Source organism: Diachasmimorpha longicaudata, chromosome 19 (assembly GCF_034640455.1).
Source record: "Diachasmimorpha longicaudata isolate KC_UGA_2023 chromosome 19, iyDiaLong2, whole genome shotgun sequence".
Lineage (NCBI taxonomy): Eukaryota > Metazoa > Arthropoda > Insecta > Hymenoptera > Braconidae > Diachasmimorpha > Diachasmimorpha longicaudata.
Window position 1 is genome coordinate 1,611,430 of NC_087243.1, and position 57,203 is coordinate 1,668,632.

General features: G+C 44.5%; 6 protein-coding genes across 6 annotated transcripts; 3 read left to right on the top strand and 3 right to left on the bottom strand.

Annotated features, from left to right (window-relative positions):
* Positions 1-2,521: 2,521 nt before the first annotated feature.
* On the top strand, positions 2,522-4,237 carry LOC135171208 (uncharacterized). The gene is made up of 4 exons (XM_064137596.1): positions 2,522-2,530; positions 2,978-3,031; positions 3,112-3,678; positions 3,925-4,237. The coding sequence occupies exons 1-4, from the start codon at positions 2,522-2,524 to the stop codon at positions 3,940-3,942; spliced, it is 648 nt and encodes a 215-aa protein (XP_063993666.1). The 3' UTR covers positions 3,943-4,237.
* A 4,881-nt stretch (positions 4,238-9,118) lies between these two features.
* Positions 9,119-14,828, top strand: LOC135171209 (uncharacterized). The gene is made up of 3 exons (XM_064137597.1): positions 9,119-10,676; positions 10,741-12,162; positions 12,208-14,828. The coding sequence occupies exons 1-3, from the start codon at positions 9,119-9,121 to the stop codon at positions 14,826-14,828; spliced, it is 5,601 nt and encodes a 1,866-aa protein (XP_063993667.1).
* A 1,770-nt stretch (positions 14,829-16,598) lies between these two features.
* Positions 16,599-23,573, bottom strand: LOC135171184 (uncharacterized). Its single transcript, XM_064137565.1, has 2 exons — positions 21,270-23,573; positions 16,599-21,204 (listed from the first exon to the last, which is right to left on the bottom strand). The coding sequence occupies exons 1-2, from the start codon at positions 22,795-22,797 to the stop codon at positions 17,024-17,026; spliced, it is 5,709 nt and encodes a 1,902-aa protein (XP_063993635.1). The 5' UTR covers positions 22,798-23,573; the 3' UTR covers positions 16,599-17,023.
* Positions 23,574-24,239: 666 nt separating this feature from the next.
* Positions 24,240-31,130, top strand: LOC135171186 (uncharacterized). Its single transcript, XM_064137566.1, has 2 exons — positions 24,240-26,459; positions 26,525-31,130. Exons 1-2 carry the CDS (start codon positions 24,932-24,934, stop codon positions 30,703-30,705), a joined length of 5,709 nt encoding a protein of 1,902 aa, XP_063993636.1. The 5' UTR covers positions 24,240-24,931; the 3' UTR covers positions 30,706-31,130.
* A 4,499-nt stretch (positions 31,131-35,629) lies between these two features.
* LOC135171210 (uncharacterized) lies at positions 35,630-41,339 on the bottom strand. Its single transcript, XM_064137598.1, has 2 exons — positions 39,782-41,339; positions 35,630-39,717 (listed from the first exon to the last, which is right to left on the bottom strand). Exons 1-2 carry the CDS (start codon positions 41,337-41,339, stop codon positions 35,630-35,632), a joined length of 5,646 nt encoding a protein of 1,881 aa, XP_063993668.1.
* A 2,516-nt stretch (positions 41,340-43,855) lies between these two features.
* On the bottom strand, positions 43,856-49,565 carry LOC135171211 (uncharacterized). The gene is made up of 2 exons (XM_064137599.1): positions 48,008-49,565; positions 43,856-47,943 (listed from the first exon to the last, which is right to left on the bottom strand). The coding sequence occupies exons 1-2, from the start codon at positions 49,563-49,565 to the stop codon at positions 43,856-43,858; spliced, it is 5,646 nt and encodes a 1,881-aa protein (XP_063993669.1).
* Between the last annotated feature and the right edge of the window lie 7,638 nt (positions 49,566-57,203).

Consider the following 57,203-nt stretch of genomic DNA (forward strand, 5'->3'; position numbering starts at 1 on the left):
TCACGGCAAATAAAATGCTGAAATATAAAAGGATAAAAATCAAGATCACGAATTGGTTTAACGTTTGAGATAATAAGTATAGAGTTTTGAGTTTGAGTCAGTATTATTAAGCTAGTACCTGGAGGTATCTTCACGAAAAATCCGGTTGAGGGCCCGGATAATACCGTGGAATACTCATGGCCAAGATAATGTGCTACCCGGTGTTGCCTGCAACCCTTCTTTGGGTTTATCGGTCATGTGAGTACAGAGGTCGAGTTGAAATACTTACGCTCCCTTGCGCGAGAGTGTTAGGGCTTTCAGTTGGAAGGCCGTGCAGACAATCACCCAATTGTTGAAGCGGATCGCCATTTGGGTAAAAATTTGCGGTTTTAGTTTAGTCACGGTTTGCGTTGCGAAAGTCCGAACTCCTCTCCGGAGAGTACCTTTGGCAGAAAACTCCCCGATTCGAGTCGCGAACAGAGTGAAAAACCACTCGTAAACCCCAGGGAATTAGCTAACTACTATAAAATATGGATTAGAGGTAATAAGTTAAGAAAAATAATAATAAAGAAAGAAACCTGTAATATTTAAGAGTTTTGAATATGTCGCGCCCTAGTCCCGCGAAAGATAGTACGCGTTGCCACCACCGCGCCTGCGCCGCTTGGGCGAATCCGCAAAATTCCCCACCGCGACGCAACAGGTACGAGCGGGGACACGAGGTTCCGCCATTAGAGTCCTTGTTGCACCGTGACACGCTCAACATCGTCTCCGGAGTAACTCCCGGTGAGAATCGTCCGGAAGAATCCAGCATCACTCCAATCAATGGAGAAATCGGCTCAGCGCGACTCTCCAGAGATGATAAGTACCAGTGTATATATTACAGTGGTGTTACCGCGGGAAATGAGTGCTGAATTCTCGAGTTAACCTGCGGGGCTCGAAATTGCGTCGCTACTTCACCTCAAGGACGCCACCGCCAGGACCAGCGATTTGGAGGATCGAGAATCTTCCAAACGCCTGAAAACGCTACCTTAGTTTCTAAGAACCAATATGTTACCTTAAGTTTTTGGAAAATAAAAAAAAAAAGATTTGGTTCAAGGAGGATAAATAAGACGTCTCGCCAATGCGATTGACGCAGCTACCTTTTTCTACTACCTCTTCGTGTTATCTACGCTACCTATGCTACCTGATATTTCTCCAAACCCCGGGGGTTTTAGGAGAAAATCACGCTATCTCTTTGTTGAGGTTTAGTTCCCTGATAATTGTTAAAAGTGTGGAATTCCGGTTGGGCATGGTGACGCTATCTTTTTGTTATGACGATTAAAATTTATGGTTGGAATTCCCACTAAATTAAATAGATGAGAGGTGTCGAACCTCATCCATAATTAAAAATCAAGCTACCTAGAATCGGAAATCGTCGCTGTCGAATTTGGGCAGGGAAGCGGGCGATATCGGTAAATGATACAAATCTCGGTACAAACGGCGCATTTGACGAATTATCGGCGACTTGGATTAATTGCGTATGTTGAACGTGACCAACTCGTTATTTGAAGTACCAAAAATGAGTCTCGAATCCACGAAGTGGTATCGTTATGCGCTCATTCACATAGTTTATTGTAATTCGTCAAATTAATCGACAGCTTTCTTAATTCGTTAATAGTTCTCGTTACGGATCAGTCCCGTTCCGAGGGAATTAGTTATTAATATCGCGAGCTACCTATTGTTGAAATGCTTTGATAACCGCCCTCGCCCTGAAAAATCCGGTAAGTTACCTATCTCGCTCTCTCTCGGTTTCACGCTACCTGTACCTCTCCTCTCTCTTTCAGATTCGTGTCTAATCCCTGACTCGTCACCCACGTGACCGGGCTAAAGGGGAATATTTTGAGTAAATTCCATAGTTGAATAAATTTACAAGAGATCCCTTCATTTATTTAATTATTTAATTAACTAATTATTCATTTATTTAACTAATTATTTAATTCTAAGAAGTCCGGATCTCCTAGAATGGATTGTTGTCATTTAATATATTAAATTATGAGGATTAAAAATAAATTACTGTTCTTCATCTAGAGTTAAGGATGAGACTATCGATTTCGATTACGATCATGGGTTTACATTGTTCTTGTTTTTCTCGTCCACGAATCCACCCCTCTCTCCTCGATCCACACACTGAGCAACCGTGCAGTCCCGTACCCTCGTAATCCACATTTCCGAGTAAGGTTTTCGAATTCCGTTTTGTCGTTAGTGGATCTTAGGGGATAATTAGTAATCATTTTTGATTAAAGTCTGGTTTATCTGCGGTTCGTCGATTCCGCGTAGTCAAAAATCGGCTGGCGCCCTAAATTATGTAAGAGAGGATTATTGAGCTCCTAATTTCCCAAGAGGTCCCGTTTATGTATTGAGTTTTTGGCGTTACGGATTTGTCGGATGACGACAACGAAGGTAATGGTTTGGCCAGGTTTATGGATAATCGAGTTATTTGGATGTTAGTGTATTGAGTTTTCGCTGAGGCCATAGGAAAACCGTTACAAATGATGAGATCAAGATGTATCAGGTACAGTGATTTCCATTCAAAAAGAAAAAAAGTGAAATTGTCACATATAATACCACAAGAGCTTCAAAATTATCGAGTATTTCCCGATAGATTCGTTGCAAACAAATGAAGGAGTCAAGTTTTTCAGGTTCAAAAATCGTCAAATTTTTCAGGAAAAGTCATTTTCCTGACAATTTGACGACTTCGTTTGTATGCAGGGAACCTAGAGGGGAATACTCGATAATGTTGAAGCTCAAGTGGTATTCAGGAGATTATTTTTCCTATCCAAATTTCGGCAAAGAGAATTGTGCCATGAAATGAAGAGAGGTTTATTTGGTTATTATAAAAAATTGGAATTATAAAAAAATGATAGCATAGAATACCACAAGAGCTCCGAAATTATCGGATATTTCCCGATAGGTTCGTTGCAAACAAATGAACGTAAGAACGTACGTTATTTATTTGTAGGGAACCTTGAGGGAAAAAAAATGTCAACGAATAAATAACATAAATCCCAGTTCAGTTTTCTGTTTTGGAAAAAAAATGAATAACTATATGAATATCTATGGAATATATGAAAAATTTGAAATTTTACTTTCTAGATAATAAAACTCACTGGAGGGATTATTAAAGCGGCCAATCCACAGTATCGGCGATCAACGGACACTGTGAACGACAAAGAATGTCAATTTGGACGTGGGAGCACTTTCGACATCCTTGGCACATTTAACATTACGAATGGAGCTGACAATGGAAGGTCGAAGGTCATCTCATATGAAAAAATTGAGATGGAGAACGTTTGTGCTGCTCGCGAGCCAGTCCAGATCACTGGATGGCTCAAAGAACCATTCAGAAGCATTACCACGGTAAGTGGTTCGAGTTATGGATGTGGCATGTTTTGTACAAGGGTTCATCGCATGACCATTCACGTGGTAACATACATCCCGAGAGAAGATTTGATCGAGGGAATCAAAATGACCATTATAGGTCGAGTTGATCGTCGTGGGGATGGTTTTGTTCTGAATATTAACAGCATGGATGACATCGCCTCCCTGACTGAGGATGTAGCCCTCAATGAAGATGAGTTGGATGATGCTGTCGAAGCACCTCCTCTCAAACGAGGGGCAGCTGAATCTGCATCTGGAGAGGCGATGGACGTCGCGAATAAGGTACTTTTTTTTATTAGTGGTTATGGTTACCCAAATTTAATTACTTTTCATTTTTCATTATTCTCCCTTCAAAGCAAGAGAATATTGCAATATTTTCATCTAATGTTGGCTTAGTTTCAAGCAGAATTCAGTATAATATTTTCATTAGAACATTAATAAAAAAAATTTTCTATGGAAATATAAATGAAAATGCATTGAATCATTCATTAAACAGTTATTAAGAACAGATAATCTTTTTTGTTTCAGAAACTAAAAGCTGAATAGCTTTAATGACGTGCTATTTACTCTGGAAGTTCAATTGCAAAATTGAAAACTTTTTCTATAACAAGTTCTAAACTGTTATTTTTCCACCCAAAAATTGAGTTCTATAACAAGTTTAACACTGTTATTTTTTTACACAAAACTAAAACATTGACAAGCTTGAGCTCTTTAAGAATCTGATTTTTTACTTTTAAAGACTGCCAACTTCATAGCAGTAAGGTTGATACTCATTTAGCTTTAACAATCAAAACAGATGGAATTATAATAATCTATTCATTAACATTAGTATTTATCCAGAATTCATTTCAATATGGCAAAAACTAATTAATTGCAAAAATCATATGGAGAATTATCCTGTTCCCCTTCCTACCTTATCCAAAATCCTATCCAACGATTTCCTTTGACGTCACAAGAAATGTGGAACGCTATATAAACTTCCTGTCTTGATGGTAAAAATGTTTGCCGTATGAAGGTCGGCGGTGCTCCATATAGGCAAGAAAAGTGAATAGAAGAAACCATCAAGACGGGAAGTTTATATAGCGTTCCACATTTCTTGTGACGTCAAAGGAAATCGTTGGATAGGATTTTGGATGAGGTAGGAAGGGGAACAGGATAATTCTCCATATGATTTTTGCAAGAAAAATTACTGAAAAAATGGATAGTCCAGACCGGGATTTGAACCCGGGACCTTCCGATTATGCATCGGGTGCTCTCTTTTTTTTTTTTTTTTTTAACCAAGTTTTTATTCGTAATACAACAGTTATTATATACAATATTTACAAACCTTAAAAACTAGTATAAAAAAAATGGTTTCTTTTACAATAAAAAAAAAAGATATATAAACTTTGGCCTGTAGAGACTCTCTAGCTTATTTAGTAACGATAATACTCTGTGGTATTTATATAAAATAATCAAAAACAGGGTATATCCTATGGTGAGGTTTATACAATATATAATGTATCAAGTAAGTTGTTTTATAATAAAGTGCTTAAAAAAAAAAAGGTATGTATATAAAGATTGCTTGGGTGTATAAAAAAAAAGCACAACAGTATTGGCAAATTGATTAGAGTTAAACGAACGAGATTTTTTTTTTTATCAATAAACAAAAATAAAAAAAAATCACTAATTGTGAATACAATTCTTTTGGTTCACTTAAGTATGTATGAATCATTGATCATGAGTCATTGTTGCGATGAATTATTGAGCTGATATATATGTTAATCCGACTCTAACTCAAAAAGAGAGAATTTTAAGGAGGACGATAATTGTGACGGTGAAATCGATTTCGACGTCTATCTTTATTTTTATTTTTATTCAATTGTTTGAAGAGTTCTTCGCGAATTTTCAATTCCCTCATGTGCCTGTCGCCAGGGTTCAGCCACCAAAATTGCTTATTTACTCTAGAGAAATCTTCAAAATCCACTTTTGGGATGTCTCTCGAATATACAAATTCTTTATTTTCAAAATCGTCTATGGGGATTTTTTTGTTATATTTATGTCTGCTAATGTGGAATAAGACTGGTCTGTTCAGTTCGTCCTGAAACAAACCAATTCTATCATAATACGTGAAGTATTGGGGTTTAATACACCCACAGCGAGCTCTTCCCACAGCCTCGTCTGCTGGGAACTCCGCAAGTGCATTAATAGTTTCGTTTTTGATGATTTCAAGTTTATTATAGTAATTTCGACTTAATCTGAGAATAAAATTATCGATTCTTGGAATTTCAGCTCTGCTGTAGAGAATTTTATTACTGCATCGGGTGCTCTCCCAACTGAGCTATCCGGCTCCTAGCCATTTTTTCCGTTCACTTTTCTTGCCTATATGGAGCACCGCCGACCTTCATACGGCAAACATTTTTACCATCACGGGAAGTTTATATAGCGTTCCACATTTCTTGTGACGTCAAAGGAAATCGTTGGATAGGATTTTGGATGAGGTAGGAAGGGGAACAGGATAATTCTCCATATGATTTTTGCAAGAAAAATTACTGAAAAAATGGATAGTCCAGACCGGGATTTGAACCCGGGACCTTCCGATTATGCATCGGGTGCTTCCCCAACTGAGCTATCCGGCTCCTAGCCATTTCTTCTATTCACTTTTCTTGCCTATATGGAGCACCGCCGTCCTTCATTCGGCAATCATTTTTATCAACAAGACGGGATTTATTTTTGGTCAGTGCATTTTTGCTACTAATCAATTTTATGATTAAAATAGATAAAGCTCTCCGGAATCACAGATAAGTGATACAAAGGATGTATTCATGTTAATGTTTGTTCATAGTTCTTAACATAAGTAATAATGTTAATTATAATTGTTGGAACATTATTTTTGTTTTCATTTCAAAATCCGTCCCACTCCTGTAAATGTTTATTGAACGCAAGTGGCATAGGTTTGGAGTTAATGGTTTTATCAATAAAAATTAAAAACGCGATTTTTTTGCACACATCCAGTTTGAACCTTCCCTACGGTTGTAACTCGCAGGTATACACCTTGGTGCGGCAACAATGTCTCCTGCACTACTACTCACGAAAAGTAATTTGCAAGCAGCGATGTTCTTGGTTATGTGAAGGGAATAAATAATCTCAATCGCATAATTTGATGTTCACAAATAATTAGAAAATCTTTAATTATTACATTAGATTATTATGAGACTTGGAACGCTGTGACACGTCAGAGCTCCGAAGAGAGACACACAAGACTAAAGTTATATCCAAAACACAGTCGTGATTCTCCGGAAGTTCAGATCATAGACAAATGAATGAGTCTTCGAAGGGGGACACGTAACACTACTCCCCTCCGCAAAAAGATTGCCGCCCCGGCAATCACACCAGGGACTATTTGAGATATTACAACTCTAGGATTTGTTGCTTTAATTTATGACAAATTGAAAAATTTAAGCGTTGCAAGATCTCACATAGGGAGGGCCCCAGTCTGTTCTTTAGCTAAAACCTCCCAGAAATCAACGCTAAAGAACAGCCGATTAATATTTGTTTGATTCTACAGGGTCCCCTTTATCTTATTGTAAAGGGTGCACCGGCGTGTTTGGGGGGTGGTTTGGAACCGAAAAGTCCTTTTCCACTTTTCGCCCCGACGCACCCCTATCGAGATATGGGGGTGAAAAGAGGGGCCAATGGGGCGCGAGCTTTGCGCGGCTGTACGTCCGTGTGCCGCGGGTAAGCGGTGTGCGTGCTTCCCCTTCCCCACGGACGGACGTTCCATTCCGCTAGTGAGAGGAAGAGAGGGGGGGGGGAAGATATTTCTCTCTCAATCATTGCCAATTTCAAGACAAACCTTGGGGGGGGGGGTAGAGGGGGTGATTAAATTACATAATTAATGTTTAAAATTGTCGAAATAATAATAAACACGTTAAATAATAAACGCGATTTCTTGATTATCAAAGAATCAAATTGTCTACAACAAATGTCTTATGGCGGGTCCCGTAAATCCATTTGTTTATGTAATAATTGGATGTAAAATTTAAACAACAATCCGCGATTAATTATTAAACTAAGACATCTACGCGATTTTTCGATACAATCATTAATGTGTAAAATTGAATTTTTGGCAAAAAAACCGTCTTGACAAAATGTTGTAAACCCATTTGTTTACAGGATAATTGGCAAAACGTGTTTTTTGGTGGAAAAATTCTGAAAATCGCGGGCATCCCCTCTGAAATTTACCCGCGATTGTTTATGATTAATTATCTCGATAATAGGCTCTTTTACAGCATTTTGTCAAGAGATCTTTTTTATTGTAAATTTAATTTACAACAAGAAAGGTCTCTTGACAAAATGCTGTAAAAGAGCCTATTATCGAGATAATTAATAATAAACAATCGCGGGCAAATTTCAGAGGGGATAGCTCGCGATTTTCGCGGAATCCGGCGCAATAACCGCGTTTTCTTGATTATCAACTAAACAAATGGATTTACGGCCTTTTGTCACAAGACATTTTTTGCAGAGAATCCAATTTTCTACAATAAATGTCTTCTGGTGGAATCCCGTAAATCCATTTGTTTATTGAATAATTGGATTTGAATTTTAAACAACAATCGGCGATTAATTATCAAATTAAGACATCTACGCGATTTTTCGATAAGATCATTAATGTTTAAAATTGCATTTCTCGCAAAAAAGCCGTCTTGACAAAATGTTGTAAACCCATTTGTTTACAAGATAATTGGCAAAACGGGTTTTTTGTTGGAAAAATTCGGAAAATCGTGGGCATCCCCCTTGGCGTTCCAAAGCTAATTATTTAAATGTTAATTATCTCATTATGCAATAGCCCTACAGTGTTTTGTCAAGAGATATTGTTTAAAAGAGAGAGAAAGATCACCCAATCCTCCAGTAAATATTCTCGAACATTCCAGAAAACTTAATTCAAATAGTTTTTCTAAATCACCCTATAGAGGGATGAGAAAATCACCACGCGCTACGACTCGTACGCCCAACGGACGTTTCTGAGAGTCAGTCCATCTACAGCCTTGACGCACCACAGACGTTCAAGTTTTTGTAGCTATCTCTAAATCAAATATCTCCAAGAAAACCTCAATTTTTCAATCGCGTGCTCTATAACTGTTCTAGTATATCACCAGCAGTGCGGGAATTGAAATTATCAACCATTAACTGTACAATTCTTTCAAAGACGCGAGGTTACGCCTCAAATTATTTATAATAAATTAAACAGTGCATCCCCCAATAGTCTAACGTGTCTTGTGTCTTTTAATTTTTCCCACTGATCCCAAATCGGCACCGCATACTCGTCTCTATCTCAAACATTTGGTCCTTCGAGCCGGATATGGGAAATCGGTGGAAAAATTACATCGTGAATTTTGTTCAGTGAAAAGTTCGTGAAGTGATAATTGACACTCAGGTACGTGCGGTCAACATTCCTCACGGGCTTAACAAAAGGACAAGGTCAGAGAACATCACCAAACACTGGGTCTAGTGTTTACATTCAGGCGTACTCAACCATAAACACCGACACCCAGGACTCAACGTGCTTCTTCGAACCGTCGGAACACCTCGTGAAGCCGAACTCAGCCGAACCTCAGTGGGACTCAACCGACCTCAGAAAGCGGCATCACCAAGTAAGCACTCTACATTACCGACTGCAAGTGTGAATAAGTCAGCATTAGGTAAAGTAGAAATCAAATAGCTACTCACCAAGTAAGTAACCATGTCTGACTTACACCAAAAACACCCAGACGATCTCGAAGAGATTCTCGATGATCAATTTAAAGATGCGGATGCTAATTTTGCTCGTCCAAGTATTAGAGTGTCCGAAGCTACAGAGGACATGCCCACTCCAGGTCCGTCATCATTAGAGGTTAATGATGACGTCTCAGAGCAAAAGCAACCAGAGCCCACTCCAACTCGCATCAAGACGCGGGAATCATGTATTGGGGTGCCACCAATACCGGACCCGCTGAATCTGTCTGCGCTACAAAACTTCCAGCTCCAGCAAATCCGAACAAAGCTGCGTGGATTTAGTGAACTGCACAAGGAGCTGCTGGAACTGGCCACTCAAATAACTAGGCTCACGTTAGATGAACTCGAGGGCCACGAGAAAATGCTGGAAGCTGACTGGAACGAGGTAGTGACCATTCAAAAGGACTTCGCGGTCAACCTGCTTCCCACTCAAGAGTACCTGGCCTATGAGGGGTGTAAAAAGGCCACCACATGGCGTCGGGACTGCACAAAGTTGATTTATCAACTGAAAGGGCAACTTAAAAAAGAGGAGGCTAACGCCTCCACCTCAACGAAGCAGGCCAATCAACTGAAGCGAATCTCCCTCATCACGTTCGACGGGAGTCACTCTAAATGGAGCCAATTTAGAGATCTATTCCAATCACTGGTGAGCAAGGACGACTCAATCCCACCAGTACAGAAGCTGGTTCGTCTCAAGGAAGCACTCAAGGGACCAGCCTCTCAATTATTGTCCACATTCACAATCACCGAGGAGAATTATGAGAAGGCATGGGACAAATTAGTGAGGAAATATGAGGATCCTAGATTAGCAGCACAAGCTCTATTCAACAGGGTCCTCAGTCTTCCCAAAATCACTAAGGCGAACGCAGAGAACCTCAATTCGAACGCGGCAGCTACGCTGGAGACGTTCGATCAGCTGATCACCACAACCAAGCTTCCAAAAGACCAGATTTTGGAACAGATGCTGGTTCATCTATTAAGAAGATCTCTGGACACAGAGACCCTAAGAGCATGGGAACTCAAAGTAGGGGATTCCAAGGATTTCCCATCACTCAAGGAGTTCACCAACTTCGTGGAGTCGTGCGCACGAGGCATCAACGCAGGAGAACGACTCCATTCCAAGTCGCAGACCCAACGACCACGACCAGCATCTCCTCAAGGAACAAGAAGGGTTTTCACCGCGTCAACTCAATCAGCCGATCATCGGGAAGCAACTAAGCCCAGTAACAACTGCGCTTACTGCAAGGGGTCGCATTTCATCGCGAATTGCGAAAAATTCATAGCCCTGTCACCAATTAAGAGGAACGACTTCGTATCAACCACCAGACTGTGCTTCAACTGTCTAGGGCCACACGTCTTCTCAAAGTGCAAGACTCAAAAGACGTGCTTCACCTGCAAACGCAGGCACCACACTCTGATCCACGGAGGCAGCCCACACACCTCGGGAGAGGTGCACCAGAACGAGCCAGTAGCTTCCACCTCAAAGGCAGAGATTGCACCTCCAAAGAAGGAGTCGACAGATTGGAGTGAGTGTACATAAAAATCATTCACTTTAATCAGAACCCTTACTGATCGCACTCAACTCAACAGACTCGAGAAGTACATCACCGAAGACTACGCTCAACACGGCAACGATCAGTAAGGCAGAAGAGACACGCAATCAGAAGATACTCAATAATCAGCGGAGTCACCAATCAAAAGACACTCACCAATGTGTATTGCTAGCCACAGCCCAAGCAAGAATCCAATCTCCAAGAGGCTTCACACTGAGTATAAGAATGCTCCTCGATCAAGGATCAGAGCTATCCTTCATCTCCGAGCAACTAGTAAAATCTCTCTACCTCTCAATAAGGTCATCATCAATTGAGCTCATCGGAATCGCAGAGACGAACGCAGGGCGCACGAGAGGAGTAGCTTCAATTACGCTCTACGCAATCGACGGGTCAGAACAAGTTGACCTTGAAGCTCACGTCCTCAAGAAACTCACCGTGAAGCTACCATCCTTCTCCTGCAAATCACCAAGGATCGACCCACTCCAAGGTCTTCAACTAGCCGATCCAGACTATCTCAAACCTGGGCCAATAGACATCATATTAGGAGCTGATACCTATGGGCGGATCCTCAAGCAGAGAGTAGTCAGCTCCAGTAATACTCAATTAGTTGGCCAACAAACCGTATTCGGATGGATCCTATCCGGACCATTCGAATGCAAAGGTTGTTCACCAAGGATTTCATTATCGGCCGTAAAGGAATCCTCCAATGAACAACTCCTAGAGCTTCTTCAAAGATTTTGGACCCAGGAAGAATTACCCACAACGCAGAACTCAGAGCTATCACCAGATGAACTCCAGTGTGAGAAAATATTTAAGTCCACGCACTCAAGAGACAAGACCGGGCGCTATACAGTTAGACTCCCTCTAAGGACATCAGCAGAAGCACTCGGCAACTCAAAGCTCAAAGCCTCAAGGCAACTACAGTCAGTTGCACGTCGTCTCAAGGCAGACGATAATTATGCCAAGCTCTATAGAGACTTCATCGATGAGTATGAGGCATTAGGACACATGAGGAGAGCACCAATAGAAGAAGAACCCTCCACAGCATACTATCTACCGCATCACGGGGTTCTACGAGAAGACGCACTCACTACGAAATTGAGAGTAGTCTTCAACGGCTCAAGCAAAACCTCATCAGGAATATCCCTCAACGATATCCTCTATCCTGGTGGGAAGCTCCAAGCAGACACGATGAACGTCTTGACATGGCTGAGGAAGCACAAACTAGTCTTTGGAACAGACATAGTCAAGATGTTTCGACAGATAAACGTTCACAAAGACCAGTGGAATCTCCAGAGAATACTGTTGCACAATTCGCAACAACAGCTCATCACCTACGAGCTCACCACAGTTACGTACGGACTCAACTGTTCTCCATGGCTATCTCTAAGAGTGCTCCAGCAATTAGCAGAGGACGAAGGCCATCGATATCCTGCCGCAGTTGAGACACTCACCAAAGGCAGATATGTCGATGACATTTAAGGTGGAGCAGAAACCGCAGAAGAACTCAGAGAAATCGCCTGGCAGCTGAGTGGTCTTTGCCAAGCAGGCGGGTTTCCACTCCAGAAGTGGAGCAGCAACTGTCCACAAGCCTTGGAGACATTAGGAATACCATCAACTCAATCGATAATCCAATTCCAAGAGCCTATCACCAAAGTCCTTGGATTGTATTGGCATCAAACCAGTGATACATTCCAATACAAATCAAAGGAGTTCGATTCAGCAGTGTTCACGAAGAGGACAACACTATCAGAAATAGCTCAACTCTTCGATCCATTGGGACTCATCGCACCAGTAGTCACTCGAGGAAAAATAATCATCCAGGATCTATGGAAGTTCAAACTCAACTGGGATGAACCTCTACCAGAAGACTATCAACGCCAATGGAAAGACTTCAGGCTCAATCTCAATACGCTGAATCAAATCTCAGTACCGAGATGGTTGAGAATTTCATCCAAGACGAAGAGAATCCAAATCCATGGATTCGCAGACGCCTCCACCGCAGCAATGGGTGCAGTAGTGTACCTCAGGACAGAGAACTTCAATGAGCCTACTTCAACAGTATTGGTCTGCGCAAAAACAAGAGTGGCTCCTATCAAGCGTATGACCATTCCTCGTCTTGAACTCAACGCAGCTGTCCTGCTTACGAAGTTAGTGGTCATCACCAAAGAGATGCTCGACCTCAGGGAAGTAGAAACTCACCTATGGACAGATTCTATGGTAACCCTGGCATGGATCAAAGGACACCCCTCAAGATGGAAAGACTACGTCCAAAACCGAGTCATCAAAATCCAGGACTCACTCCCAGATGCAAGCTGGAGACATATCAGCGGCAAGGAGAATCCAGCCGACTGTGCCTCAAGAGGAATAGCTCCTCAAGAACTAGCAGTACATCCCCTATGGTGGACCGGACCTGAATGGATTAACCAGGATCCCCAGGAATGGCCTTCCTCAATAGAAGACGTTCCAGCAGTAGCAGCAACCGAAGCAAGACCATCACCATCCTACCCAGTGGCCATGAAGATCAATGCCTTAGCCGAACTACTCAACAGGTACTCCAGAATGGAAAAGGTACTCCAAGTAACAGCGACACTGAACAGAGCAATCGAGCGATTTAGAAGACAGTCAGTTCCCCAGACGCCCGTCCTCACCATCAGAGAACTCATCGAGGCCAGGACATTCTGGGTAAAAATAACTCAAGCTCAATATTTTGCTTCTGTTCATAGGTTGCTCGTGAGAAACGCTCAAGTACCACGGAGTCATCCTCTGGCAAAGTTAACGCCCACTCTAGACGAACTCGGAATTATCCGACTAGGAGGCCGTCTCAAAAACTCACAGCTGGATCCCGAAGAGATTCACCCAGCAATCCTGCCTCGACAGTCACGACTAACGACGTTAGTCCTCGAAGAAGCTCACCGAAAAACTCTGCACGGTGGGACACAACTCACCCTAGCTTTCACGCGACAGAAGTACTGGATCATCGGTGGCAGAGGCACTGTCAGAGCCCATATCCAGAAATGTGCCATCTGCATCAGACACCGAGGACGCCAGGCTCAACAGCGAATGGCACCACTGCCGGCTGTTAGAACTTCACCAACACGAGCATTCCTCCACACGGGACTGGACTATGCAGGTCCACTTCCCATTCTCAAATGGCGGCCTACAAACGCCCAACCATCTATGGTGCATATTGCAGTTTTTGTCTGTTTCAGCACATCAGCTGTTCATCTCGAGCTCGTGTCCAGGCAGACGACAGATGCCTTCATAGGGGCATATAAGAGATTCACCGGAAGAAGAGGAATCCCCGAAGTGATGTACAGCGACAACGCCACTACATTTGTTGGCGCAGCCTCAGTACTCAAGACGCTGTACAATCAACCCTCGAGAGAGAACCTCGAGATTCAAGCTGCCCTCGCCACACAGGGGACTCAATGGAGCTTCTCACCACCGAGAGCACCCCACTTTGGTGGCAAATGGGAGGCAGCTGTGAAATCCACCAAGTTCCACCTCAAGAGAGTCCTCGGATCATCAACATTCACCTATGAGGAACTCAACAGCATCCTCATCCAAATCGAGGCCTGCCTGAATTCGAGGCCAATCACTCCAATGACGGATGACGCAGAAGACCTCCAAGCACTCACCCCAGGACATTTCCTGATCGGTGAGCCACTCCAGATCATACCAGAACCAACCCTCCTCAACAGAGAGCCCAGAAAACTACAAAGATGGAATCTGGTTACTCAAAAAATCCAGCAGTTCTGGTCCAGATGGGCTAGAGAGTGTCTCCAACGACATCAAGCCATCTATAAGTGGAACCAGAGAGAGAGGAACATCGAGGTTGGAGACATGGTCCTGATGATCGACGAAGATTATCCTCCAGCAAAATGGCCCCTCGCAAGAGTAATAGAAATTCACCCAGGAGCAGATGGCCTAACCAGAGTTGCAACCATCAGGACCTCAAAAGCATCAGTTCCAACACAACAAAATGGAACTCCCATCTTAGAGAGGATCACCAGCACCAGCTCAATCTTCAAAAGACCCATCGCCAAGCTCTGCCTCCTACCGACAGATCCACCTCCAGCAGAACAACCTCCAGAAGAGGAGCCAGAGCAGGAAGAGGAGTAGACACCTACCAAAGCCATCCACCGTAGAAGAGAAACTCAAGAGAGATAATTCATCATCCCTGATGATGAATGGGCCCCGGGATGTTTAAAAGAGAGAGAAAGATCACCCAATCCTCCAGTAAATATTCTCGAACATTCCAGAAAACTTAATTCAAATAGTTTTTCTAAATCACCCTATAGAGGGATGAGAAAATCACCACGCGCTACGACTCGTACGCCCAACGGACGTTTCTGAGAGTCAGTCCATCTACAGCCTTGACGAACCACAGACGTTCAAGTTTTTTTGTAGCTATCTCTAAATCAAATATCTCCAAGAAAACCTCAATTTTTCAATCGCGTGCTCTATAACTGTTCTAGTATATCACCAGCAGTGCGGGAATTGAAATTATCAACCATTAACTGTACAATTCTTTCAAAGACGCGAGGTTACGCCTCAAATTATTTATAATAAATTAAACAGTGCATCCCCCAATAGTCTAACGTGTCTTGTGTCTTTTAATTTTTCCCACTGATCCCAAATCGGCACCGCATACTCGTCTCTATCTCAAACAGGTCTCTTGACAAAATGCTGTAAAAGAGCCTATTATCGAGATAAATAATAATAAACAATCGCGGGCAAATTTCAGAGGGGATAGCTCGCGATTTTCGCGGAATCCGGCGCAATAACCGCGTTTTCTTGATTATCAACTAAACAAATGGATTTACGGCCTTTTGTCACAAGACATTTTTTGCAGAGAATCCAATTTTCTACAATAAATGTCTTCTGGTGGAATCCCGTAAATCCATTTGTTTATTGAATAATTGGATTTGAATTTTAAACAACAATCCGCGATTAATTATCAAATTAAGACATCTACGCGATTTTTCGATAAGATCATTAATGTTTAAAATTGCATTTCTCGCAAAAAAGCCGTCTTGACAAAATGTTGTAAACCCATTTGTTTACAAGATAATTGGCAAAACGGGTTTTTTGTTGGAAAAATTCGGAAAATCGTGGGCATCCCCCTTGGCGTTGCAAAGCTAATTATTTAAATGTTAATTATCTCATTATGCAATAGCCCTACAGTGTTTTGTCAAAAGATCTTTTTTATTGTAAATTTAATTTACAACAAGAAAGGTCTCTTGACAAAATGCTGTAAAAGAGCCTATTATCGAGATAAATAATAATAAACAATCGCGGGCAAATTTCAGAGGGGATAGCTCGCGATTTTCGCGGAATCCGGAGCAATAACCGCGTTATCTTGATTATCACGTAAACAAATGGATTTACGGCTTTTTGTCACGAGACATTTTTTACAGAGAATAAAATTATCTACAATAAATGTCTCCTGGTGGAATCCCGTAAATCCATTTGTTTATTGAATAATTGGATTTGAATTTTAAACAACAATCCGCGATTAATTATCAAATTAAGACATCTACGCGATTTTTCGATAAGATCATTAATGTTTAAAATTGCATTTCTCGCAAAAAAGCCGTCTTGACAAAATGTTGTAAACCCATTTGTTTACAAGATAATTGGCAAAACGGGTTTTTTGTTGGAAAAATTCGGAAAATCGTGGGCATCCCCCTTGGCGTTGCAAAGCTAATTATTTAAATGTTAATTATCTCATTATGCAATAGCCCTACAGTGTTTTGTCAAGAGATCTTTTTTATTGTAAATTTAATTTACAACAAGAAAGGTCTGTTTGGTGAGGGAACAGTTGAGTAGGGTGGATCCGGAGATTTCAGGGAAACTGGTTGATTGTGTAAAGAATTTAACTCACGGAAATTATCACACACAACGATTTGTTAATTTATTAAAACGCGTGGTCAATTTCAATGCGGGTTATTACAGTCTTTACAAGTTGATTAGGTGATGTACGGTTAAATTATGTTGATGTACAATTTAGTTGATTTCGCGGTGAGTTTCGATAGCGAACCTTCTGCGGTGAAGGTCGATGATAGACTCTAGGTGAGTGGGGTGATTTTTCAAAGATGAGTGATAGACTTCGGCTGGTGACCGTTGACCGACAGGTTACGATCATTGCCGGAGTTTTCCGATAATTATTTTCCGTTGAAACTGCCCGAGATTATCTTAATTCTAAACATCCCGGGGGCAATTCACAATCGGAGGTGGTGAATTTATTCTGTTGATTGACTGTCGAGTTTCTGAGTTGATTTCTGGTGGGTTGAGTTCTTGTTTGATGATATCTCTCAGTCCTGTGATTCCTGGGAGTCCCCTTGAAGTTCTTGTTGATCTTCTTGCAGTTGTTCTGTTGGTAGCAGGCAGAGTTTGGTGATGGGTCGATCCCAGGTGCTGACTCGTGTTTGGTACCTCTCTGGATTAGGCGTACCGTCCGCGTGCCTAGCTACTTCTGAGTAGGCTGTCTTGACAGTCGCTACTCTGGTGAGTCCGTCGTCTCCCGGGTGAACTGCGGTGACTCGTGCTAGTGGCCACCTTGCTGGTGGAAAGTTTTCGTTCACCACTAGCACCATGTCTCCAACCTTGATATTTTCCTGGCGTTGATTCCACTTGTAGATGGCCAGGTATCGTTGAAGACATTCTTTTGACCATCTTGACCAGAATTGTTGAATTTTCTGGGTGATTACGTTCCACCGATGCATCTTGGATGGATTGTCATCCAAGTAGGATGGCTCTGGGATCAGTTGAAGTGGCTCACCTATCAGGAAGTGTCCTGGGGTGAGCGATTGAAGGTCGTCTGGGTCATCAGACATTGGTGAGATCGGCCTGGAGTTTAGGCAGGCCTCGATCTGGATCAAGATGGTGTTGAGCTCTTCATAGGTGAGTGTCGTTGTTCCCAGCGTACGTTTCAGGTGATATTTCGTTGATTTCACCGCTGCTTCCCATTTGCCACCAAAATGGGGTGCTCGTGGTGGGATGAAGCTCCAGCGAGTTCCATTTGTGGCAAGTGCAGCTTGGATTTGTTGATTCTCTGGTGATTCCTCGTTGTATAATCGATGTAGGACTCCAGCAGCTCCTTCAAAGTTGCTTCCGTTGTCACTATACATCACTTGGGGGATTCCTCTTCTCCCGGTGAATCTCTTGAATGCTGCGATGAATGCGTCTGTGCTTTGACGCGTGACCAGCTCCAGGTGCACTGCTGATGTGCTCAGGCAGACGAAGACTGCGATGTGCACCGCGGCTGGTTGAGCATTTGTTGGTCTCCACTTAAGTATGGGCATTGGACCAGCATAATCCACCCCTGTGTGGAGGAATGCTCTTGATGGTGATACTCTTGCTGTGGGAAGTTGTCCCATCAGCTGTTGGGCTCGTTGAGCCCGATATCTGGTGCAGATGACACAGTGTAGGATGTGGGATCGAACAGTGCCTCTGCCGCCAATTATCCAGTATTTTTGGCGGGTGATTGCCAACGTGAGTTGAGTTCCTCCGTGGAGTGCTCGTTGGTGAGCTTCGTTGATGACCAGTGTGGTGAGTCGCGACTGGCGAGGCAGTATGATGGGGTGCATCTCGTCAGCGTCTAGTTGAGCGTTTCTGAGTCGTCCTCCGACTCTCATGATTCCTAGCTCGTCTAGGAATGGGGTCATCTTGGCTAGTTGATGTCCCGTTGGCAGTTGATGGTCTCTCCTGAGGGTCCTTATTGCTGAAGCAAAGAATTGTTTTTGTGTTAGTTTTACCCAGAATAGCCGAGCCTTGTTGAGTTCGTCAGGTGTGAGGACTGGTGTCTGGGGTGTTGGTTGCCTTCTGAACCTATTGATTGCCCTGTTGATGGTCGCTGACACTTGCAGCACCTTTGATAGTGCTGAGTATCTGTCTAGCAACTCTGCTAGTGCGTTGACGTTGACCTCAGCTGCGACTGGATGAGCTGGTGATGGTTTCGCTTCCATTGAGACCTCTGCAGGGACGTCTATTGTTGATTGTGGCCACTGGTCTGGCTCTAGATTAAGCCAGTCAGGTCCTGACCACCAGAGTGGATGTTCGATGAGTTGATTTGTTGAGATCCCCCTTGAGGCACAATCTGCTGGATTTTCCTTTCCACTGATGTGCCTCCATGTTGCTTCTGGCAATGTCTTTTGGATTTCTGCTACTCTGTTGTGGACAAATTCCTTCCAGCGTGAGGGATGACTGCTTATCCACGCCAGAGCAACAGATGAGTCTGACCAGAGGTGAGTTTCCACGTTGTTGAGTTCTAGCATTTGGTGAGTTGTCTTTGCAAGGCGGGTGAGCAGTAGTGCAGCGGTGAGTTCGAGGCGAGGGATGGTCATTTCCTTGAGTGGTGCCACCCTCGTTTTTGCACATACGATGATTGTTGAGGTCGGTTCGTTGAGTTTCTTTGATCTGATGTAGACTACTGCGCTCATTGCCGATTTGGATGCATCGGCGAACCCGTGGAGTTGTATGTTGATCGATTCTGTTGACAGTCTGAGCCATCTCGGGATTGAGATCTTATCTAGCTCGTTGATTTCCGCTCGAAATTTCCTCCATTGTCGTACGTAGTCCGTCGGCAATGGATCATCCCATTTAAGTTTCAATCTCCATAAACTTTGGATGAAGATTTTGCCAAGGATGACAACTGGAGCGATGAATCCCAGTGGATCAAAGATTTGGGCGATCTCTGATAGCACTGATCTCTTGGTGAACGTCTTTGAGGTGAAGTTCTTGGCCTTGTATTTGAATGTATCGGTTGACTGCTGCCAGCAAAGGCCTAAGACCTTGGTGATTGCTTCTTCGAAATGCACTGTTGAGTTCTGTGGTGAGAGGCCTAATTGTTGAAGAGCTTCTGGTGAGTTGCTGCTCCATTTTTGGAGTGGGAAGCCACCGGCTTCGCAAAGTCCTTGTAGTTGAGTAGCGATTTCTTTTAGTTGATCGATGGAGTCGGCACCGCCGTAGATATCGTCTACGTAGCGACCTTTTCTGAGTGTCTCTACTGCTGCTGGGAAGCGGTGACCTTCATCCTCCACCAGTTGTTGAAGGACTCTTAGTGATATCCATGGTGAACAGTTGAGCCCATAGGTGACTGTGGTCAGTTGATAGGTGATCTCTTCATTGTCTTCGTTGAGCCACAAAATTCGTTGCAGATCCCAATCGTCTTGATGAACCCGAATTTGGCGAAACATCTTCACGATGTCTGTCCCAAAAACGAACTGATGTTTCCTCACCCATGTGAGGACGTTGACTGCATCCACTTGCAGTTTTCCTCCAGAATAGAGAATGTCGTTCAATGAGATTCCTGTTGAGCTCGCGCTGGAGCCGTTAAATACGACTCGTAGTTTCGTGGTGATGGCATCGTCTCTCAGAACCCCGTGGTGCGGTAGATAATAGGCTGGGGAGGGTTCTGGAGTCTCTGGTGCTTCTTGAAGGTGATTTAACTGATGATACTCTCTGATAAAGGCCTTGTACAGGGCTGAGTACGCCTCATCCTTTTGTAGGCGTCTCATTACCGAGTGTAGTTGACGTGTTGCTTTGAGCCTCGAGTCACCGAGGGCTGTTGCTGAGGTTTTCAGGGGGAGCCTCACAACATAGCGCCCGGTCTCGTCTCTGGAGTGCGTCGATTGAAAGTGCATCTCGCACTGGTGATCCTCTGGTGATAGCTCATGACACTCCATTGAATTGTTGATTTCTTCCTGGACCCAGAATTTTTGGAGAAGCTCTAGTAGCTGTTCGTTCGCGGAACTCCGTACTGCAGTTAAGGAGATTCTCGGTGAACAGCCTTGGCAGTTGATTGGACCTGATATTATCCAACCAAATGCTGTTTGTTGGCCAACTAGTTGAGTTGATGTCGATTTGATAACCTTTTCTTTGATGATCCGCCCATAGTTGTCTGATCCGATAATGATGTCGATTGGTCCAGGCTTTAGATAATCTGGATCGGCTAGTTGAAGATCCTGTAGTGAGCCGATCCTTGCCGTTGAACATGAGAATGATGGCAGTCGTGTGGTGAGTTTCTTCAAGATGTGTGCGGTGATTTCAACTTGTTGATTTCCAATCGTTGAGTGCAGCACGACTGGCACCACTCCTCTCGTGGTCCCTGAAGGTGTTCCACCGATTCCGATTAGTTCGAGCGTTGAATGTGCTCGTTTCAGGTGGAGTTGATGAACTAGATTGTCGGTGATGAACGATATTTCTGAGCCTTGATCGATTAGCACCCTGGCGTCGATCAGATATCCTCGTGGTGATGCTGCTTTTACTAGCGCCGTGGCTAGCAGCACAGATGGTTGCGTTGAGTGCCGTTGATTACTGTTGATGGCTGGTGATTTCTGATTCTCGCTGATGTTCTCTTGCGCACTGATCCGCTGATTGTTGAGGTTCACTGTTGCAGTTGATCTCTGCTGTTGAGTTGATTCTTCGACTTGACTCAGGGGGGCGTAAATCCTCTCAGTGGCCGTTGAATCCGTTGATTTCGATAATTGATGTGCTGTTGGTGATATGGATCAGTGAGACAGAGGACGAGTTGTGAAACGGTAATTGAAATTCACTCACTCGATTCCTCTGCCGCTGGTGTGGGCGCTGGTGTTGCCAGGTTGAACTTCGTCAGCTGCCCAGCGTCTTCCATTAAATCCACGTGGCCTCCGTGGAGTAGAGTATGGTGACGTTTTTCCTGTCCGAAGGCCTTGCATTTGTAGCAGCTCTTCAGGCAGGTGCACCTGCTCAGTAGGTGTGGCCCCAAGCAGTTGAAGCACAACCGCTTGCTGATGATGATGTCGACTCGTTTGATTGGTGAGAGTGCGATGAACTTCTCGCAACTCGCGATGTAGTGTCTTCCTGTGCAGAAGGCACAGTTATTTCTCGGAGGAGCCTTTGTTGATGTCTCTGTTGTTGATGCCACGTGTGCTACTCTTCTCCTGCTCGCGACAGGCGTTGTTCGTGGCGTTGAACTGTTTGTGCTAGTTGAGTGGAGCTTGTCTCCTGAGTTGATTCCCCTGGCGTATGACTCGATGAAGTTCGTAAACTCCTCGAGCGTCGGGAAGTCTCTGCATTCTCCAAGTTTCAATTCCCACATCTTCAGGGTCTCGGAGTCGAGCGATTGTCGTAGCAGGTGTATGATCATCTGCTCAAGCAGTCTCGATGTGGTGAGTTTCGTCATTTGAGGCAGTTGGTCCAGCGTCTCTACTGCCGCTGCTGCATTGGCGGTGAGATTTTCTGAGGATGCCTTGTGGATTTTCGGCAAGTTGAGCACTCGATTGAATAGAGCTTGTGCGATGAGTCGTGGGTCCTCGTATTTCTTTACGAGTTTCCTCCACGCCTTATCGTAGTTCTCTTCAGTGACGCTGAACGTTGAGATGAGTGCTGCTGCTGACCCTTTCAGCAGGCCCTTGAGGCGAGCCAGCTTCTGCACTCCTGGTATGTTGGGGTCACTCCCCACCATCGAGAGATACAGATCACTCCAATTTTTCCAGTCGGAGTATCTGCCGTCGAATGTGTTGAGTTCGATCCTCTTCAGTTGATTTCCCGATTGGTTTGATGATTGGGTAGGTGGTGTTGATTTCTCGGCGAGTTCCCTTCTCTTGGTGAGGCCCTTGAGTTGATATATGAGCCCTATGCTCGATGTTTTCAGCTCTTCCGCTAGTTCGTGGAGGCTGTGGGCAAAGAAATCGTGATCATTTGGTAAAAATTCGATTACCGTTTCCTCTAGTTTTTGGAACTCGCTCCAGTGTGTGTTGATTATCAGCTCCTGGCCCTCGAGTTCATCTATGGTTAGCGACACGTTGTTGTTCGCTAATGTGGCCAGGCTCGTGTTGATGTCCTTGATGCTGTCCACCTTGCGTAGGAGAAGTCGCGTCTGGAACTCCTCCTTTTTACTCAGGGGAGCTGACATGTCTGCCCAGCTCTCTCGAGTTTTGATATGTGGGTATACTGGTTTGTCCTTTGGGATAGCTCCAGTATTCGTCTTTGGTTGATGCTCCTTGTTGATACCCTTTTCGGTGGTGATGAGCAGTTCAGGGATGATTCCTTGGTTCTCTGGATCCTCGAACAAATCTTCTTTATCAACCAATGTCTCGGAAGACATGTTGATGTTCTCAATTACCGACCGGAGATTATTAAACAGATTTTAATTTTGATAGATATTTGAGGTGTCGATAATTCGTTGAAGGTAACCCGGATTAGAGAGAGATAGATAACGTTGCCCTTGAATTGGGATTAACCGTGTGTTGCCTAGCGCGGTTGTTTTGATTTCGGGTGTCTGCTTTCGCTCCCAAACACCTATTGTCTTGATTTTATTACTCTCAAAATCCGTTGAATTGCTCGTGTGAACCCCGAAACCCGTTCACAACGAGGCGTTCCTTTGATTTTCACTATGCTGAATCACTTGATTTGCACTAATTATTCGTTGATTTTCGCAGTTTCACTGAATTTAATCCCGGTTATCCGGCTCGAAGGACCATATGTTTGGTGAGGGAACAGTTGAGTAGGGTGGATCCGGAGATTTCAGGGAAACTGGTTGATTGTGTAAAGAATTTAACTCACGGAAATTATCACACACAACGATTTGTTAATTTATTAAAACGCGTGGTCAATTTCAATGCGGGTTATTACAGTCTTTACAAGTTGATTAGGTGATGTACGGTTAAATTATGTTGATGTACAATTTAGTTGATTTCGCGGTGAGTTTCGATAGCGAACCTTCTGCGGTGAAGGTCGATGATAGACTCTAGGTGAGTGGGGTGATTTTTCAAAGATGAGTGATAGACTTCGGCTGGTGACCGTTGACCGACAGGTTACGATCATTGCCGGAGTTTTCCGATAATTATTTTCCGTTGAAACTGCCCGAGATTATCTTAATTCTAAACAAGGTCCCCTGACAAAATGCTGTAAAAGAGCCTCTTATCGAGATAATTAATAATAAATAATCGCGGTCGGAATTCCGAGGGGATAGCTCGCGATTTTCGCGGAATCCGGAGCAATAACCGCGTTTTCTTGATTAGCACGTAAACAAATGGATTTACGGCCTTTTGTCACAAGACATTTTTTACAGAGAATAAAATTATCTACAATAAATGTCTCCTGGTGGAATCCCGTAAATCCATTTGTTTATTGAATAATTGGATTTGAATTTTAAACAACAATCCGCGATTAATTATCAAATTAAGACATCTACGCGATTTTTCGATAAGATCAGTAATGTTTAAAATTGCATTTCTCGCAAAAAAGCCGTCTTGACAAAATGTTGTAAACCCATTTGTTTACAAGATAATTGGCAAAACGGGTTTTTTGTTGGAAAAATTCGGAAAATCGTGGGCATCCCCCTTGGCGTTGCAAAGCTAATTATTTAAATGTTAATTATCTCATTATGCAATAGCCCTACAGTGTTTTGTCACGAGATCTTTTTTATTGTAAATTTAATTTACAACAAGAAAGGTCTGTTTAGAATTAAGATAATCTCGGGCAGTTTCAACGGAAAATAATTGTCGGAAAACTCCGGCAATGATCGTAACCTGTCGGTCAACGGTCACCAGCCGAAATCTATCACTCATCTTTGAAAAATCACCCCACTCACCTAGAGTCTATCATCGACCTTCACCGCAGAAGGTTCGCTATCGAAACTCACCGCGAAATCAACTAAATTGTACATCAACATAATTTAACCGTACATCACCTAATCAACTTGTAAAGACTGTAATAACCCGCATTGAAATTGACCACGCGTTTTAATAAATTAACAAATCGTTGTGTGTGATAATTTCCGTGAGTTAAATTCTTTACACAATCAACCAGTTTCCCTGAAATCTCCGGATCCACCCTACTCAACTGTTCCCTCACCAAACATATGGTCCTTCGAGCCGGATAACCGGGATTAAATTCAGTGAAACTGCGAAAATCAACGAATAATTAGTGCAAATCAAGTGATTCAGCATAGTGAAAATCAAAGGAACGCCTCGTTGTGAACGGGTTTCGGGGTTCACACGAGCAATTCAACGGATTTTGAGAGTAATAAAATCAAGACAATAGGTGTTTGGGAGCGAAAGCAGACACCCGAAATCAAAACAACCGCGCTAGGCAACACACGGTTAATCCCAATTCAAGGGCAACGTTATCTATCTCTCTCTAATCCGGGTTACCTTCAACGAATTATCGACACCTCAAATATCTATCAAAATTAAAATCTGTTTAATAATCTCCGGTCGGTAATTGAGAACATCAACATGTCTTCCGAGACATTGGTTGATAAAGAAGATTTGTTCGAGGATCCAGAGAACCAAGGAATCATCCCTGAACTGCTCATCACCACCGAAAAGGGTATCAACAAGGAGCATCAACCAAAGACGAATACTGGAGCTATCCCAAAGGACAAACCAGTATACCCACATATCAAAACTCGAGAGAGCTGGGCAGACATGTCAGCTCCCCTGAGTAAAAAGGAGGAGTTCCAGACGCGACTTCTCCTACGCAAGGTGGACAGCATCAAGGACATCAACACGAGCCTGGCCACATTAGCGAACAACAACGTGTCGCTAACCATAGATGAACTCGAGGGCCAGGAGCTGATAATCAACACACACTGGAGCGAGTTCCAAAAACTAGAGGAAACGGTAATCGAATTTTTACCAAATGATCACGATTTCTTTGCCCACAGCCTCCACGAACTAGCGGAAGAGCTGAAAACATCGAGCATAGGGCTCATATATCAACTCAAGGGCCTCACCAAGAGAAGGGAACTCGCCGAGAAATCAACACCACCTACCCAATCATCAAACCAATCGGGAAATCAACTGAAGAGGATCGAACTCAACACATTCGACGGCAGATACTCCGACTGGAAAAATTGGAGTGATCTGTATCTCTCGATGGTGGGGAGTGACCCCAACATACCAGGAGTGCAGAAGCTGGCTCGCCTCAAGGGCCTGCTGAAAGGGTCAGCAGCAGCACTCATCTCAACGTTCAGCGTCACTGAAGAGAACTACGATAAGGCGTGGAGGAAACTCGTAAAGAAATACGAGGACCCACGACTCATCGCACAAGCTCTATTCAATCGAGTGCTCAACTTGCCGAAAATCCACAAGGCATCCTCAGAAAATCTCACCGCCAATGCAGCAGCGGCAGTAGAGACGCTGGACCAACTGCCTCAAATGACGAAACTCACCACATCGAGACTGCTTGAGCAGATGATCATACACCTGCTACGACAATCGCTCGACTCCGAGACCCTGAAGATGTGGGAATTGAAACTTGGAGAATGCAGAGACTTCCCGACGCTCGAGGAGTTTACGAACTTCATCGAGTCATACGCCAGGGGAATCAACTCAGGAGACAAGCTCCACTCAACTAGCACAAACAGTTCAACGCCACGAACAACGCCTGTCGCGAGCAGGAGAAGAGTAGCACACGTGGCATCAACAACAGAGACATCAACAAAGGCTCCTCCGAGAAATAACTGTGCCTTCTGCACAGGAAGACACTACATCGCGAGTTGCGAGAAGTTCATCGCACTCTCACCAATCAAACGAGTCGACATCATCATCAGCAAGCGGTTGTGCTTCAACTGCTTGGGGCCACACCTACTGAGCAGGTGCACCTGCCTGAAGAGCTGCTACAAATGCAAGGCCTTCGGACAGGAAAAACGTCACCATACTCTACTCCACGGAGGCCACGTGGATTTAATGGAAGACGCTGGGCAGCTGACGAAGTTCAACCTGGCAACACCAGCGCCCACACCAGCGGCAGAGGAATCGAGTGAGTGAATTTCAATTACCGTTTCACAACTCGTCCTCTGTCTCACTGATCCATATCACCAACAGCACATCAATTATCGAAATCAACGGATTCAACGGCCACTGAGAGGATTTACGCCCCCCTGAGTCAAGTCGAAGAATCAACTCAACAGCAGAGATCAACTGCAACAGTGAACCTCAACAATCAGCGGATCAGTGCGCAAGAGAACATCAGCGAGAATCAGAAATCACCAGCCATCAACAGTAATCAACGGCACTCAACGCAACCATCTGTGCTGCTAGCCACGGCGCTAGTAAAAGCAGCATCACCACGAGGATATCTGATCGACGCCAGGGTGCTAATCGATCAAGGCTCAGAAATATCGTTCATCACCGACAATCTAGTTCATCAACTCCACCTGAAACGAGCACATTCAACGCTCGAACTAATCGGAATCGGTGGAACACCTTCAGGGACCACGAGAGGAGTGGTGCCAGTCGTGCTGCACTCAACGATTGGAAATCAACAAGTTGAAATCACCGCACACATCTTGAAGAAACTCACCACACGACTGCCATCATTCTCATGTTCAACGGCAAGGATCGGCTCACTACAGGATCTTCAACTAGCCGATCCAGATTATCTAAAGCCTGGACCAATCGACATCATTATCGGATCAGACAACTATGGGCGGATCATCAAAGAAAAGGTTATCAAATCGACATCAACTCAACTAGTTGGCCAACAAACAGCATTTGGTTGGATAATATCAGGTCCAATCAACTGCCAAGGCTGTTCACCGAGAATCTCCTTAACTGCAGTACGGAGTTCCGCGAACGAACAGCTACTAGAGCTTCTCCAAAAATTCTGGGTCCAGGAAGAAATCAACAATTCAATGGAGTGTCATGAGCTATCACCAGAGGATCACCAGTGCGAGATGCACTTTCAATCGACGCACTCCAGAGACGAGACCGGGCGCTATGTTGTGAGGCTCCCCCTGAAAACCTCAGCAACAGCCCTCGGTGACTCGAGGCTCAAAGCAACACGTCAACTACACTCGGTAATGAGACGCCTACAAAAGGATGAGGCGTACTCAGCCCTGTACAAGGCCTTTATCAGAGAGTATCATCAGTTAAATCACCTTCAAGAAGCACCAGAGACTCCAGAACCCTCCCCAGCCTATTATCTACCGCACCACGGGGTTCTGAGAGACGATGCCATCACCACGAAACTACGAGTCGTATTTAACGGCTCCAGCGCGAGCTCAACAGGAATCTCATTGAACGACATTCTCTATTCTGGAGGAAAACTGCAAGTGGATGCAGTCAACGTCCTCACATGGGTGAGGAAACATCAGTTCGTTTTTGGGACAGACATCGTGAAGATGTTTCGCCAAATTCGGGTTCATCAAGACGATTGGGATCTGCAACGAATTTTGTGGCTCAACGAAGACAATGAAGAGATCACCTATCAACTGACCACAGTCACCTATGGGCTCAACTGTTCACCATGGATATCACTAAGAGTCCTTCAACAACTAGTGGAGGATGAAGGTCACCGCTTCCCAGCAGCAGTAGAGACACTCAGAAAAGGTCGCTACGTAGACGATATCTACGGCGGTGCCGACTCCATCGATCAACTAAAAGAAATCGCTACTCAACTACAAGGACTTTGCGAAGCCGGTGGCTTCCCACTCCAAAAATGGAGCAGCAACTCACCAGAAGCTCTTCAACAATTAGGCCTCTCACCACAGAACTCAACAGTGCATTTCGAAGAAGCAATCACCAAGGTCTTAGGCCTTTGCTGGCAGCAGTCAACCGATACATTCAAATACAAGGCCAAGAACTTCACCTCAAAGACGTTCACCAAGAGATCAGTGTTATCAGAGATCGCCCAAATCTTTGATCCACTGGGATTCATCGCTCCAGTTGTCATCCTTGGCAAAATCTTCATCCAAAGTCTATGGAGATTGAAACTTAAATGGGATGATCCATTGCCGACGGACTACGTACGACAATGGAGGAAATTTCGAGCGGAAATCAACGAGCTAGATAAGATCTCAATCCCGAGATGGCTCAGACTGTCAACAGAATCGATCAACATACAACTCCACGGGTTCGCCGATGCATCCAAATCGGCAATGAGCGCAGTAGTCTACATCAGATCAAAGAAACTCAACGAACCGACCTCAACAATCATCGTATGTGCAAAAACGAGGGTGGCACCACTCAAGGAAATGACCATCCCTCGCCTCGAACTCACCGCTGCACTACTGCTCACCCGCCTTGCAAAGACAACTCACCAAATGCTAGAACTCAACAACGTGGAAACTCACCTCTGGTCAGACTCATCTGTTGCTCTGGCGTGGATAAGCAGTCATCCCTCACGCTGGAAGGAATTTGTCCACAACAGAGTAGCAGAAATCCAAAAGACATTGCCAGAAGCAACATGGAGGCACATCAGTGGAAAGGAAAATCCAGCAGATTGTGCCTCAAGGGGGATCTCAACAAATCAACTCATCGAACATCCACTCTGGTGGTCAGGACCTGACTGGCTTAATCTAGAGCCAGACCAGTGGCCACAATCAACAATAGACGTCCCTGCAGAGGTCTCAATGGAAGCGAAACCATCACCAGCTCATCCAGTCGCAGCTGAGGTCAACGTCAACGCACTAGCAGAGTTGCTAGACAGATACTCAGCACTATCAAAGGTGCTGCAAGTGTCAGCGACCATCAACAGGGCAATCAATAGGTTCAGAAGGCAACCAACACCCCAGACACCAGTCCTCACACCTGACGAACTCAACAAGGCTCGGCTATTCTGGGTAAAACTAACACAAAAACAATTCTTTGCTTCAGCAATAAGGACCCTCAGGAGAGACCATCAACTGCCAACGGGACATCAACTAGCCAAGATGACCCCATTCCTAGACGAGCTAGGAATCATGAGAGTCGGAGGACGACTCAGAAACGCTCAACTAGACGCTGACGAGATGCACCCCATCATACTGCCTCGCCAGTCGCGACTCACCACACTGGTCATCAACGAAGCTCACCAACGAGCACTCCACGGAGGAACTCAACTCACGTTGGCAATCACCCGCCAAAAATACTGGATAATTGGCGGCAGAGGCACTGTTCGATCCCACATCCTACACTGTGTCATCTGTACCAGATATCGGGCTCAACGAGCCCAACAGCTGATGGGACAACTTCCCACAGCAAGAGTATCACCATCAAGAGCATTCCTCCACACAGGGGTGGATTATGCTGGTCCAATGCCCATACTTAAGTGGAGACCAACAAATGCTCAACCAGCCGCGGTGCACATCGCAGTCTTCGTCTGCCTGAGCACATCAGCAGTGCACCTGGAGCTGGTCACGCGTCAAAGCACAGACGCATTCATCGCAGCATTCAAGAGATTCACCGGGAGAAGAGGAATCCCCCAAGTGATGTATAGTGACAACGGAAGCAACTTTGAAGGAGCTGCTGGAGTCCTACATCGATTATACAACGAGGAATCACCAGAGAATCAACAAATCCAAGCTGCACTTGCCACAAATGGAACTCGCTGGAGCTTCATCCCACCACGAGCACCCCATTTTGGTGGCAAATGGGAAGCAGCGGTGAAATCAACGAAATATCACCTGAAACGTACGCTGGGAACAACGACACTCACCTATGAAGAGCTCAACACCATCTTGATCCAGATCGAGGCCTGCCTAAACTCCAGGCCGATCTCACCAATGTCTGATGACCCAGACGACCTTCAAGCGCTCACCCCAGGACACTTCCTGATAGGTGAGCCACTTCAACTGATCCCAGAGCCATCCTACTTGGATGACAATCCATCCAAGATGCATCGGTGGAACGTAATCACCCAGAAAATTCAACAATTCTGGTCAAGATGGTCAAAAGAATGTCTTCAACGATACCTGGCCATCTACAAGTGGAATCAACGCCAGGAAAATATCAAGGTTGGAGACATGGTGCTAGTGGTGAACGAAAACTTTCCACCAGCAAGGTGGCCACTAGCACGAGTCACCGCAGTTCACCCGGGAGACGACGGACTCACCAGAGTAGCGACTGTCAAGACAGCCTACTCAGAAGTAGCCAGGCACGCGGACGGTACGCCTAATCCAGAGAGGTACCAAACACGAGTCAGCACCTGGGATCGACCCATCACCAAACTCTGCCTGCTACCAACAGAACAACTGCAAGAAGATCAACAAGAACTTCAAGGGGACTCCCAGGAATCACAGGACTGAGAGATATCATCAAACAAGAACTCAACCCACCAGAAATCAACTCAGAAACTCGACAGTCAATCAACAGAATAAATTCACCACCTCCGATTGTGAATTGCCCCCGGGATGTTTAGAATTAAGATAATCTCGGGCAGTTTCAACGGAAAATAATTGTCGGAAAACTCCGGCAATGATCGTAACCTGTCGGTCAACGGTCACCAGCCGAAATCTATCACTCATCTTTGAAAAATCACCCCACTCACCTAGAGTCTATCATCGACCTTCACCGCAGAAGGTTCGCTATCGAAACTCACCGCGAAATCAACTAAATTGTACATCAACATAATTTAACCGTACATCACCTAATCAACTTGTAAAGACTGTAATAACCCGCATTGAAATTGACCACGCGTTTTAATAAATTAACAAATCGTTGTGTGTGATAATTTCCGTGAGTTAAATTCTTTACACAATCAACCAGTTTCCCTGAAATCTCCGGATCCACCCTACTCAACTGTTCCCTCACCAAACAAGGTCTCTTGACAAAATGCTGTAAAAGAGCCTATTATCGAGATAATTAATAATAAACAATCGCGGGCAAATTTCAGAGGGGATAGCTCGCGATTTTCGCGGAATCCGGCGCAATAACCGCGTTTTCTTGATTATCAACTAAACAAATGGATTTACGGCCTTTTGTCACAAGACATTTTTTGCAGAGAATCCAATTTTCTACAATAAATCTCTTCTGGTGGAATCCCGTAAATCCATTTGTTTATTGAATAATTGGATTTGAATTTTAAACAACAATCCGCGATTAATTATCAAATTAAGACATCTACGCGATTTTTCGATAAGATCATTAATGTTTAAAAATTGCATTTCTCGCAAAAAAGCCGTCTTGACAAAATGTTGTAAACCCATTTGTTTACAAGATAATTGGCAAAACGGGTTTTTTGTTGGAAAAATTCGGAAAATCGTGGGCATCCCCCTTGGCGTTCCAAAGCTAATTATTTAAATGTTAATTATCTCATTATGCAATAGCCCTACAGTGTTTTGTCAAGAGATCTTTTTTATTGTAAATTTAATTTACAACAAGAAAGGTCTCTTGACAAAATCCTGTAAAAGAGCCTATTATCGAGATAATTATTAATAAACAATCGCGGGCAAATTTCAGAGGGGATAGCTCGCGATTTTCGCGGAATCCGGCGCAATAACCGCGTTTTCTTGATTATCAACTAAACAAATGGATTTACGGCCTTTTGTCACAAGACATTTTTTGCAGAGAATCCAATTTTCTACAATAAATGTCTTCTGGTGGAATCCCGTAAATCCATTTGTTTATTGAATAATTGGATTTGAATTTTAAACAACAATCCGCGATTAATTATCAAATTAAGACATCTACGCGATTTTTCGATAAGATCATTAATGTTTAAAATTGCATTTCTCGCAAAAAAGCCGTCTTGACAAAATGTTGTAAACCCATTTGTTTACAAGATAATTGGCAAAACGGGTTTTTTGTTGGAAAAATTCGGAAAATCGTGGGCATCCCCCTTGGCGTTGCAAAGCTAATTATTTAAATGTTAATTATCTCATTATGCAATAGCCCTACAGTGTTTTGTCAAGGGATCTTTTTTATTGTAAATTTAATTTACAACAAGAAAGGTCTCTTGACAAAATGCTGTAAAAGAGCCTATTATCGAGATAATTAATAATAAACAATCGCGGTCGGAATTCCGAGGGGATAGCTCGCGATTTTCGCGGAATGGGGTGCAATAAACATAAACGAGGCCTACTGTGACCCCTCAAATTTTTTTTTATTATAAAATTCTTTTGGTCCAGGATGGGGAAAGGGAAAAAGAGAGTACTCTCACGTGAGATTATTCTGGGGGCCCTGAAGAGGGCCGAATTTTTTTTAGTAATGGCTCGCGATTTTCCCCGAATGGGGGCAATAAACGCAAAAAAAGCAGCAAACAGCTAGGGACCCTTTTAAATGTGAGTTTCCTAAGTGATTGGGCTACCTAGCTGTTGTAAAAGCCGATGTGGAAGGGACGCTGTGTCGCACAGCTTTACGACTTGACCCTTTGGTGTGAGCAAAAAAAGGGTTTTCCCACCAGCCGTATGGATTGTTAATGTGGGAGGTTGAAGTCCAAATTTCCCATATGCTTACGTTGGAACAATGGAACGAGAGGAACAAGCCAATGGAGAGGAACCGGCCATTTTCAGCAATAAAAATTATTATTTTCCTATTGGAGAGGGGAAGCTTCTCCACCAATTTTTCCAATGCGTCAGTATCCCGAAAAACCTCTTTGAAGACAGAGTTGGATCTTACGCATTCTTGCTCTGTACTCGAATTAGTGTTCTTAAATTGGTGATAAGAAACTGCAGTGTGGTGAAAGTGATTGATAGCATAATGGTGAAGTACACTGCTGTGGAATATGCGGATATGGTGTCCATCTATGGTGTTGCGAGGGGTAATGGCTCGCAAGCAGCACGGTTGTACGCGGAACAGTACCCTCAACGAAGGGTACCTGATTCACGTACATTCGGAGACGCCCTCCAACGTCTTCGGGAAGGCAATATTCTCCCGCGATATGGGGGGGAAGGGCGTCCGAGACATGCTGCTGGGGTTCGCGTGGAGGAGGCGATCCTGGAGGCCGTGGAGGAGGATCCCGAACAATCCATTAGCAGCATCGCGGCTTCACTGGGAGTTGGAGAGAGCAGGGTCCAACGAGTTTTACGGGAGGAAGGCTTTCGCCCGTGGAAATTTACCCCGGTCCAGGACTTGAAGCCGGAGGACCTCCCGAAGCGTGTGGCCTTCTGTCGATGGCTCCTCGACAGAAGTGAAGAGCCAGACTTCCTCAGGAACATGTTATGGACGGACGAAAAACTTTTTGCGAAGAAGGGCATCGTCAACCAGCACAATGAGTATCATTGGGCGGTTGACAACCCCCGACTCGCAATAAGTTCAAAGTTCCAATATCGCTGGGGAACGTTGAATATCTGGGGAGGAATCCTGGGCGATGAAGTCCACATTCATCATCTTCCAGGACGTCTGGACGTAAGTATGCCCCATTGCCAATACTGCTTTTCTTGCTGGACTGCAACTATTTACCTTTTTGTTATTGCAGGGTGGGAACTATTTGGGGTTTCTCCAGGAGCATCTTCCGGGGATAGTTGGTGATGGCCCGGATTCCCGAGATTTGTGGTTCCAGCATGACGGAGCACCAGCCCATACCTGCGTTCCGGTGGTCCAGCAACTGAATGAATGGTTTCCCCAGCGTTGGATCGGGAACCGGAACGACCGGGACAGGGCCGGACACCGCCAACCGCCCGTTGCGTGGCCCCCACGATCTCCAGATCTTACCCCACTCGATTTTTTCTTGTGGGGTACTCTGGAGTCGCGCGTCCACGCTCATCACCCCGCGAATCAGGAGGAAATGGTTGCACTGCTGCACGCTGCAGTTGCAACTATCACTCCTGGTGAACTGGAGCGAATGCGGAGCAATCTGCTTCAACGGGCCCGACTGTGCATCGCCGCTGGAGGTGGACATTTTGAGAACTACTTATAGTTCACCAAAAAAAAATCGGCCCTTTTCAGGGCCACCACAAGAATCTAACGTGAGAGTACTCTCTTTTTCCCTTTCCCCATCCTGGATCAAAAGAATTTTATAATAAAAAAAAAATTTGAGGGGTCACAGTAGGCCTCGTTTATCTTTATTGCACCCCATTCCGCGAAAATCGCGAGCTATCCCCTCTGAAATTTGCCCGCGATTGTTTATTATTATTTATCTCGATAATAGGCTCTTTTACAGCATTTTGTCAAGAGACCTTTCTTGTTGTAAATTAAATTTACAATAAAAAAGATCTTTTGACAAAACACTGTAGGGCTATTGCATAATGAGATAATTAACATTTAAATAATTAGCTTTGCAACGCCAAGGGGGATGCCCACGATTTTCCGAATTTTTCCAACAAAAAACCCGTTTTGCCAATTATCTTGTAAACAAATGGGTTTACAACATTTTGTCAAGACGGCTTTTTTGCGAGAAATGCAATTTTAAACATTAATGATCTTATCGAAAAATCGCGTAGATGTCTTAATTTGATAATTAATCGCGGATTGTTGTTTAAAATTCAAATCCAATTATTCAATAAACAAATGGATTTACGGGATTCCACCAGAAGACATTTATTGTAGAAAATTGGATTCTCTGCAAAAAATGTCTTGTGACAAAAGGCCGTAAATCCATTTGTTTAGTTGATAATCAAGAAAACGCGGTTATTGCGCCGGATTCCGCGAAAATCGCGAGCTATCCCCTCTGAAATTTGCCCGCGATTGTTTATTATTATTTATCTCGATAATAGGATCTTTTACAGCATTTTGTCAAGAGACCTGTTTGAGATAGAGACGAGTATGCGGTGCCGATTTGGGATCAGTGGGAAAAATTAAAAGACACAAGACACGTTAGACTATTGGGGGATGCACTGTTTAATTTATTATAAATAATTTGAGGCGTAACCTCGCGTCTTTGAAAGAATTGTACAGTTAATGGTTGATAATTTCAATTCCCGCACTGCTGGTGATATACTAGAACAGTTATAGAGCACGCGATTGAAAAATTGAGGTTTTCTTGGAGATATTTGATTTAGAGATAGCTACAAAAACTTGAACGTCTGTGGTGCGTCAAGGCTGTAGATGGACTGACTCTCAGAAACGTCCGTTGGGCGTACGAGTCGTAGCGCGTGGTGATTTTCTCATCCCTCTATAGGGTGATTTAGAAAAACTATTTGAATTAAGTTTTCTGGAATGTTCGAGAATATTTACTGGAGGATTGGGTGATCTTTCTCTCTCTTTTAAACATCCCGGGGCCCATTCATCATCAGGGATGATGAATTATCTCTCTTGAGTTTCTCTTCTACGGTGGATGGCTTTGGTAGGTGTCTACTCCTCTTCCTGCTCTGGCTCCTCTTCTGGAGGTTGTTCTGCTGGAGGTGGATCTGTCGGTAGGAGGCAGAGCTTGGCGATGGGTCTTTTGAAGATTGAGCTGGTGCTGGTGATCCTCTCTAAGATGGGAGTTCCATTTTGTTGTGTTGGAACTGATGCTTTTGAGGTCCTGATGGTTGCAACTCTGGTTAGGCCATCTGCTCCTGGGTGAATTTCTATTACTCTTGCGAGGGGCCATTTTGCTGGAGGATAATCTTCGTCGATCATCAGGACCATGTCTCCAACCTCGATGTTCCTCTCTCTCTGGTTCCACTTATAGATGGCTTGATATCGTTGGAGACACTCTCTAGCCCATCTGGACCAGAACTGCTGGATTTTTTGAGTAACCAGATTCCATCTTTGTAGTTTTCTGGGCTCTCTGTTGAGGAGGGTTGGTTCTGGTATGATCTGGAGTGGCTCACCGATCAGGAAATGTCCTGGGGTGAGTGCTTGGAGGTCTTCTGCGTCATCCGTCATTGGAGTGATTGGCCTCGAATTCAGGCAGGCCTCGATTTGGATGAGGATGCTGTTGAGTTCCTCATAGGTGAATGTTGATGATCCGAGGACTCTCTTGAGGTGGAACTTGGTGGATTTCACAGCTGCCTCCCATTTGCCACCAAAGTGGGGTGCTCTCGGTGGTGAGAAGCTCCATTGAGTCCCCTGTGTGGCGAGGGCAGCTTGAATCTCGAGGTTCTCTCTCGAGGGTTGATTGTACAGCGTCTTGAGTACTGAGGCTGCGCCAACAAATGTAGTGGCGTTGTCGCTGTACATCACTTCGGGGATTCCTCTTCTTCCGGTGAATCTCTTATATGCCCCTATGAAGGCATCTGTCGTCTGCCTGGACACGAGCTCGAGATGAACAGCTGATGTGCTGAAACAGACAAAAACTGCAATATGCACCATAGATGGTTGGGCGTTTGTAGGCCGCCATTTGAGAATGGGAAGTGGACCTGCATAGTCCAGTCCCGTGTGGAGGAATGCTCGTGTTGGTGAAGTTCTAACAGCCGGCAGTGGTGCCATTCGCTGTTGAGCCTGGCGTCCTCGGTGTCTGATGCAGATGGCACATTTCTGGATATGGGCTCTGACAGTGCCTCTGCCACCGATGATCCAGTACTTCTGTCGCGTGAAAGCTAGGGTGAGTTGTGTCCCACCGTGCAGAGTTTTTCGGTGAGCTTCTTCGAGGACTAACGTCGTTAGTCGTGACTGTCGAGGCAGGATTGCTGGGTGAATCTCTTCGGGATCCAGCTGTGAGTTTTTGAGACGGCCTCCTAGTCGGATAATTCCGAGTTCGTCTAGAGTGGGCGTTAACTTTGCCAGAGGATGACTCCGTGGTACTTGAGCGTTTCTCACGAGCAACCTATGAACAGAAGCAAAATATTGAGCTTGAGTTATTTTTACCCAGAATGTCCTGGCCTCGATGAGTTCTCTGATGGTGAGGACGGGCGTCTGGGGAACTGACTGTCTTCTAAATCGCTCGATTGCTCTGTTCAGTGTCGCTGTTACTTGGAGTACCTTTTCCATTCTGGAGTACCTGTTGAGTAGTTCGGCTAAGGCATTGATCTTCATGGCCACTGGGTAGGATGGTGATGGTCTTGCTTCGGTTGCTGCTACTGCTGGAACGTCTTCTATTGAGGAAGGCCATTCCTGGGGATCCTGGTTAATCCATTCAGGTCCGGTCCACCATAGGGGATGTACTGCTAGTTCTTGAGGAGCTATTCCTCTTGAGGCACAGTCGGCTGGATTCTCCTTGCCGCTGATATGTCTCCAGCTTGCATCTGGGAGTGAGTCCTGGATTTTGATGACTCGGTTTTGGACGTAGTCTTTCCATCTTGAGGGGTGTCCTTTGATCCATGCCAGGGTTACCATAGAATCTGTCCATAGGTGAGTTTCTACTTCCCTGAGGTCGAGCATCTCTTTGGTGATGACCACTAACTTCGTAAGCAGGACAGCTGCGTTGAGTTCAAGACGAGGAATGGTCATACGCTTGATAGGAGCCACTCTTGTTTTTGCGCAGACCAATACTGTTGAAGTAGGCTCATTGAAGTTCTCTGTCCTGAGGTACACTACTGCACCCATTGCTGCGGTGGAGGCGTCTGCGAATCCATGGATTTGGATTCTCTTCGTCTTGGATGAAATTCTCAACCATCTCGGTACTGAGATTTGATTCAGCGTATTGAGATTGAGCCTGAAGTCTTTCCATTGGCGTTGATAGTCTTCTGGTAGAGGTTCATCCCAGTTGAGTTTGAACTTCCATAGATCCTGGATGATTATTTTTCCTCGAGTGACTACTGGTGCGATGAGTCCCAATGGATCGAAGAGTTGAGCTATTTCTGATAGTGTTGTCCTCTTCGTGAACACTGCTGAATCGAACTCCTTTGATTTGTATTGGAATGTATCACTGGTTTGATGCCAATACAATCCAAGGACTTTGGTGATAGGCTCTTGGAATTGGATTATCGATTGAGTTGATGGTATTCCTAATGTCTCCAAGGCTTGTGGACAGTTGCTGCTCCACTTCTGGAGTGGAAACCCGCCTGCTTGGCAAAGACCACTCAGCTGCCAGGCGATTTCTCTGAGTTCTTCTGCGGTTTCTGCTCCACCATAAATGTCATCGACATATCTGCCTTTGGTGAGTGTCTCAACTGCGGCAGGATATCGATGGCCTTCGTCCTCTGCTAATTGCTGGAGCACTCTTAGAGATAGCCATGGAGAACAGTTGAGTCCGTACGTAACTGTGGTGAGCTCGTAGGTGATGAGCTGTTGTTGCGAATTGTGCAACAGTATTCTCTGGAGATTCCACTGGTCTTTGTGAACGTTTATCTGTCGAAACATCTTGACTATGTCTGTTCCAAAGACTAGTTTGTGCTTCCTCAGCCATGTCAAGACGTTCATCGTGTCTGCTTGGAGCTTCCCACCAGGATAGAGGATATCGTTGAGGGATATTCCTGATGAGGTTTTGCTTGAGCCGTTGAAGACTACTCTCAATTTCGTAGTGAGTGCGTCTTCTCGTAGAACCCCGTGATGCGGTAGATAGTATGCTGTGGAGGGTTCTTCTTCTATTGGTGCTCTCCTCATGTGTCCTAATGCCTCATACTCATCGATGAAGTCTCTATAGAGCTTGGCATAATTATCGTCTGCCTTGAGACGACGTGCAACTGACTGTAGTTGCCTTGAGGCTTTGAGCTTTGAGTTGCCGAGTGCTTCTGCTGATGTCCTTAGAGGGAGTCTAACTGTATAGCGCCCGGTCTTGTCTCTTGAGTGCGTGGACTTAAATATTTTCTCACACTGGAGTTCATCTGGTGATAGCTCTGAGTTCTGCGTTGTGGGTAATTCTTCCTGGGTCCAAAATCTTTGAAGAAGCTCTAGGAGTTGTTCATTGGAGGATTCCTTTACGGCCGATAATGAAATCCTTGGTGAACAACCTTTGCATTCGAATGGTCCGGATAGGATCCATCCGAATACGGTTTGTTGGCCAACTAATTGAGTATTACTGGAGCTGACTACTCTCTGCTTGAGGATCCGCCCATAGGTATCAGCTCCTAATATGATGTCTATTGGCCCAGGTTTGAGATAGTCTGGATCGGCTAGTTGAAGACCTTGGAGTGGGTCGATCCTTGGTGATTTGCAGGAGAAGGATGGTAGCTTCACGGTGAGTTTCTTGAGGACGTGAGCTTCAAGGTCAACTTGTTCTGACCCGTCGATTGCGTAGAGCGTAATTGAAGCTACTCCTCTCGTGCGCCCTGCGTTCGTCTCTGCGATTCCGATGAGCTCAATTGATGATGACCTTATTGAGAGGTAGAGAGATTTTACTAGTTGCTCGGAGATGAAGGATAGCTCTGATCCTTGATCGAGGAGCATTCTTATACTCAGTGTGAAGCCTCTTGGAGATTGGATTCTTGCTTGGGCTGTGGCTAGCAATACACATTGGTGAGTGTCTTTTGATTGGTGACTCCGCTGATTATTGAGTATCTTCTGATTGCGTGTCTCTTCTGCCTTACTGATCGTTGCCGTGTTGAGCGTAGTCTTCGGTGATGTACTTCTCGAGTCTGTTGAGTTGAGTGCGATCAGTAAGGGTTCTGATTAAAGTGAATGATTTTTATGTACACTCACTCCAATCTGTCGACTCCTTCTTTGGAGGTGCAATCTCTGCCTTTGAGGTGGAAGCTACTGGCTCGTTCTGGTGCACCTCTCCCGAGGTGTGTGGGCTGCCTCCGTGGATCAGAGTGTGGTGCCTGCGTTTGCAGGTGAAGCACGTCTTTTGAGTCTTGCACTTTGAGAAGACGTGTGGCCCTAGACAGTTGAAGCACAGTCTGGTGGTTGATACGAAGTCGTTCCTCTTAATTGGTGACAGGGCTATGAATTTTTCGCAATTCGCGATGAAATGCGACCCCTTGCAGTAAGCGCAGTTGTTACTGGGCTTAGTTGCTTCCCGATGATCGGCTGATTGAGTTGACGCGGTGAAAACCCTTCTTGTTCCTTGAGGAGATGCTGGTCGTGGTCGTTGGGTCTGCGACTTGGAATGGAGTCGTTCTCCTGCGTTGATGCCTCGTGCGCACGACTCCACGAAGTTGGTGAACTCCTTGAGTGATGGGAAATCCTTGGAATCCCCTACTTTGAGTTCCCATGCTCTTAGGGTCTCTGTGTCCAGAGATCTTCTTAATAGATGAACCAGCATCTGTTCCAAAATCTGGTCTTTTGGAAGCTTGGTTGTGGTGATCAGCTGATCGAACGTCTCCAGCGTAGCTGCCGCGTTCGAATTGAGGTTCTCTGCGTTCGCCTTAGTGATTTTGGGAAGACTGAGGACCCTGTTGAATAGAGCTTGTGCTGCTAATCTAGGATCCTCATATTTCCTCACTAATTTGTCCCATGCCTTCTCATAATTCTCCTCGGTGATTGTGAATGTGGACAATAATTGAGAGGCTGGTCCCTTGAGTGCTTCCTTGAGACGAACCAGCTTCTGTACTGGTGGGATTGAGTCGTCCTTGCTCACCAGTGATTGGAATAGATCTCTAAATTGGCTCCATTTAGAGTGACTCCCGTCGAACGTGATGAGGGAGATTCGCTTCAGTTGATTGGCCTGCTTCGTTGAGGTGGAGGCGTTAGCCTCCTCTTTTTTAAGTTGCCCTTTCAGTTGATAAATCAACTTTGTGCAGTCCCGACGCCATGTGGTGGCCTTTTTACACCCCTCATAGGCCAGGTACTCTTGAGTGGGAAGCAGGTTGACCGCGAAGTCCTTTTGAATGGTCACTACCTCGTTCCAGTCAGCTTCCAGCATTTTCTCGTGGCCCTCGAGTTCATCTAACGTGAGCCTAGTTATTTGAGTGGCCAGTTCCAGCAGCTCCTTGTGCAGTTCACTAAATCCACGCAGCTTTGTTCGGATTTGCTGGAGCTGGAAGTTTTGTAGCGCAGACAGATTCAGCGGGTCCGGTATTGGTGGCACCCCAATACATGATTCCCGCGTCTTGATGCGAGTTGGAGTGGGCTCTGGTTGCTTTTGCTCTGAGACGTCATCATTAACCTCTAATGATGACGGACCTGGAGTGGGCATGTCCTCTGTAGCTTCGGACACTCTAATACTTGGACGAGCAAAATTAGCATCCGCATCTTTAAATTGATCATCGAGAATCTCTTCGAGATCGTCTGGGTGTTTTTGGTGTAAGTCAGACATGGTTACTTACTTGGTGAGTAGCTATTTGATTTCTACTTTACCTAATGCTGACTTATTCACACTTGCAGTCGGTAATGTAGAGTGCTTACTTGGTGATGCCGCTTTCTGAGGTCGGTTGAGTCCCACTGAGGTTCGGCTGAGTTCGGCTTCACGAGGTGTTCCGACGGTTCGAAGAAGCACGTTGAGTCCTGGGTGTCGGTGTTTATGGTTGAGTACGCCTGAATGTAAACACTAGACCCAGTGTTTGGTGATGTTCTCTGACCTTGTCCTTTTGTTAAGCCCGTGAGGAATGTTGACCGCACGTACCTGAGTGTCAATTATCACTTCACGAACTTTTCACTGAACAAAATTCACGATGTAATTTTTCCACCGATTTCCCATATCCGGCTCGAAGGACCAAATGTTTGAGATAGAGACGAGTATGCGGTGCCGATTTGGGATCAGTGGGAAAAATTAAAAGACACAAGACACGTTAGACTATTGGGGGATGCACTGTTTAATTTATTATAAATAATTTGAGGCGTAACCTCGCGTCTTTGAAAGAATTGTACAGTTAATGGTTGATAATTTCAATTCCCGCACTGCTGGTGATATACTAGAACAGTTATAGAGCACGCGATTGAAAAATTGAGGTTTTCTTGGAGATATTTGATTTAGAGATAGCTACAAAAACTTGAACGTCTGTGGTGCGTCAAGTCTGTAGATGGACTGACTCTCAGAAACGTCCGTTGGGCGTACGAGTCGTAGCGCGTGGTGATTTTCTCATCCCTCTATAGGGTGATTTAGAAAAACTATTTGAATTAAGTTTTCTGGAATGTTCGAGAATATTTACTGGAGGATTGGGTGATCTTTCTCTCTCTTTTAAACAAGATCTCTTGACAAAACACTGTAGGGCTATTGCATAATGAGATAATTAACATTTAAATAATTAGCTTTGCAACGCCAAGGGGGATGCCCACGATTTTCCGAATTTTTCCAACAAAAAACCCGTTTTGCCAATTATCTTGTAAACAAATGGGTTTACAACATTTTGTCAAGACGGCTTTTTTGCGAGAAATGCAATTTTAAACATTAATGATCTTATCGAAAAATCGCGTAGATGTCTTAATTTGATAATTAATCGCGGATTGTTGTTTAAAATTCAAATCCAATTATTCAATAAACAAATGGATTTACGGGATTCCACCAGGAGACATTTATTGTAGATAATTTTATTCTCTGTAAAAAATGTCTCGTGACAAAAAGCCGTAAATCCATTTGTTTACGTGATAATCAAGATAACGCGGTTATTGCTCCGGATTCCGCGAAAATCGCGAGCTATCCCCTCTGAAATTTGCCCGCGATTGTTTATTATTATTTATCTCGATAATAGGCTCTTTTACAGCATTTTGTCAAGAGACCTTTCTTGTTGTAAATTAAATTTACAATAAAAAAGATCTTTTGACAAAACACTGTAGGGCTATTGCATAATGAGATAATTAACATTTAAATAATTAGCTTTGCAACGCCAAGGGGGATGCCCACGATTTTCCGAATTTTTCCAACAAAAAACCCGTTTTGCCAATTATCTTGTAAACAAATGGGTTTACAACATTTTGTCAAGACGGCTTTTTTGCGAGAAATGCAATTTTAAACATTAATGATCTTATCGAAAAATCGCGTAGATGTCTTAATTTGATAATTAATCGCGGATTGTTGTTTAAAATTCAAATCCAATTATTCAATAAACAAATGGATTTACGGGATTCCACCAGAAGACATTTATTGTAGAAAATTGGATTCTCTGCAAAAAATGTCTTGTGACAAAAGGCCGTAAATCCATTTGTTTAGTTGATAATCAAGAAAACGCGGTTATTGCGCCGGATTCCGCGAAAATCGCGAGCTATCCCCTCTGAAATTTGCCCGCGATTGTTTATTATTATTTATCTCGATAATAGGCTCTTTTACAGCATTTTGTCAAGAGACCTGTTTGAGATAGAGACGAGTATGCGGTGCCGATTTGGGATCAGTGGGAAAAATTAAAAGACACAAGACACGTTAGACTATTGGGGGATGCACTGTTTAATTTATTATAAATAATTTGAGGCGTAACCTCGCGTCTTTGAAAGAATTGTACAGTTAATGGTTGATAATTTCAATTCCCGCACTGCTGGTGATATACTAGAACAGTTATAGAGCACGCGATTGAAAAATTGAGGTTTTCTTGGAGATATTTGATTTAGAGATAGCTACAAAAAAACTTGAACGTCTGTGGTTCGTCAAGGCTGTAGATGGACTGACTCTCAGAAACGTCCGTTGGGCGTACGAGTCGTAGCGCGTGGTGATTTTCTCATCCCTCTATAGGGTGATTTAGAAAAACTATTTGAATTAAGTTTTCTGGAATGTTCGAGAATATTTACTGGAGGATTGGGTGATCTTTCTCTCTCTTTTAAACATCCCGGGGCCCATTCATCATCAGGGATGATGAATTATCTCTCTTGAGTTTCTCTTCTACGGTGGACGGCTTTGGTAGGTGTCTACTCCTCTTCCTGCTCTGGCTCCTCTTCTGGAGGTTGTTCTGCTGGAGGTGGATCTGTCGGTAGGAGGCAGAGCTTGGCGATGGGTCTTTTGAAGATTGAGCTGGTGCTGGTGATCCTCTCTAAGATGGGAGTTCCATTTTGTTGTGTTGGAACTGATGCTTTTGAGGTCCTGATGGTTGCAACTCTGGTTAGGCCATCTGCTCCTGGGTGAATTTCTATTACTCTTGCGAGGGGCCATTTTGCTGGAGGATAATCTTCGTCGATCATCAGGACCATGTCTCCAACCTCGATGTTCCTCTCTCTCTGGTTCCACTTATAGATGGCTTGATGTCGTTGGAGACACTCTCTAGCCCATCTGGACCAGAACTGCTGGATTTTTTGAGTAACCAGATTCCATCTTTGTAGTTTTCTGGGCTCTCTGTTGAGGAGGGTTGGTTCTGGTATGATCTGGAGTGGCTCACCGATCAGGAAATGTCCTGGGGTGAGTGCTTGGAGGTCTTCTGCGTCATCCGTCATTGGAGTGATTGGCCTCGAATTCAGGCAGGCCTCGATTTGGATGAGGATGCTGTTGAGTTCCTCATAGGTGAATGTTGATGATCCGAGGACTCTCTTGAGGTGGAACTTGGTGGATTTCACAGCTGCCTCCCATTTGCCACCAAAGTGGGGTGCTCTCGGTGGTGAGAAGCTCCATTGAGTCCCCTGTGTGGCGAGGGCAGCTTGAATCTCGAGGTTCTCTCTCGAGGGTTGATTGTACAGCGTCTTGAGTACTGAGGCTGCGCCAACAAATGTAGTGGCGTTGTCGCTGTACATCACTTCGGGGATTCCTCTTCTTCCGGTGAATCTCTTATATGCCCCTATGAAGGCATCTGTCGTCTGCCTGGACACGAGCTCGAGATGAACAGCTGATGTGCTGAAACAGACAAAAACTGCAATATGCACCATAGATGGTTGGGCGTTTGTAGGCCGCCATTTGAGAATGGGAAGTGGACCTGCATAGTCCAGTCCCGTGTGGAGGAATGCTCGTGTTGGTGAAGTTCTAACAGCCGGCAGTGGTGCCATTCGCTGTTGAGCCTGGCGTCCTCGGTGTCTGATGCAGATGGCACATTTCTGGATATGGGCTCTGACAGTGCCTCTGCCACCGATGATCCAGTACTTCTGTCGCGTGAAAGCTAGGGTGAGTTGTGTCCCACCGTGCAGAGTTTTTCGGTGAGCTTCTTCGAGGACTAACGTCGTTAGTCGTGACTGTCGAGGCAGGATTGCTGGGTGAATCTCTTCGGGATCCAGCTGTGAGTTTTTGAGACGGCCTCCTAGTCGGATAATTCCGAGTTCGTCTAGAGTGGGCGTTAACTTTGCCAGAGGATGACTCCGTGGTACTTGAGCGTTTCTCACGAGCAACCTATGAACAGAAGCAAAATATTGAGCTTGAGTTATTTTTACCCAGAATGTCCTGGCCTCGATGAGTTCTCTGATGGTGAGGACGGGCGTCTGGGGAACTGACTGTCTTCTAAATCGCTCGATTGCTCTGTTCAGTGTCGCTGTTACTTGGAGTACCTTTTCCATTCTGGAGTACCTGTTGAGTAGTTCGGCTAAGGCATTGATCTTCATGGCCACTGGGTAGGATGGTGATGGTCTTGCTTCGGTTGCTGCTACTGCTGGAACGTCTTCTATTGAGGAAGGCCATTCCTGGGGATCCTGGTTAATCCATTCAGGTCCGGTCCACCATAGGGGATGTACTGCTAGTTCTTGAGGAGCTATTCCTCTTGAGGCACAGTCGGCTGGATTCTCCTTGCCGCTGATATGTCTCCAGCTTGCATCTGGGAGTGAGTCCTGGATTTTGATGACTCGGTTTTGGACGTAGTCTTTCCATCTTGAGGGGTGTCCTTTGATCCATGCCAGGGTTACCATAGAATCTGTCCATAGGTGAGTTTCTACTTCCCTGAGGTCGAGCATCTCTTTGGTGATGACCACTAACTTCGTAAGCAGGACAGCTGCGTTGAGTTCAAGACGAGGAATGGTCATACGCTTGATAGGAGCCACTCTTGTTTTTGCGCAGACCAATACTGTTGAAGTAGGCTCATTGAAGTTCTCTGTCCTGAGGTACACTACTGCACCCATTGCTGCGGTGGAGGCGTCTGCGAATCCATGGATTTGGATTCTCTTCGTCTTGGATGAAATTCTCAACCATCTCGGTACTGAGATTTGATTCAGCGTATTGAGATTGAGCCTGAAGTCTTTCCATTGGCGTTGATAGTCTTCTGGTAGAGGTTCATCCCAGTTGAGTTTGAACTTCCATAGATCCTGGATGATTATTTTTCCTCGAGTGACTACTGGTGCGATGAGTCCCAATGGATCGAAGAGTTGAGCTATTTCTGATAGTGTTGTCCTCTTCGTGAACACTGCTGAATCGAACTCCTTTGATTTGTATTGGAATGTATCACTGGTTTGATGCCAATACAATCCAAGGACTTTGGTGATAGGCTCTTGGAATTGGATTATCGATTGAGTTGATGGTATTCCTAATGTCTCCAAGGCTTGTGGACAGTTGCTGCTCCACTTCTGGAGTGGAAACCCGCCTGCTTGGCAAAGACCACTCAGCTGCCAGGCGATTTCTCTGAGTTCTTCTGCGGTTTCTGCTCCACCATAAATGTCATCGACATATCTGCCTTTGGTGAGTGTCTCAACTGCGGCAGGATATCGATGGCCTTCGTCCTCTGCTAATTGCTGGAGCACTCTTAGAGATAGCCATGGAGAACAGTTGAGTCCGTACGTAACTGTGGTGAGCTCGTAGGTGATGAGCTGTTGTTGCGAATTGTGCAACAGTATTCTCTGGAGATTCCACTGGTCTTTGTGAACGTTTATCTGTCGAAACATCTTGACTATGTCTGTTCCAAAGACTAGTTTGTGCTTCCTCAGCCATGTCAAGACGTTCATCGTGTCTGCTTGGAGCTTCCCACCAGGATAGAGGATATCGTTGAGGGATATTCCTGATGAGGTTTTGCTTGAGCCGTTGAAGACTACTCTCAATTTCGTAGTGAGTGCGTCTTCTCGTAGAACCCCGTGATGCGGTAGATAGTATGCTGTGGAGGGTTCTTCTTCTATTGGTGCTCTCCTCATGTGTCCTAATGCCTCATACTCATCGATGAAGTCTCTATAGAGCTTGGCATAATTATCGTCTGCCTTGAGACGACGTGCAACTGACTGTAGTTGCCTTGAGGCTTTGAGCTTTGAGTTGCCGAGTGCTTCTGCTGATGTCCTTAGAGGGAGTCTAACTGTATAGCGCCCGGTCTTGTCTCTTGAGTGCGTGGACTTAAATATTTTCTCACACTGGAGTTCATCTGGTGATAGCTCTGAGTTCTGCGTTGTGGGTAATTCTTCCTGGGTCCAAAATCTTTGAAGAAGCTCTAGGAGTTGTTCATTGGAGGATTCCTTTACGGCCGATAATGAAATCCTTGGTGAACAACCTTTGCATTCGAATGGTCCGGATAGGATCCATCCGAATACGGTTTGTTGGCCAACTAATTGAGTATTACTGGAGCTGACTACTCTCTGCTTGAGGATCCGCCCATAGGTATCAGCTCCTAATATGATGTCTATTGGCCCAGGTTTGAGATAGTCTGGATCGGCTAGTTGAAGACCTTGGAGTGGGTCGATCCTTGGTGATTTGCAGGAGAAGGATGGTAGCTTCACGGTGAGTTTCTTGAGGACGTGAGCTTCAAGGTCAACTTGTTCTGACCCGTCGATTGCGTAGAGCGTAATTGAAGCTACTCCTCTCGTGCGCCCTGCGTTCGTCTCTGCGATTCCGATGAGCTCAATTGATGATGACCTTATTGAGAGGTAGAGAGATTTTACTAGTTGCTCGGAGATGAAGGATAGCTCTGATCCTTGATCGAGGAGCATTCTTATACTCAGTGTGAAGCCTCTTGGAGATTGGATTCTTGCTTGGGCTGTGGCTAGCAATACACATTGGTGAGTGTCTTTTGATTGGTGACTCCGCTGATTATTGAGTATCTTCTGATTGCGTGTCTCTTCTGCCTTACTGATCGTTGCCGTGTTGAGCGTAGTCTTCGGTGATGTACTTCTCGAGTCTGTTGAGTTGAGTGCGATCAGTAAGGGTTCTGATTAAAGTGAATGATTTTTATGTACACTCACTCCAATCTGTCGACTCCTTCTTTGGAGGTGCAATCTCTGCCTTTGAGGTGGAAGCTACTGGCTCGTTCTGGTGCACCTCTCCCGAGGTGTGTGGGCTGCCTCCGTGGATCAGAGTGTGGTGCCTGCGTTTGCAGGTGAAGCACGTCTTTTGAGTCTTGCACTTTGAGAAGACGTGTGGCCCTAGACAGTTGAAGCACAGTCTGGTGGTTGATACGAAGTCGTTCCTCTTAATTGGTGACAGGGCTATGAATTTTTCGCAATTCGCGATGAAATGCGACCCCTTGCAGTAAGCGCAGTTGTTACTGGGCTTAGTTGCTTCCCGATGATCGGCTGATTGAGTTGACGCGGTGAAAACCCTTCTTGTTCCTTGAGGAGATGCTGGTCGTGGTCGTTGGGTCTGCGACTTGGAATGGAGTCGTTCTCCTGCGTTGATGCCTCGTGCGCACGACTCCACGAAGTTGGTGAACTCCTTGAGTGATGGGAAATCCTTGGAATCCCCTACTTTGAGTTCCCATGCTCTTAGGGTCTCTGTGTCCAGAGATCTTCTTAATAGATGAACCAGCATCTGTTCCAAAATCTGGTCTTTTGGAAGCTTGGTTGTGGTGATCAGCTGATCGAACGTCTCCAGCGTAGCTGCCGCGTTCGAATTGAGGTTCTCTGCGTTCGCCTTAGTGATTTTGGGAAGACTGAGGACCCTGTTGAATAGAGCTTGTGCTGCTAATCTAGGATCCTCATATTTCCTCACTAATTTGTCCCATGCCTTCTCATAATTCTCCTCGGTGATTGTGAATGTGGACAATAATTGAGAGGCTGGTCCCTTGAGTGCTTCCTTGAGACGAACCAGCTTCTGTACTGGTGGGATTGAGTCGTCCTTGCTCACCAGTGATTGGAATAGATCTCTAAATTGGCTCCATTTAGAGTCACTCCCGTCGAACGTGATGAGGGAGATTCGCTTCAGTTGATTGGCCTGCTTCGTTGAGGTGGAGGCGTTAGCCTCCTCTTTTTTAAGTTGCCCTTTCAGTTGATAAATCAACTTTGTGCAGTCCCGACGCCATGTGGTGGCCTTTTTACACCCCTCATAGGCCAGGTACTCTTGAGTGGGAAGCAGGTTGACCGCGAAGTCCTTTTGAATGGTCACTACCTCGTTCCAGTCAGCTTCCAGCATTTTCTCGTGGCCCTCGAGTTCATCTAACGTGAGCCTAGTTATTTGAGTGGCCAGTTCCAGCAGCTCCTTGTGCAGTTCACTAAATCCACGCAGCTTTGTTCGGATTTGCTGGAGCTGGAAGTTTTGTAGCGCAGACAGATTCAGCGGGTCCGGTATTGGTGGCACCCCAATACATGATTCCCGCGTCTTGATGCGAGTTGGAGTGGGCTCTGGTTGCTTTTGCTCTGAGACGTCATCATTAACCTCTAATGATGACGGACCTGGAGTGGGCATGTCCTCTGTAGCTTCGGACACTCTAATACTTGGACGAGCAAAATTAGCATCCGCATCTTTAAATTGATCATCGAGAATCTCTTCGAGATCGTCTGGGTGTTTTTGGTGTAAGTCAGACATGGTTACTTACTTGGTGAGTAGCTATTTGATTTCTACTTTACCTAATGCTGACTTATTCACACTTGCAGTCGGTAATGTAGAGTGCTTACTTGGTGATGCCGCTTTCTGAGGTCGGTTGAGTCCCACTGAGGTTCGGCTGAGTTCGGCTTCACGAGGTGTTCCGACGGTTCGAAGAAGCACGTTGAGTCCTGGGTGTCGGTGTTTATGGTTGAGTACGCCTGAATGTAAACACTAGACCCAGTGTTTGGTGATGTTCTCTGACCTTGTCCTTTTGTTAAGCCCGTGAGGAATGTTGACCGCACGTACCTGAGTGTCAATTATCACTTCACGAACTTTTCACTGAACAAAATTCACGATGTAATTTTTCCACCGATTTCCCATATCCGGCTCGAAGGACCAAATGTTTGAGATAGAGACGAGTATGCGGTGCCGATTTGGGATCAGTGGGAAAAATTAAAAGACACAAGACACGTTAGACTATTGGGGGATGCACTGTTTAATTTATTATAAATAATTTGAGGCGTAACCTCGCGTCTTTGAAAGAATTGTACAGTTAATGGTTGATAATTTCAATTCCCGCACTGCTGGTGATATACTAGAACAGTTATAGAGCACGCGATTGAAAAATTGAGGTTTTCTTGGAGATATTTGATTTAGAGATAGCTACAAAAACTTGAACGTCTGTGGTGCGTCAAGGCTGTAGATGGACTGACTCTCAGAAACGTCCGTTGGGCGTACGAGTCGTAGCGCGTGGTGATTTTCTCATCCCTCTATAGGGTGATTTAGAAAAACTATTTGAATGAAGTTTTCTGGAATGTTCGAGAATATTTACTGGAGGATTGGGTGATCTTTCTCTCTCTTTTAAACAAGATCTCTTGACAAAACACTGTAGGGCTATTGCATAATGAGATAATTAACATTTAAATAATTAGCTTGGGAACGCCAAGGGGGATGCCCACGATTTTCCGAATTTTTCCAACAAAAAACCCGTTTTGCCAATTATCTTGTAAACAAATGGGTTTACAACATTTTGTCAAGACGGCTTTTTTGCGAGAAATGCAATTTTAAACATTAATGATCTTATCGAAAAATCGCGTAGATGTCTTAATTTGATAATTAATCGCGGATTGTTGTTTAAAATTCAAATCCAATTATTCAATAAACAAATGGATTTACGGGATTCCACCATGGGACATTTATTGTAGATAATTTTATTCTCTGTAAAAAATGTCTCGTGACAAAAAGCCGTAAATCCATTTGTTTACGTGATAATCAAGATAACGCGGTTATTGCTCCGGATTCCGCGAAAATCGCGAGCTATCCCCTCTGAAATTTGCCCGCGATTGTTTATTATTAATTATCTCGATAATAGGCTCTTTTACAGCATTTTGTCAAGAGATCTTTTTTATTGTAAATTTAATTTACAACAAGAAAGGTCTCTTGACAAAATGCTGTAAAAGAGCCTATTATCGAGATAATTAATAATAAACAATCGCGGGCAAATTTCAGAGGGGATGCCCGCGATTTTCAGAATTTTTCCACCAAAAAACACGTTTTGCCAATTATCCTGTAAACAAATGGGTTTACAACATTTTGTCAAGACGGTTTTTTTGCCAAAAATTCAATTTTACACATTAATGATTGTATCGAAAAATCGCGTAGATGTCTTAGTTTAATAATTAATCGCGGATTGTTGTTTAAATTTTACATTCAATTATTACATAAACAAATGGATTTACGGGACCCGCCATAAGACATTTGTTGTAGACAATTTGATTCTTTGATAATCAAGAAATCGCGTTTATTATTTAACGTGTTTATTATTATTTCGACAATTTTAAACATTAATTATGTAATTTAATCACCCCCTCTACCCCCCCCCCCAAGGTTTGTCTTGAAATTGGCAATGATTGAGAGAGAAATATCTTCCCCCCCCTCTCTTCATCACACTAGCGGAATGGAACGTCCGTCCGTGGAGAAGGGGAAGCACGCACACCGCTTACCCGCGGCACACGGACGTACAGCCGCGCAAAGCTCGCGCCCCATTGGCCGCTCTTTTCACCCCCATATCTCGATAGGGGTGCGTCGGGGCGAAAAGTGGAAAAGGACTTTTCGGTTCCAAACCACCCCCCAAACACGCCGGTGCACCCTTTACAATAAGATAAAGGGGACCCTGTATACAATCATAATTTATCGAAAGTGTTTGTTACAATTTTCAATGGGTTATGTTGAGCAAGAGGAATAAAGTGTTCTTAATTGACTTATTCATTAAGGGTGTGAATGTCAGTATTTGACTCGAACTTTCATTGTTCATTTTCTGAAACAGCAGAATGGTTCACTTGAAAATTTCCGTTATGGGTACATTATCTGAAAACAACTCCACACAGAGATTTCCTCAAATTAGAAAAGAAAAGAAAAACATTTAAATGAGAATGTCATTCAATGAAAATAACAAGCCACTACTTTTTCAAATTACTTGTCTGCAGACAACTACTAGCAACTAGTTTCAAAGCAACTACCAAAAATTCAAACTTAACAAGATTGCAGTTTTTCGAAAGCTTTCGAAATTATTACATGCATTATGCAAAAATAAGCGTATATAATTCATTTTGACACATACACACATTCATTCATCCTGAAATAACTCAAAGGTGATAGAGTAAAGTGAAACAGGTAAAAATAAATAATCAGGCCAGTCTGCTTCAACAGACACAAGTAATCAGGCCCGTCTGCTACAACAGACACAAGTAATGGGGCCCGTCTGCTACAACAGACACAAGTAGTGAGGCCCGTCAGCTACAACAGACACAAGTGATGAGGCCCGTCTGCTACAACAGACACAAGTGATGGGGCCCGTCTGCTACAACAGACATAAGTGATGGGGCCCGTCTGCTACAACAGACATAAGTGATGGGGCCCGTCTGCTACAACAGACATAAGTGATGGGGCCGGTCTGCTACAACAGACATAAGTGATGGGGCCCGTCTGCCACAACAGACACAAGTGATGGGGCCCGTCTGCTACAACAGACATAAGTGATGGGGCCCGTCTGCTACAACAGACACAAGTGATGAGGCCCGTCTGCCACAACAGACACAAGTGATGGGGCCCGTCTGCTACAACAGACATAAGTGATGGGGCCCGTCTGCTACAACAGACATAAGTGATGGGGCCCGTCTGCTACAACAGACATAAGTGATAGGGCCCGTCTGCTACAACAGACATAAGTGATGGGGCCCGTCTGCTACAACAGACATAAGTGATGGGGCCCGTCTGCTACAACAGACATAAGTGATGGGGCCCGTCTGCTACAACAGACATAAGTGATGGGGCCCGTCTGCTACAACAGACATAAGTGATGGGGCCCGTCTGCTACAACAGACATAAGTGATGGGGCCCGTCTGCTACAACAGACATAAGTGATGGGGCCCATCTGCTACAACAGACATAAGTGATGAGGCCCGTCTGCTACAACAGACATAAGTGATGGGGCCCGTCTGCTACAACAGACATAATTGATGGGGCCCGTCTGCTACAACAGACATAAGTGATGGGGCCCGTCTGCTACAACAGACATAAGTGATGGGGCCCGTCTGCTACAACAGACATAAGTGATGGGGCACGTCTGCTACAACAGACATAAGTAATCAGGCCCGTCTGCTACAACAGACATAAGTGATGAGGCCCGTCTGCTACAACAGACATAAGTGATGGGGCTACTGAAGGATAATAATCATTCTAGATCATCATGTTCCATTGGCCACAGACGGTTGACATGTACTATTTTGAATTTACCTTTAGGGAATTTCTGAATTTGATACACAACATCATTTAGTTTGGATCGCATCACATATGTTTTCTCCCAACTTCTTTGAATTTTTGGACATTGACCTTTGACTCTCTTGGGGGCAAAGAGCCAAACTCTCTGACCAGGTGTAAAGTAAATCAGGTGAGCTTTTAAATCAAATTTAAATTTCATTTTGTCGCTTTTGATTTTCCAATTTTCTCTGACTTGATTATGGGTGTTCACTAATTGCTCTTGCAACTGATCTATGTAATCAGGTAAATTTCCGAGATTGTTAGATTTATTGAATGATGGGTTACCATGAAGCAAATCTAGAGGAAGTCGCAATTCTCTACCGAACATTAACTTTGCTGGAGTGAATTGGGTGGTTTGATGCTTGGAGGAACGATATGCGAGAAGGAATAATGGAAGCCACTTGTCCCATGAATTCTGATTGTCATTGATAAATTTAGCGAGGTAGTTAAGGATAGTTCTGTTTAAACGCTCAACCATACCATTAGATTGTGGATGCAATGGGGTCGTACGCGTTTTATGAATACCTAATAGCTTCATAAGTGAGGTGAAAATTCCGGATTGAAAATCTCTTCCTTGATCGGAGTGGATTTCTAGACGTATTCCAAAACGTGAAACGACATGGACTACCAAAGCTTCAGCGATAGTAGCTGCCCGATGATTTGGAAGTGGGATTGCTTCAGGCCAACGAGAAAAATAGTCAGTGACTACAAGGACGAACCGATTGTTACTAATTGTTCTTGGAAAAGGACCTAAAATGTCAACTGCGATTCTCTCAAAAGGAAAGCCGACATTATAAAGCTGTAATTCTCCTCTGGCTCGTTGTGCTGGGCCATCTTGACTGAAACAAACAGAACATCTGCGGCACCAATTCTCAACATCAATTTTACAAGAAGTACAATAGAAACGTTTCCGAATATTATCTAGCATTTTGTTGACTTTGAAATGGCCACCAAGGGGAGAAGAGTGTGCGGTCTTGAGTATTTCTTTTCTCGAAGAATTAGGAACAATAATTTGAAGAGTAATTTTGGATTTGTCGTTGGATTCCCATCGACGGTAGAGAGTATCACCTATCAATTCGAGAGAATCCCAATAGAGGAGGTAGAGCTTCACATCTGAGCCAAGGTGAGAGATTTCATGTCAGTCAGGACATTGATTCCGTTTTTTTTTGAATCGATCAACATGCGGAGGATTGGATCTTGAGCCTGCAAAGTGGACCAATTGCCGTCATCAGTAGTGATGCAAGTTGTTCCAACTTGCAAGGACCGTAACCAAGGACTGTAACTAGGTTCAATAACCTGTTGTTCTTTCATTTCCTCAAGGAGATCAAAAACTTTGTCGCGGTAATGGAATGGGACTCTGCGAGGATTTTGTTTGATTGGATTCGAGTTCCCAGAGTCAATTACGTGTTTAGCTCCTGGATATCTCCCTAAGTCAGTAGAACTGGAAGAAAAGCGCTTTTGATAAGTTAGAAGAAAGCTTTTGAATACTCTCTGTTCTTTCGGATTTAATAACTCACATGAATTTTCAAATAGTTGAAGCAAAAATTTATGAATATTTGGGGAAAATCCAGACATTCCTTTCGAAATCGTTCGTTTGATAAAAACCGTTTTCTTAGGGTTATCAATGTCAAATTTTCTCTTAACAATCGACTGGAAGTCTTGTAAGAGGCCAGATTTGTAGAGAAAATCTAAGCCAAGAATACAATCTTCTTTTATAATTGCGAAGCTCGCGGCAAGAACAATAGAAAAATTTCCGATGGAAATTTCAATTTCTTTGATAGCTTGATAAGGGAAATGTTCGCCAGAAACAGTGATAATACTGATTCTTCTGGTAGAGTTTTTTAGACCAGTCAGATTGTTGTTCAAAAGTTTAGGGTTAATTAATGTAATGTCATTAGCTGTGTCAATTGTCATAAAGCAAGAACGATCATTAATTTTTCCTTTCAATTCCAAAGCAAGAATTGGATCTTGAGTTTCATTTTTCACCTGAAAACATCTAGAAATATTGAAATTTGGTTGAGTTAATTCGTCAATGAAGCAAATTTTGTCTTGCTTGATTGAGTCTAAATTATTGATGTGAGGAAAAGGATTAGCGTTAGCATGTGCAGCATCATTACAATTAGCAAAAGCAAAAGAGTGAGAAGGGAAATAATTTAGAATGTTATCTGTTGGATTTCTCGGAGGAGGGTGTGGTGGCACTTGGTTCCCTGGAGGGTACTGGGATTGACCAGGGGTAAACTGGGGAGGACCAGGAGGAATCGGCGCTTCCGTTCCATGTTGAAGAGTCATGTCTAGGACTGCTGGAACTGATTGTGACGTGTTTGGTTCCCTCGAAGTACCCGGTTGCAGAGCCGACGAAAACATTGTAGGGTATTGAATTATCACTGCAGGTTGAACTACATTTGAAAGTTGACTTGCATTAATTCCTGGAACGTTTGGATGAGGGAGTTCCCCAGAAAGATGTTGTTCAGGATTGACAGGAACAGTTTGATTGTTATCGGCTGTAAAATTTCCTGGGATCTCTGGAGTAGGGTTCTGGTGGACATCGAGAACGATAGGAATTGCCTGATTTCCTGGTATACAGTTTTGAAAGGTTCCATGGATATTCTGAGTCATTGCGACAAGTTCGGCGTTCTTCCTCTCTCTCTTGTCGAATAACTTCTCTGATACTATTTACAGCGTCCCGTAATTGATTTTGGAATTCATTGCGAAGTTGATTCCCCAAATCTTCAATTTCTCGAGAAGTCGCATTATGGTGGAGTATTTCGTCATCCAGTGGTGAATGAGGGCGATAGGGGGGAGCCAATGGAGCATGACGCTCTTCCAAAGTGGCTCGTCTTCGCCTTCCTCTTCCCGACATAATTATTTAACTAAAGTGACTCACCAATAAAGGGAAAAAAAAATAATTTTCCACAGGTTGACGTCAAATTTAATAATTCCAAAGTTTTGTTGACAGGAATCCAAAAGTAGGAAGTCCAGTTAACAGAGCCGGAAGGATAGAGAGATTTTCTAGGCTCGTAGGTTTTGATTAATCCCACTTCTGACACCAATGTTATATCCAGCGAAGAATGAAGACGACACAGGTTGATAAATATTTGGGGCGGTTTATTAGTTACAAAGAGTATTACGATGTGACACGTCAGAGCTCCGAAGAGAGACACACAAGACTAATGTTATATCCAAAAGACAGTCGTGATTCTCCCGAAGTTCAGATCATAGACAAATGAATGAGTCTTCGAAGGGGGACACGTAACAATATATATACCCATCTTCCTCCAGGATTTACCCATCCCCGTAGGGGCATTTTTAAAGTGTCGCAAGGCCTCCGCCGCGCGGACGCGCAAGGGGGCGCAGGGGAAGGCCTCTTCTGGTGAGGGGCGGCTCGGCAGAAAGTGGAAGGAGGTCTCAAGGGACCCTCAACTGGGCCCTGCCGGGCTGATCTCGCCAGGGACAGGTAGGGAAGCCAACAGGTTACCCTGCCTAATGGCTCAGGCCTCGCCAGCAATGGCCCGGCTGGCGCGGCGAGGAGGAGCAGAGGACGCGTTACGGGGAGACGGCTTAATCTCACTGCTAGTCCACTGCTCCCATATTAACTTGCAGCACTGCAAGGCCGCAACTGCCCTGCTGAGTCGCAGCCTTGCGCCGGAGCACACAGACATATGCCTTATACAGGAGCCCTGGTACCACGGAGGCTCTGTTAAAGCCTTATCGGGAGGAGAGGAGGAGATATTCTACACCCGAGGCGACCTGGGCCCCAGGGCCTGCATTGCTGTCAAAAGAGCATGCGGAGCCAGGGGAATGGCTAACTGCTGCCACAGA

Bases quoted from the DNA above. Each gene is read 5' to 3' on its own strand.
- LOC135171186 (XM_064137566.1), top strand. From the start codon at position 24,932: ATGTCTTCCGAGACATTGGTTGATAAAGAAGATTTGTTCGAGGATCCA. The intron at 26,460-26,524 runs GTGAGTGAATTT...TATCACCAACAG, and splicing joins ACCAGCGGCAGAGGAATCGA to CACATCAATTATCGAAATCA.
- LOC135171210 (XM_064137598.1), bottom strand. From the start codon at position 41,339: ATGTCTGACTTACACCAAAAACACCCAGACGATCTCGAAGAGATTCTC. The intron at 39,718-39,781 runs GTGAGTGTACAT...TCAACTCAACAG, and splicing joins GAAGGAGTCGACAGATTGGA to ACTCGAGAAGTACATCACCG.
- LOC135171184 (XM_064137565.1), bottom strand. From the start codon at position 22,797: ATGTCTTCCGAGACATTGGTTGATAAAGAAGATTTGTTCGAGGATCCA. The intron at 21,205-21,269 runs GTGAGTGAATTT...TATCACCAACAG, and splicing joins ACCAGCGGCAGAGGAATCGA to CACATCAATTATCGAAATCA.
- LOC135171211 (XM_064137599.1), bottom strand. From the start codon at position 49,565: ATGTCTGACTTACACCAAAAACACCCAGACGATCTCGAAGAGATTCTC. The intron at 47,944-48,007 runs GTGAGTGTACAT...TCAACTCAACAG, and splicing joins GAAGGAGTCGACAGATTGGA to ACTCGAGAAGTACATCACCG.
- LOC135171208 (XM_064137596.1), top strand. The intron at 3,032-3,111 runs GTTTTCTGTTTT...TTTACTTTCTAG, and splicing joins ATAACATAAATCCCAGTTCA to ATAATAAAACTCACTGGAGG.
- LOC135171209 (XM_064137597.1), top strand. From the start codon at position 9,119: ATGTCTGACTTACACCAAAAACACCCAGACGATCTCGAAGAGATTCTC. The intron at 10,677-10,740 runs GTGAGTGTACAT...TCAACTCAACAG, and splicing joins GAAGGAGTCGACAGATTGGA to ACTCGAGAAGTACATCACCG. The intron at 12,163-12,207 runs GCAGATATGTCG...AAACCGCAGAAG, and splicing joins AGTTGAGACACTCACCAAAG to AACTCAGAGAAATCGCCTGG.